At 42.2% G+C, this 72,089-nt stretch overlaps 3 protein-coding genes across 3 annotated transcripts; 1 reads left to right on the top strand and 2 right to left on the bottom strand.

The window, feature by feature from the left end:
• Positions 1–21,915: 21,915 nt before the first annotated feature.
• Positions 21,916–38,334, bottom strand: LOC307264351 (Y+L amino acid transporter 2). The gene is made up of 12 exons (XM_080045753.1): positions 38,267–38,334; positions 34,961–35,348; positions 34,477–34,652; positions 33,853–33,995; positions 32,206–32,331; positions 31,700–31,844; positions 31,278–31,401; positions 29,290–29,393; positions 29,037–29,133; positions 28,755–28,904; positions 27,815–27,998; positions 21,916–24,384 (listed from the first exon to the last, which is right to left on the bottom strand). The coding sequence occupies exons 2-12, from the start codon at positions 35,087–35,089 to the stop codon at positions 24,290–24,292; spliced, it is 1,473 nt and encodes a 490-aa protein (XP_079901879.1). The 5' UTR covers positions 35,090–35,348; positions 38,267–38,334; the 3' UTR covers positions 21,916–24,289.
• A 5,163-nt stretch (positions 38,335–43,497) lies between these two features.
• stmn2b (stathmin 2b) lies at positions 43,498–51,615 on the top strand (the record flags this gene model as incomplete). The annotated part of the gene is made up of 5 exons (XM_080045782.1): positions 43,498–43,516; positions 49,375–49,470; positions 49,605–49,777; positions 50,326–50,517; positions 51,556–51,615. 5 exons carry the CDS (start codon positions 43,498–43,500, stop codon positions 51,613–51,615), a joined length of 540 nt encoding a protein of 179 aa, XP_079901908.1.
• A 3,829-nt stretch (positions 51,616–55,444) lies between these two features.
• hey1 (hes-related family bHLH transcription factor with YRPW motif 1) lies at positions 55,445–58,368 on the bottom strand. Its single transcript, XM_080045996.1, has 5 exons — positions 58,207–58,368; positions 58,013–58,088; positions 57,805–57,888; positions 57,590–57,671; positions 55,445–57,196 (listed from the first exon to the last, which is right to left on the bottom strand). The coding sequence occupies exons 1-5, from the start codon at positions 58,290–58,292 to the stop codon at positions 56,508–56,510; spliced, it is 1,017 nt and encodes a 338-aa protein (XP_079902122.1). The 5' UTR covers positions 58,293–58,368; the 3' UTR covers positions 55,445–56,507.
• Between the last annotated feature and the right edge of the window lie 13,721 nt (positions 58,369–72,089).

Here is a 72,089-nt window from a genome sequence, read left to right as displayed (position 1 = left end):
AGAGTGTGTGGCAATAAATGTCAGAGGAAATTGCTGAGCCCTGTTTAGGTTGACTCATTGTTCGACTTCCCTTGTTGTAAACTTGAAACCTAAGTAAAAATTCTTGAAAACTAATCTTTAGTTTCCGTTTACAGCAGAGACAAAACATAGTTTGTACTGTTTGTGTGTATGCATCTCTGGTACGTTAACTGTATTGTGTCCTAAATTGTCACAGTAAAAGCTTCTGGTTGAGAGTACAAAGTTACATATTATTCCATGTGTGTCTAGAGAGGTGAAGAAATTACAGGCTGTACACTGCCCTGTGGCACAGCTCTATTCTACGGCTCCTTTAGTCTATAATGACAGGTTGCTCGTTGCAGGTAGACTCCCTGCCATCGAGTGGGCTTGGGAGACAGCTCTTCAGAATGTAGACATGTAAATAATATCATCTCCCCAACCGCTATGTAAAGCAACCTCACAAGGCAAAGATATGTCATTTGGGATGTTTAACCCCTTAAAGCTACATTTTTGTTTTTCCAGCAATTGTTCCTACTGTAGATCTACTGAAAAAAATAGCTGGACTTTTCAGAAACATCTTACTTTTGCGTGTGTGTGTGTGTGTGTGTGTGTGTGTGTGTGTGTGCGTGTGTGTGTGTGTCAACTGAACAAAAGTGATGCAGGCAAGGGCACAAGCCTCCAACAGGCAACCAAAAATGTTTTGATGATTCTCAGAAATGTCATAACATATAAGAGCAGAAATACACACTGCTGAACAAGGAGCCACACTTGATCTCCAAACAAACACCCAAGCAGGTTACCCCTTTCTGAGGAGTCATGGGTGGTCGTTACGTTTCACGCTTCAAACAGGATTGCCTCATTGTGAGAGAGCTTCCAAACCACTAAGTGTAAACCGTGCACGCCCAGAGTTGCCCGCAGCACAGATTGTCATGGTAACCACATGGGAACTGTAAAGGAAAGGTTAACAGCCCGGTGAAACTGCCATCTTAATAGAAGCCACATGTAAACATCTGTGACCAAACAACCAAGTCGTATTTACAATTACGGCTTTGAAGTGTCCGCAGGGGAAGAAAGATTTACTCGTGCATCATCTCTACCTTAATGAATGTTAGACTTGCAAAATGCAAAGGACGTTTTCTTGACTTTTAGCCTTCCTTTTTTATTCCTTTCCCTCCTCTTTCAGTGAGAAAGGACAGGGCTAATAATAATTTTGGTCTCTTGGGAAAAAAGTAGGTCAGTGGAGCCAACTGTCAGGCTGAAAAAAGGGAGATGCAGAGCAGTAATATTCCAGCTACAGTAGGTCCCCTCAGGTCAGAGCCACTACACATACAGAGCGACCACCAACGCACAAAATACACTACTCCAGTCATGTTCTTCGGTGCGTTGTTCTGCTGTGGACAGGGACGACATCTGTGGCCCGACAGCGGAGGTGTATGCGTGGGTAGACTGTCAGTGTGTGAATGTTGAGGATGTGTGTGTGTGTGTGTGTGTGTGTGTGTGTGTACAAGGCTGCAGAAGAGTGGGTCAGGCCATCTATGTGTGTGCGTTTTGTAATAGGGCAAACAGATCAAGTCGGTTTTAGATCATTCTCCAACCTCCAGCAGCGACCTCTTTGGCAGTAAGCCACCTCGCCTGTCCTACACTGTCCACTGCTGCTCTGAGATCAGATATTCCACTGAATTACATTATCAACATCAAAAAATCCCAATGGTAAATTGTCAGTATGAACAAGTCCACATACTATGATCTTGAAGTAATTTTTAAGATCAATGTTCAAACAAAAAAACACTTAGCATTCATATGTTTCTGAGTGTAAAACCTGCATGTACCCAATGCTTTATCACATTACCACATAGTATTAATAGTTTCCCCCTAGAAATGATTGAACTAAATCAATTCTGGTTTTACGGAGAATTTAAAGTTGACAAGCCTTGACAAGATGCACGTTTTGGTATAACAAAACGGACCATTGGATTTTAAAACGCTTGACAATATTTTTGGAATGAGATGAAACCTGCTCAACTAGGCAGCAGGCGTGTTTGTATTGATTGTCATCTGGTTGAGATGCACAAATTATTTCTCTCCATACATATACTCAGCTGTTAGATGGTGCAGATAAATCACCTCCCCCTCCCATCTTTCCATTCAGTGCTGCTCAATGTGATGCTGAGCCTCACTGGGCACCATGTTGGCTCAGAGGAGGATACAGTTTCCACAACGCAAGTCCAGACAAGAGATTGAGACAGAAATGAATTTGTGAAATCTGACCTGGTTTCTCATCTTGCAGGCCTCTCCATGCGCTCCGCAACATGCTAATGCCCTGTGTGAGTAATTGAATGAGTGTGTGTGTGTGTATGTGATGTCATGTCATCAGCATGATAACGTAATGAGATATCGTCTGAGCTCATATTTTGGGTTGTGATTTAATCACAACATACGCAATTTCGCATGACTCCGTTAAAGTATAGTACCTGCTATAATGTGAAAACCTTATTAATCATATCTGTTTTTGGAGCATGATTCAAATAACCTATCATCATAAAATACTTGCGTGAACTGTAGTAGGCTTGCAGTGTCTCAGTTTAACATTGAAAAGTGTCTTGTAGGAGTTTTAAACTAATGTTATCTAAAATAAGCAATTCTGGTGAGCAAGCATAGCTGGATCATGCTACATAGGTATCAGTGCAGAGAGTGACCAAGAACGTTGTCACGATTGTAAAGTGTACTGTGTTGGCCGTAATTAAGAAAAGAAAACGCAGAGAGAAGTGGTAGGTATTTATTTTTGTAACCCGAAAGTTCTCACAAGCCAGAAGTGACCGGAGAACGCTACGAATCTAAGAAGAATGGTTGCACTATTAATGATGTGTAAAGAAAGACCTTGTTACAAAGCTATAAGCCAGTAGTTGACTAAACTAACTGTTCAGGTGATATGTGATATGTAGCTCAGTTTAAGCCTGTCTCACAGAGGCCCTGTTTCTTAGATTACCAGAGGAATGCTGCCTTTCTTCTTCAACCACCTGCTGCCGGAAAAGCCCCTGTGCTGGGTAAATCAGTGGGTGTTTAAGTGACAGGCCTCCATTAAAATAAGCCTGCAGCATGTTGTGTCATGCCAGCCTTTGCATGCTCCGGTTTAAATGTTTAATCCTTAAATCTCAGGTGTTGTTGAGCTGAGAACATTAAAGGAAAGCCCTGTGGCAAGCTCTGGTGCAGAGACTTAAAGAGCGCAGGTCAAAACACGACATTAAAGCTTCAGCACCATTCAGGTGTAGTGTTATCACCTCACACCATTACATACACCCACCCCCCCAGGGTTTATTTACATTCCCTAAAACTGTCGAGGGACATTGATTTATATGGTGAACTCCCTGGAATTCTGAGTGATTGACAATGCCATTGTGCCAGATTGAGTTTTGACCAAACCTCACTTAAAAAAACAAACAAACAATAGCTGTTGATCCCAGCAATTAGTGGTTTTGTCATGTAATTGGTAGTCAGGGGAAGAAGGGAAACCCATTCTATTGCACAACAAAAAACTTTCCCTAAACTAGCACTACAGCTTGAAATGTACGTTAATACGGTTGTGACTAACCGTATTAACGTACATTTATATCAATTTCACATACATTAAACTGCAACAACAAAAACACCAACATGCAACACATTATGACTCTCTGCACTCACTGACACGTCAAAGGAAAGGTTATTTATTATCTATTTCTTGGCTAAATAAAAGTCAAGGTGCTGAAAAGCCTCCTGTTAGTCGAGTCCTGTTAGGCGGTGTTATGTAAAAGTTGAAGCATTTCCAGGAGCTCCTCGCTTGTGACTGAATGCAGCTTTGTCATGTTTTTAAACCTGACCCGGTTAGTCAAATAAACACGGCTGTCATTTAGAGTCCAGCCATTTATCTCATTCTCAACTCTGTTTTTTCTGTCATTAAATCCCCTGTACTGCTTCTCTCCCTTGGGTAACACTACTCACATGTGGTTTTTCTTTTGGCACGCTGTTTGCCACTCCGCTGCAAACCACACGAGTAGATTAGCGAAAGCAAAATCAGGCCCTTTGAATTACTCCTAAGGAGTGAGTTAAAGAAACCATTGTCTCTAGTTTGGTCTGAATGAAGCTGCTGTGCACTTTCACTGATATCTTTGTTTCATTTGGTGTAGCCACGTTCCTCTGAGAAATGATTCAAAACAGGGGGCAGTGCACGTGCGTATACATGTGGTAAAGGGTGATAAGGGAAGAAAGCAGAGTTGTGTTAACTTGTGGGTAAAACCCTGTAAGGGCTGTGGCTGCAGTTTCTGAGAGATCTGAATGGAATGGTTCAGGTCATGTGGGTGTGTCTGTGCAAAGGTGATTTTGCAGGGCCGAGCTGAGACTTTGTGGTGCCATCAGACCTCTGAATTTGTGAGACTCGTCCAAAAGACGCTCGACACACTCAATAACGCACACTGATCAAACTAAGAACAAAGCTGCCTTTAGAGTATCTGAGCGATTGATCTAAAGATGTAAATATTGTTTCTGGTGCTCACAGCATAGAGAGTTGCAGTTTCTGCAATGTAACTGCTCTCTACTTGACTAAGGAGACACTGACTGTTGTGGGGGATTAGGCTACAACACATTGTTCCCACTGTACAAACTTAACATAGGCTTTTTGCTTATTCATATGACCTGAAGTGGACTCACTGAGAGTGGTAGTGAGGAGGGGAGTGGATGAGGTGAGCATGTGGCTTTGTATCTGCGCTGTTCAGGCACTCCGACACTTCTGCTACCAGGCTAAAAGTGGTTCTCATAATTCATTTTGCTACAGCACAGCAACTAGAGTAACCATGCCTTGCACAGCCTTGTCTCTGGGAGTGCAGAGATGAAGGCAAAGACATCTGATACACTCCCTTTTTATTCCTGGAACTCTGAAGTCTGAGCCACATGTATGCTTGGAGTTGTAGCAATACAAATTGTGACGTCTGTGTTATGCATGGTCTCTAGCTTCTTGTGAGCAGTTCAGTTCAAGTTTGAATTTCTCTGTTTTGGTTACGAGGCCTGAAAAGATGAAACCATCAGTATTTTACAATAAAATATGCGACTATAAGAGAAGTCCTCCCCAGAATTATCATAATTGTTTGTATTTCTTCCTTTGACAAACAACCGGGGGCCTCCTATGTGACCCTTTGTACGGTCCAGACCCCCAGGTTTGGAACCACCACAGACGGCTTTCGCAACAACGAACGTCTTGATAATAAGCTCTGCATTCATTCAACACTGTGTTCAAATTTTTGTGCGAACAAAATTGCAAAGATTTGCAAATCCACTTCTAATGATGAAACTAATGATTAAGAAAGAAAATAGGCCAGTGGTGGTATATTTGTATTCGGCACCAATAAGAACGAAACACTGGAATAGTCAACACAGTATAATCTCCATTACTAATCCAAAGAGCTCATTAGCACAGAAAATACAAGTGATCCATATTCTGCAAACCACACTGATGCCTGCTGGCCAACCCTCTATTCAAATTTGTGCGCAGCGATTGGCTGGTTTTAAAGCAGAGAGTCATCTGACTGCGTACCTCCTGGCTGTGTTGTTCAAAGGGAAAAACACATTAGCCTTGGTGTATCTCAGTCAAAAGTAGGTCAGTGGGGGCATTACCATACATTACACACCAAATGATGCAATATCTAGGAATATCCTCCTACTCTCTGTCCATTAGTCATCAGCGGAGCTGCTGCAGATCATATTAATATCTCTTTCAATGGGAGCAGTTGGTGTGCAACTTCACATTTGAGCATTAGCGAAAGCAAATGTGGCACATCACCTGTAGAGCCCTGAGAATGTGATGGTGGGTGGGGGCTGAAGTGGGTGCATACAGTATGAGCTAATTTCCCAAAACTTGAAATTTCGGGAACTAAGGTTATTTAGGCAGCTTAATGTATGGCTACAGCTAGCAGCCAATCAGCTAAGCTTAGCATGAACACTAGAAACATCGTAACTTCTGTTGTCCCCATGAGGAATTCAGAGTAATTACAACAACACTAGTCAGTGTATCTACATGAGGTAAGCCTTCGGTGATAGCGCATGGATTTTATACCTTACCATACACTTTTAAAACACTGCTCAAATTGACAGTAGTCAACTGGCATAGTGGGTCATTTACGTGGTAGGTGAAACATAACACAATATACCTCTAGTTCTGTTGCATTGATTCTTTAATATCCATTGTGAGTCCTACCATGTAATAGAAGGGCAGTTTTAAACTAATCTTACTGTAATCTTACTTCTATGAAGTCTCAGAAAATATTTTCTTAAGGGCTGCAATTCAAATATTACACAACCTGACCATTTTCTCATAACCATAAATAGTCTTCAGTCAGATCCTGCTGTAACTCTACTGCTCATCACTCTTCCTTAGATTACAGCTGGTTTAAAAAAATACACTAGCTCAAAGTACATATTGAAAAGATTTCGTTGTGGTGCATAATGTTCGGTTTAAAACATCTGCCTGTTATACAAGAACGCCCACACTGCAGAGGGAACGGCTCCTCTCGGCTTTCTAAAAAAGGGTTAAAGTTGAAAAATCAATAAACAAACTCTGCACAAAGCTCCTGCGAAGGGGGAACCAAAGACGACAAGCACACAGTTCTCATTAGTGGAAGATTCATTACACTGACTGACTAATAATTATAACTAGTGCATGTAAAATCTGCCGTAGCCATACTGAAGCTTTCAATTGTTGGTGGTCATTTTTGTCAGAGCCTATTCGAGCATGCAGAAAACAACCACACCTACACAGCTGTAGAGTTCCCTCTGGCACCAACTGCCACTTTTACCCTCTCCCTCACCCCGATCACATCCACATGTTCACAAACAAACCAGTGTGACCTTGCTCTTATCGTGGTAAAAGCTAGTTCAGGCTCTGCAGCTCACCTGTTAACCCACGTCTGGTTTTCAGACTTAACAACTAACTGACCCCTTTGGCAAAGCCTACCGTCCTCGTAGAAGACATCCTCCGCTTCCTCACGCATCATTTCTTCCAGGTCATCTTCAGCAATGTCGGTCACAGCCATCACTAGTCCTCTTCTTCTTTCTCCTCTCTCCCCTCGGCTGACTAATGGGAGCTTCAGAGAGAGTGACTGGGCTGGAAAATTGAATCAACGCCGGCACGGCCTCTTCGCTTCAGGCGACAGTCCGATCACCGGCAGGCTACTGGCCTCGAGTAGCAAAGGACTTGGACTGAGCTAAGCCTCAACTCACTGCAAGAGGATGTGTGCGTGTGTATGTGTGTAAGAGAGAGTGTGTGTGTGAGTGAGTGTGTAAATGCCAGGTGAAGTGTGTGTGTGTGGGTGGGTGAGAGAGAGGACTCCCACCGACCTCCGCCAAGTTTCAGAAACAGTGCTGATTTCATAACATCCTGTGAAAAGCTGAAGTGAGAGTGTGCTGTTTGGAGAGCTCTTGTGTATGCAAGTGTGCGCATGTGTGTGTTTGTGTACTGTACGGGGAGGGTCAGTGGAGTGAGTTCATATGCACAGTATGGCTCTCTCCAATGAGTCAGCTTGAGAGGCTGCTGATTAAAAGGAATAATTAGATTCTGTATTTTCAGCCAGCAGGGACATGCACAAAGGGTGAGAAAATGTGTTTCGTGACATGGCGTGTGAGATGTGAGGCTGGCTATATTTGTCATTCCTTCACAGCTCAGTAGGAATGGGACCACACTGATTGCTCCCTCTATTTTTTCACTTGGCCCACATTGAGGGGGCCTCGGCAGAGCTGATAACGTCTGGTATAGTATGCTGCTGTTGAGAGTCTCCACTGTGCCTGCCGGACAAACACACACACACATACACACACACACACACACACACACGCACACGCACACACACACACACACACACACACACACACACACACACACGCGCGCGCGCACACACACCTGCTCTGCAGAAGGGCAGGTTCAGACACTGTAAGGCTCTTGTTTTTACCTCTCATAATCATGGTATTTACATTTGGGACTTTAGCATTGATAATGGCATTTAGGACATAGAGCTGCAGTAAGCATCTGGGTTTTTGAAAAAAATATGAGCCAAATTCTGAGCAACTCAGTTGTTTGACATCACTTCATGCTGTTTTGAAGATATTTCCAGAATCCCTTCTTCAATCCAGCTGGAATTAGAAATATTCCACCTGCTGCACATCAGAGCAAATTTTACACGTCACAAACTGCAGGCCTTCTGTTCAGCCAAACACATTTAAAAGCAAGATATGACACATGCCCTTGCTTGATTTATCAACACAATTGATAGTTTTATAATATTTATATCAATTTGATTGAAAGTTCATTCCTGACCTGGTAAACAGTTGCAGACAGTCTCACTACCAAAGTCCAAACAGCTGCTGTGGAGCTTTCAATCATGTCACATGATCTTTGAAAGCTCTGGAATGCTATCACCCTTGTTTGGTTTTTGAGTCACCAATGAATTGAAAATCATCTGGCTGGTGAAGCAGCCAAAAAAATGTATTTTCCAGTTGGATAGCGTTTAAAGGAGTCTGAACATTATTTTAAAACTGTGATATATATTGTTAAAACGACCAGAAAGGTTTCAAAGATTGGCCTAGGCTATGATAATCCCGCAGGAAAAGTAATGTTTTATTTCGTTTGAATTAAGTAATGTCAATGCAAAGGTCTCAAATTGTAAAAACTATCAAGACTTGAGACTATAATCATGCTAGCAGCTCTGGGAAGCTGTAGTTACGTACAGTGGTGCCTGGAGCTTAATGCATGATCTATTGGCTACAATGTGTGCCATGTTCACCACATTAGTTTAGCGTGTTAGCTCGCTAACATTTTCAGCATTAGCAGAGAAGACAAAGTACAGACGAGGCCACTTTGTGACTTTGAAATAGTTTTTTCCAAAAATGTTAAAGTTTTGCACCGCCCCCAGGAGCCACCTTTATAGTGATTCCCAAGCATCCATCCAGTCCTAAATAACATTAGCATGTAGGCATGTCTTTATTTGACCTTTCATTCATTCTAAGATAAAAAAAAGTTGAAAAAAACCAATGAGACACAAAATGTCTTCCTCGCACCATACCTCAGTCTGTCTTCACTGTGCACTTTCTCTGACTCACAACCTATTAACACAAACCTATTCCCAACCAAAATAGAAACTAGGCCTTAAGTCAATTCATTATCACTCTTCCTTCAGACTTCCTCTCCCCTGCCACCGCCTCCCTTTAAAGCCAAAGCACAAGGGAAGGAACCCGAAGACAAACTCATTTTCACTGAAGCTAGTCCAGACAAGTCAGAGACATCACATCTATTATGGGGACACCGGGAGGGGTCTGAATATGCATGAAGCACATGTACTGTGGACAGAAAGTTTTTGGTATTTGGTGTTAGAAATACAGTTGGCTATGTGATATGTGTTTGCATGTTAATGTTGGTGGCCATTTTGAACAAGGACCCAAAACTGTGGCTTATAGAAGCCAAAACACTGTGTGAACTGCTTTCGCCACCACCCAAAACACTGAAGCAAATCGCTTGTTTAGAAACCATCTACACCACAGCTTTAAGCAATTACATCCCCATGTTTAAATCACTTCAAGTTCTACGACAGAAACACCTCTGAACACCTCACTGTTCATACTGCCATGTTGAGGTCACACTTTAAGCTATTAAGGCCATTATATAGCGAGTTAGCTACACACTTCCTGATCAAAAGGAAGTAGCAACCTTCCCAGCAGCAACAGGAAATTACAGAATGTGGTGAAATTAGCTGCAAAACTGAGCAGGTAAGAACCATGAACATGCAGCATGACCTGCACTAAAATGACCTGCATAATACGTATATTGATGCCATATGATATTGCCCACAAAGTTTTTTCATAACAGGGTGCCATTTCAATGTATTAATGACAAGAAGTTATAGTCAAATACATTTAATAACAAAATTTCTCCCATCAATATGGTGGTTAACAACTGATCCCATATACATTATACAGTGAGGTCAACAGAAAACACACTCACATACAGAACACTGACACATGCAAAGCAAAGCCCACTTATGTCTCATGCAGATACATCCCACTCCCATCTGTCCACTGCTTTAATCGTCACATGTTCTGGTGACTGTATCATGATTTACGCGCAAAGCCGAGATTAATCTGCAGAGTTTAACCACATTATTATTCCTAGCGGGAAAATGCTGCACACAGTTATGAAAAGACATTTCTACATCTTATGTTTTCTCTCTCTTTCTCTCAGGACCAACTTCTGATCATGAGCTACTTTAAAGGAAGGGGGGAAAAGGGTCACGTTTGGGCCGTGTTTGCCCCCTGCTGCATTTCAATGACTGAGTACATTGTTGTCACCAGAAGATAGCCCCCCCCCTTCTCCCCCCCACTCCTCCTTCGGGAAATGCAAACGCATGCTGATGGGATGCAAACACACAATGCCATGTACACACATAAGCACAAAACACACATGCAAACAGACACACGGCCGTATAATAATCCTCACACAGAATGCCACCAAAACACCGCTCAGACAAACAGAAAGTAATGCACACAAACACACACACACACACACACACACACACACACACACACACACACACACACACACACACACACACACACACACACACACACACACACACACACACACACACACAGAGTTGTTACTCCTGCATTGCAAAGAGTAGCACAATCAGACCCGCTCCGTACAATGGTGTTGTTTGAATGGGGTCAAACAATGGAGCTTTTTGGCGTCTGAATCGAGCCAGATGATGAGTGTCCCAGGAGGCTGAATAGGCGGCTTCAGCCTCCTACACACTCGCTCTTCTGGCCTTGACAATATGCATCAGTGTGCCGACTGTTAATGTGCACTAAAATATCCGTTATTAGCCGGGAAGAAGCAATTCATTAGCATCAGGGCTAATTCTATGGTGTGAGCAAATTTGCATGTAAGCAGCCTTTTGCACAGATGCTACAATGACCATGAAATACAAGTAACTAGTGGTGGGTATCTAATTGGCTACTACATATCTTATGGTCTGATTCTTTTTAAAGAAGACAGATTTACATTTTTCAAATATAATTTCAAGGAAAAATACTTTCTAAAATTATTATCACATCATAAATCTAAGTGTTCTTCAAATGAATGTACATTATGAACATGTAATCAAAAGCAATTAACCCGCCCATTTCTGCATGTACAGTATTCCCCGTCTCTACCTGGTTTCCTGTCTTTCACACACACACACACACACACACACACACACACACACACACACACACACACACACACACACACACACACACACACACACACACACACACACACACACACACACACACACACACACACACACACACTGTAGGCAACTATCAAATTGAACATGCGTGTACACTTTAGAAATTGTGTGAATAAAGAGTGGAAAACACACCCATCATACAGCAGGAAACCATTGCAACACAGAAAAGCCAATTCATTAATCCTGTGGAAACTGGATTTTCGGCCGGGTACAGTGTAGTACTTGGGTAAATGTGAGTTGCAACATTGCCTCACTGAAGGCCCCAGACTGCTCAGAGAGAGGCGAGTAGGTGGGGAAGTTTAACTAGGAGGCAGATGGTAAACCTACTGGGAAAAAAAGTTACTGATGTCAGCCAAACCCTGACAGACAGACATGGAGGGAGCATGGAAATATAATGGACTTTTTTTTGGCTGAATGGTGCAGGGGCTTCTCAGTTGAACTGAAAATTAATTCCCACAGACTATTGTCAGTGAGAGTCAGAGCGGAGGAAGGGGTGGAAGACATCTCCTCTCCTGCCGTTCTCTCCTCTGTTCCCTCCTCCCAGGCCTCTGCCTCTCTTTCTCTCCCTCTAAGCAAGGGTGACAAAATGGGATGATTGCGGAGTGGCGCCTGGTTACCTTGGTTACAATAATGAGGGCATTGCATGGTAAATCCAATTTACCATGGCACTCTTTGACTCATTTGAGGTGCACATGTGTGAGTTCGTCTGAGGCGCTATTTGCTTCATGTGTCTGATTAAGGGCAATCATAATGAACCATACCCATAGTATAGTCCCAATAGTCCCAATTGCAACAGAGAAACAAGCAGGTGAAACCCAAATGAGCCAAATCTGATCTGAGAGTTGCTGCATAAAATGCAATCAGTGTGAAGCGCTGATTGAAATGCCTCATGGATATCTGTATTCAGAGGTATTTAACCAGAAAATGTGTCTTTTGCAAACACGATGGTGTCATAATGTAGACCTATGGTCTTGCAAATGAGTCGTGAATTTCAAATTATTTACAGTAATTTCAAACATCCCGGTTCGTTTCCCAGCAGCATCCAAACATTATTCATACAAAACGCCACCTCGACAGACATGCAGAGAGTAATTGTTGTGAATACATCGCCTGGTTTAGTGTGCTAGATAGAAGCAAACAGCCAAAGTTATGTTGATATAAAAAGTAAAGTTGCAAGAGGAAACACCTGGTAGATATACCTACTGTAAGTGTATCGATATCTTTTCATCTGAACATAGTTGTATGTCTTGACTCTACGGTACATTTTGTCAAAGAATAATCCCAGCAGCGAGCTTGTGAGTGTTGTGCAGCCTTTAACTCCTTTTGTGCTGTCACCCGTTTCTATTTCTGCACTCTCTCACCCCGTCTCTCCCTGTCTCTATTGTATTTTGTCTTTCTCCACAATCAGATCCCTTTCTCTCTCTCTCTCTCTCTCTCTCTCTCTCTCTCGCTCATCTACTCTTTTTGCCTTTCCGTCTCCGTCCCAGAGTGCACAGAGGGCATCAGACAATGGCAGCAATACAAGCCGCTGCACAACCAGCTGTGCAGCCTGGCACCACAGAGATGCTATGGCCAGTGTTGTGCCCTGCTGCTGCCGGCTACACCTGCAGGGGAGAGATAACAGGCTTCTTGAAGCACTCGACCCAATGAATCGGCAGACCCTGACCTCATCTGTTCACTTGTCCCTGACCCTCTGTGTCACATTGACACAGATTGTAGGCCCTACACAACCTGGTGGATGATCTCATATAAACAACTGGCACAGGTTCAGAGGGCTTTCTAAATGTTTAGATCAGGTATAGGATGGATTTGTTTCAGGAGGTGTAACTGATTACCCCTCAAACCCCATAGGTCTATTCTATGTCAATCCAATGCTGTGGCCGTGTGAAGAAATTGATATTGTGCATTAAAAGGGTTTGAAGGGTGGTGGTGTCTTTTCTCCTGGCCTTTCCGAAACCGAAAAAATAACAGCAAAATTGTCAGGAACTTATGTAAAAAATGCAGATACATGTGCATTAGCATGTCTGGCTAACAAGCTTACTGCTTAATGCACAGTTGTAAACAGGTGTCTTCTCAGAACCAAGGAGCACATCTTTAACATTAGTTTGGATCCTTCTGGAGTTTAGGCTTATGTTAGTGAGTTTTTAAGAAATTTCGTAGGTTTAGTCTACACTCTTGCAAATGCATCCAAGGTTAGCTGAAGTTTACCAAACAAATTGGTGAGTCATCAGACTTTTGGGCTGGAACGTATTTATAGCCCTCAAACAGGTTTCTAATTTTCGTTCTTTTCGTAAAAAAAAATCATATGGAGACTGTCAACCAACTCCTGAAAAGTAAGCTTTTATTCATTTATTTAAATTTTTTTATGAGCTAGATAGCCACAGCTGATGGAACCTGCCAGCAACAGTTGTCATTTCACCCACCGAAATACCCAGTTGTCTGCTGAAAATGAGCAACCTGCTTTTGTCTGACTGTTTTGAAATTGAAAAGCAATTATTTCACAAATTACCTAGAATTTCAAATGGTAAATCTGCCACCATCATTATTGTAAACTGTATCAGATCAACATAAAACCAAATGGAAAAATGTGCTTGTTGCATATACTCACTGTACTGCCTACATGTTGCAGCCATTAAATACCCTTTTTTATGACTGAGGACATTTCTGTCAGTTAATATTTCCACACAGCTCACAGTAGTTCATTATACATTGCATAATCTAGCACAATTTTTGACATTAGGGACATTTTCCTGTTGGGGAGATCCAGAGGCTACAGTATATGAAGAGGTTTGCAGCAGGGTGTGGCAACAGGGTGGCAAGAACTCTGAAAACCACAATTTCCTTTCCCACACACCGCCCCAGCACATCACTGTGTTCTACAGTACAGTACAGCCAACACCTGCTGGCCACAGAAACGAGAAGTCAACTTTCAAAATTAGAGAACTGAGGCAACTGATGCAATTTGCTCTAGATGGGCAATATTAACTTCCGTTACAAGCTTCACTGTGATTGTTTAAGCTGTGTAACTCATTGCATAGTGTACTATCCTCTTGTGGAAAACAATTATGTACTCACTTACAATCAAACACAAACAACCTGGATTGAAAATGTAGAGTGGGCAGGTAGAGGTAGGACTGTATGCCATTCATTTAAACAAACTCTACCAAGCGAACCGGAAGGGAGGATATCACAACGCAGCTTCCGAGAAGTATGGGTGGGGACATGGAAGGAAGGTTGGGCAATAGTGTGTAAAATAACATTAAGCGCCGATTGCAGCTGTATTTCTCCAAGAGTATACAACAGAGTGCACAGCAGCCGTAAAGGGTGTCACAGCAAGCAAGTGAGTAGAGAGTTTATTTGGAGTCGAAGGATGACAGAACCGGTAACTGAAAGTGTAACACGTGTAGCCTTTCTGCCCCGGTGGTCAGAAGGGGCAGATAAAGTACTGAGCCGATCTGAAGGCAAGGGGCAGTGGGAGCTGGGCTGGAAACTCTAGTGACAGCCCATCATCGCACATGAGGGCATCTTAAAAACTGCCCTGTATGTGTGTATGTAATAAGTGGGTGTTTATGGCTTTGCACCAAGTCACTCCAGAGTGATGACATCTGCAGTGACTTCACATCTGTCCTTCTCCCTGGAGTATGAGAATGCTCATCAACCACATGACCTACATACATTTTTTGTCAATTGGAAATTTGTTCCTGAAACTGGATTTTTTTGTTTTGAAACACTGTGTTTTTTTTCCAGATATTTCAGACATTCCATGCAAATCCTAAAATGAAATAATGATGCATTCTCCTTGGATTTAAACATCAAATAAATATTTATTTATTATATGCCGATATGAGTACGGTAGCAAGCTCCAAAAACACTGGATCCTGTATTTCCATAGTACATCAAACAGCTTATTTTTTCACCAAACTCTCCTGACCTTGTATATAAGAACCTTATTTGGATTGAAGACAAAATTAAGAAAATAACTAATTTGACCAATGTTAGATTTCACAATTTAACAGTTTTCAAGACTCAATGCAAAGAATATAGTTTTTTGGTACTGAAGAATATAGCTCTATTGGTCACAGAAAATACATCTTAATCTTTAAAAAAAAAAAGATATTAGCAGGGACTCCCTCAGTTGAGAGGCGAACCAAAGCCTTCTTTCCGGTTCATCAGCATTTGAATGTTGCTGTTCATCTGTGAAGCCAGCATGGGTTTAACTAAGGCCAGCGCACACACACACACACACACACACACACACACACACACACACACACACACACACACACACACACACACACACACACACACACACACACACACACACACACACACACACACACACACACACACACACACACACACACACACACACACACACACACACACACACAATTATGTAAGGCTGGCATTCTTCTGAGGGGAATGGACACTCAATGAAGCCACATCCTGACCACCACGAAAACCCAGAGTTCTACTGAGAAGCACAAAGAAGAAACCGGCAACCCAGTCCAAACCCAGTGACATGGGAACCATGAGCTCATGAGCTGGGGTTGCCATATACTCAGAGGATGCCAAATCTTCCAGCCTTGGCCTTGAGTCGCTGAAGCTTGCATAAAATTTAATCCGTCAGCCTTCTCAATAACTTCTCATTTGGTCCAGATGAATGGAGTGAAGTGATGAGCATTTTTGTTGTCCATGCTGTTTGCATGTTGTCTGATAGTGACATGTGTGAAGACCTCACAGAAACTGAAAGAAGATCTGGCAAGTACACAATCAATTCACACACATTGAAAAGAAGAGGATAAAGAGCCAATGGATATTGAGTAAAGAAAGAGGACAGTAGATAAAGATCTTTTACATAACAATTATGTTTTGACATGGACTTTTCCTCCAACGAAGCTGTGTTGCAGATCAATTCTTTTTTGTTTTGTTTTTATAGTAGTCCAAGAATATTGTCCTGCTGCAATGGTATTTTTGAAGTAAGCCTCCATGAAAAATGAAAGCACAACCTTTTCTGCTTATTGTTGCTCAGACCATCAGAAAATGATTTGTGTTGTGTTTTTTCCATCATGAAGTTGCTTTCAAAGTGTGTTTTCTTTCACACATTGTACCTGGTGACTCATCATGGTGGCTCATGGAACAAAGGATCCAGGAGACAAGGTCACCCTGAACTTTTTCTTTAATGAACATTGGATTGTAACAACAACAACAACAACAACAACAACAACAACACGCTGCTACTTCATTGATTCTATTTGCTCTGGCCATTATACAGGGTGGGTTATACGGGCTTGCCTACAGTGCAGCATCTCCCAAAGGGGCTGCAAGGTATTTGTTATCGCTAAGTGATGCCTCAGCAGTGTGGCTGTTGGCTGTTTAAAAATAAAAAAATAAAAAAATTAATGTCACAAAAAAAGTGCAATGGAAACTTGTAGCCGCGCCAAATACATGACTATGTATGTGAAGCATGGGACTTGAACGTCAATTAAGCTTTTAATATTCCCTAAATTAATATTTTCCCACGTTTTACCACAAGGCTGGATTAACAAAATAGATAGAAATAAGCTAAATATAGTAGGCTGCAAAAACTGCACAAAGGTTTGTAATATTCACAGGCAGGATTTTATAACCTTTAGTTTACAAAGTAATCTACCAGGAGGAGTGTCAACCATGCTAGATGACGGTCAACTTTTTTGAAAACACTGGCACATGGACTGCTCGCTGTCAAACACAAACTGAAATCGGAGCCACTCAGCTGCAGCAGAAATAAGTACACGTGCCGTTCTTCTTTTGGAAATGCAGGCTGTGTGTTTTATGTTATTCTCTCCTCCCTCTGTCTCTTTATACTCTCTCACCGCCTTCCTCTCTTTTCCACTATTCTTTCTCTCTGTGCTCATAAAGCAGCCCACGCAGCAGCCCTGCTTGTTGACTTCATTGCGTGAAAATTACAGGGAAAGGGCCTGGCACGATTCCACACTCAAACGTGCCTTGAAAGCTCGTGAAGATAGAGGGACAGAGAAGACAGAGAAGAAAGGAAGATCAACCTCAAGACGAAAAATGTAAGAGAAATAAAGCAAGGGGGGGGGGGGTAAGGGGGAAGGGAGAGAGACAAAGTATGATCAAGCAAGGAGAATCATTTCCTCCAGCTGACAACTGGAAAATTAGCCGAGGCGATGTGTAATCTCCTCTGATGTAGTTTCTCCTGCATCAGTGGCAGCAGTGAGGAGGCGCGTTGCTATGGAGTGGGAAGATTTGCAGAGAGAGAGAGAGAGAGAGAGAGAGAGAGAGAGAGAGAGAGAGAGAGAGAGAGAGAGAGAGAGAGAGAGAGAGAGAGAGAGAGAGAGAGAGAGAGAGAGAGAGAGAGAGAGAGAGAGAGAGAGAGAGAGAGAGCACCATTGCACATCTGGTTGGAGAGAAAGGACACAAGAGGACACGTGGATGATAAGTAAGGTGGAGGAGAGATGAGAAAGAAAGGAAAGCAATAAAGCAAATGCAACACAAGGGCAGAGGTGCAGGGACAGAAAGGTGCAGAGAGAGGGAGGGGGGGCAGGGTGTGTGTGACAGCAACAGAAGAAAGGAGAAGAAGAATGTGCATGGGTCAGGCAGGTCAAAGAAACAACAATGATCAATCTGATAAAGTGATGTGTTTTAAGCACCCCCCTAATGGCTTCAGCTACACAGACAGCCATGACAGATAATTAGCCAGAGGTAGTTTTTACTGTGCGTCTGGTCTTTGTGCATCTCGTCACAGAGACAGAGAGGGAGCCTTTCTCCTTTTTCAGCCTCTGCATTATTCATTAAGTCATTCAGATGATCCTTTGAGCAGCACTTTGCCCTCAGCTGGGGCAAGAAACAGGAAGCATACATTGCAAATCTTTGGAGGAGGAAGAGAGACGTATTTCATACCATTACAAAAAAAACCTTTGACATTGGTGAGTGGGGTGAGAGTGCATTCTCAATGTTGCTCAACTTCCCTCAGTTAAGTAGAGGAACATGCAGACAGTGTGTTTAGTGCAGTGGACTGAAATGAAGACAGTATCATATCATTACGGTCATTCTATTATTAAACTGTGGAGGCCCCCTACTGGTGACTACTGGGAACACAAAGGTTTTGTCAAAGGGGAAAGTTTCACAACAAAAGGGACACTTTTCAAAGAGGGGAATTTTTCTAATCCATTCAAAAAGAAACATAATAGACTATTCGGTTGGTCTCGTAAACCAAATATCACGGGTTCAATTCCCATCCATGCCTTGGTTTGGAACATAGCAGGACTAACATGCTTTGAAGATGCAGCTATTAGCATCACATACACAAATCTGATCAGTTCACTTCTAGAGGACAATCAGACACAAAAGTTAGCCTGACTTTGACTTGGGAGCCTTAAAATAGGCCAATTAACCTTACTGACCCTGTAAGAATGAAGGTGAGATATGAAGACAAATACACTACAGTACACACCACAAAGCTATGAAGCACAGTAAATGTAGATGGATAAGATAACCAAACCAGGACAGCCTATGACTGTGTCTGTTTCCAGACTTCCTGTTTTGATCAAGTGACTATTTTAGGCACAATAAACAAGTCTGCTGAAAGCAAACAGTGTTGTTATTTTTATGGTTATACAACTTTGATGAAATCATTCAGTCTATTGTCCTTCACAAGGCAGAGTCCATATCAACGCTGAAGTGCTTCTCTGAGGCTGTTAAAAATATGTGAAGTGCAATTATTGTACTGTATATGTTCAAGGCCTCTACTACAAACCAAACTACAACCTTTACTCTCTTAAGAATTAATATGAGATATTCAGCAGGGGACAAAGCCTTTTCCTGAGGAAATCATCACTGACCTTCAACTGTAGTGCTTCCTCTTTGACATGCCGACAGTCGGATTACAAAGGGCAAACATGTTTTCTACCAGACAACAGAAACTACTGCAGGGGAACCAATGAGATTATTACGAAACGATATTGCATCTTCGAGTGATCCTAGATTTGTAATAGTTTCTCAGGACATGGTCGTTTTAGGGTTAGCATTATTTTTAATGATAGATTTGGAAAGGGAAATGGTTTTCAATTCCTTCTTTAAACAGCACTGATCACATGGCATCCAGACATAAGGACTCTGCCGATCAACACTGCCACTCCTGCCCCAGCCGTACCAAGGCTCAAGCAAGTCCCACACACACAGACACGCACGCTTCACGCGCACACGCACGCACGCACGCACACACACACACAAACAACCAAACAAGAAGCTTTTACTGTATGCTCCGAGAAGGAAGAACACATTTAATGGTTCCCCTTAGAGAAAAAATAAATACTTTAGTGCATTTTTCTCTCTGTGTATTTTGAAACATATGCTCATCAAGTAGCACTGACAGGAAGTGGGATCAGGACAAAATTGCACTTTGCTCATGAAAGAGGTTGTAGCCAGTGTGCACTCCCATTCCAGCAATCCATACTCCTAATGTACTAACTGTGTGGTACTTATCACACACATGTACATATTGGTCGGTCAGCAAAACATCTTAAAAAGGCAAGCCATTACAGTTTGTAAGCAGAATCAGATCAAAATATAGCTCCACTGGACCCACTTGGCACGGCCACGAGAGCGCTGTAATCCATACTCCCTACAATCTGATCGTACACAAGCAACACATATGCTATTTCAATTAAACATTCACCGGTCAAATAGACTGCAGTGTCAACTGTCCACTGTCTGTGTGTGTGTGTGTTCGTGTGTGTGTGTGCGAGAGAGAGAGAGAGACAAAGGATTTTATAATACAGGTTAAAAAACATGTGAGAGTGAGACTTAATCATACATCAATCTACGTAGCTGTGAGACATTTTAAATTTCACATGGAGACACTTTCTTATCCGACCTTCTCTGAAGAAATGGCCTCTAACCAGGTATAATGTGTGGTTGGCAAAACCGAGCCTCGTCTAGGTGTGGCTCCAGGATTTTATGTTTAATGCAGACAGCTATTTGAGAGAGTCTATGTCATGAAATTACAAACAGCCTAGTATGGTATAATTATGCATACACATCAACGATAGCTGAAAGCTGGAGGCATTATGTTTTCAAGTTGTCAGTCCGGGACATACTTGTGAGCACAATATATCATGAACGCTTTGAGGGATTTTCTTCAAACTTTGCACATATGTCGACTAATTCAAGGATGAACTGATTGGATTTTGGAGATCATAGGTCAAAGGCCTCATGCCTCATGAATACAATATCTCCGGAAGACTTTGAGGGATTTTCATCAAATTTGGCACAACTTTGATGTGTGAAGTCACGTGCGTGAAGTCACCAAAAAGCATTAGAAGCAATAGATACCAGTGTCTAGTATCCACAGCAGGAAAACACATAAGGGTCTTCTCAGAGCAGCAGCCACATGCACTCTGTAGGAGAGTCAGTAACACGTGACTCCACAAGACAAAGATGACTTCACTGGGAGCTTCTCAAGTTCACTTTGACAATTGAAATTTAAGAGCCACAAGATAGATATTTTGGAAGAAAAAACACAAAATATGAAGACAGACCAAACAGATCAAGCCTACAATGCTCTAGAGTTTAGTCATTGATCGTTCAGTCAGAAAATACTCTTACGGTTGAAGTCCCTGCGGCAGACACGAGTCCTCCAGGGTCGGTTTCGTATCCAGTTCAGGCGTCGAGGCAGCTCCATGATGCAGAGCGGGTGGCAGCGTGTGACGGCCTCTCACCCATTAAAGAGCAGCACCCTGGTACCTCTGGCCATGCCCAGGACTGATGCTGCACCCTCCACACCATCAGTGGTGCCAAGTACCGGCGAAAGTTTTTTTTAAAGTCTAGTACCTCACTTATTCAACGTATACAGCCAGTTTCCACTCCCTGGGAGAGGAGCTGCTACATTAGCTGCTGCTGTGTGTTGCTCGGCTACATTTCCCCCCTCCACTGCTTTATCTTTTATGCATGAGTCAGTGAAACCCAACACCCTCAGTCCTGGGGAGGGACAGAGGCAGGCCTTTCTCCCTTGGAACAAGCACCTATCAGATCGACAGACCAGTGTCCAAAAAGAAGAGTGTACACCCAGGTGAAATATGATGCCTCTGCAAGGTGGTTGGATGGATGGGAGGTGGGGCTTGGCCAACTACCTGAGGAGGCTGGAAGGAAGATGGACAACTTTTGTGCGTGTGTGTGTGTGTAAAAAAACTGCTTAAAAAATAAACCATGTTTCAGTTGATCCTGTTGCTTTCCCAAACAGTCATTTACATTATTTAGAAAAAACAATAATTTCAAAAGTGCTGCAACTAATTTTTCCATCAAAGAATATCCCACAACTGAACATCTTTTTAAGAGAGCTGTTAGCTGTAAAATATACAATATATTTTTTGTTTTGAGCAAAATCCATGAACATGTTAAAAAGAATATCCATTACACTGTCTGAGAGCTTAAACTGAAATATTCAAATGATTTGTAAACCAAAAAAGATATGACCTCTAGTGGCCTTCAGTTGTCTACTGCAGCCACAGATTCAACTCATAAAGTTCAGGTAAAGGACGGTGAATAGGAAAAGTCAATGTCACATTCTTTACTCGTCTTTATTCAAATAAAAACACATCATCTTCCTGCTTTGGTCTGTGGAAACCAACTTCCTCCACAGAAATGCATATCTGAGAACGTGTTTGTCCACGTTCAAAATATGATAAATAAAAACAGTCAAAGAAAGAACTTCGGAGACACAAGTCTACATACACACAAAACACACATTTGGTACCCAATGAAACATCAAATATACGTCTATACTGCAACATTCAAGTTTCGAGTAATAGTTTTCATATACTGAAATACATTGAAAAATCCTTTGTTTACTGCAGATAGCTTTTTTCTTCTCAACAATACACACAAAACTGACTACTTTGGTATAAATGACAACTTTGACCCCCCCCCCAAAAAAAAAAACATTAAACAAATATCTGTGCTTCTGTTGGCTGGTGTTCAAACGCTTCTCTAAAAATAGTTCAATCTAATGCCTGAATATATTTCCAAATTACACTTAAATGACCTAAACCACAGCTTCGCTTACATTTTTTTTGTCGATTAATAGTTTTCAAATTGACCACCTGAAAGACATTTGGCAAAACCCTACAGCAATGTGTGTCAATATGACTTTATAAGACACAGTACACAAAATCCACATTACAATATATGAAAAAATAGACTAGGCTTTTTGGCAGACCATAATCACAGAAGGCACAAAACAGTTCATATAAGGGACTACAGTACAACGCAAACACCTAACGTTGGACTCATAATCAGCGGAAAAATGGTCCAACTATCAGCCTGGTAAAGAGTCGACCTTTTGTAATGAACTGTGAAGAGATGGTCCAACTTGGTGATACATTACATTAAATCTCCTATGTGTGATACAAATGCTCAAGACAAGATAATAAATATCATATGTGTGCACGTCAGCATGCTTGATCCTGAGGTTAATTCGATGTACAAAACCCCCGTTCTGAAAACAAAAGGAGTCTGACAGGTACAGTTTCTCTATCTAGAAACATGAATTTCACCTTTTTAAAAACATTTCACTAACCATTACAAACTTTAAGTGCATTCCTTTACTCCACTTTGTGTTTGGAAATGACTAAATAGAAGTAACAAGATGATAGTTAACAGCACAGACAAAAAACCCACAAGTTAGAAAAAGGCCTCTGGAAGGACACTTGGGGACTCTGGAAATTTACCATTAGCTACCACAAGGAGGCACCAGAAAACAAGAACAACCTGAATAAGCTTTTCAAAGGTTTGAGCCGAGAGAAGAAAAACCTTTCACATACATTACTGGAGGTGGAAACGAAAACGAAGATGGCACATGGTCACAGTATGATTAAGAACCATTCAAAGTCAACCGAAGCATCACAACTAGCTTATTCAGACAGCACGAAACAGCACTTTGTAGATACTCTCTTACTCCTTCTAAACTAGACTAGTTATTACAACCCACTAGTTATTACACCAGTCAGTAATAGTTCATAATAAAGCTTTTCTTTAACAAAAAGGAATATGCAGGACGTGCAAATTTGCTGAAAGTTTATAGAGGTCTATCAACGATTCCAAGCAAAATGTTTTGGACAATCGTCTGGCTGCCATATCCTTACACAGTTGATGTTTAAACTCTTACATGAGCATGATGTAAACCAGTGGTTGGGAGCCCATTGGGGTTTGCAATATAAATCAGAACTGAAAATCAAACTGAATTTTTGGGGATTTTTCTAATCAAAGCTTATCTTTTTTCTTGTGAATTGCAGAGTGATCTTCGAATATCAATTTTCAAATGCAGGAGGAAAAATGGGCGTTCCGGTCAATTGAAATGGCCACCATCCTGTTACATTTGCGACCTGTCATTCGGGGTCAACAAGCTAGAGAGGTTGGGAAACACCCAGGGCTCATCTTTCACACACTCACATTAACTACAGTTACTCTTAACTTTAGAGACAATGCAACCAATATGTTTCCTCTCCACGTGTGTACTTTCTGTAATAATCTCACCATTTGTAGACAGGCATCTTTGCAAATTCAATCTGGACGGCGTTGTTGATTTTCCTTTTGTTGCCTAAACTCAGTTTATGTGCGTGTGCGAGGTTGCATTCTGTGGGCATGGCGTGGAAGGAATTGTATCGCCAAAACACTGTGTTGTGTGACAGCATGTGAATGTGCACAAGTTCAACTGTACAGAGTTAATCTGTACAGTGCCGTTTGTTGGAGGGTTACCATGTACCACATTTTAAATCCTGCGTCTTTATCCGGATGGCTCACATATGAGAGAATGAGGAGGAGGAGGGGAGAGGTGGTGGTGTGTTGGTCTCATCTCTCAATCATTCGTCCTTCAAACCAATTAAGCGTTAACTCTTCTAAATCCTGATTGTCTGCAGCGTCCTTGAAGTCCACTCCGCTCTTCCCCCAACATACAATCTTTCACCCCGAGTTCACCAAGTGCTTCATCATTCAATCTTGTCCGGGTCTATGTTGTCCAGGTCAATATCACTTGACGCCACACAACACATGCATGCTTTCTGGGTGTTTAACGAGAGCTTATCTGCAGTGACAGAAAACACAATTTTAAGAAAAAAATCCAAAAGGTTGCACTCAAGACATGATTGTGATGACAATTTATTATGTAACTAGATGCGTCTATATATTCATCATATACTCTGTTCTTATTTGTGACTTAAGGAAAGAAGTATAGAGAAGGACAAAGAAACTGGTCGTTTCGTTGTTTAGGTAAACAATAAACAGCCGTTTGTTGGGTGTTGTTTACGAAGAGTAGTAAATAGCTTTTGGTCATAATAGTTGAACAAACTTTGTAAGGGGTTAATGACAAGACCTGAAGCCCTCTGGCTGGTCAAACCGACACAAGTACTGTGACTTGAGAGATGTTCTTGGTCAGACTCCATAGCCATCTGTGGCAAGCGGACACTATTTGTTTATTAAATATAACAAAAGACAAATTCATTGTTTATTTGTTCATTTCTCAAGGGAATTAAAATTGCCTCGACAATGATTATTTGAAAAAACAGCAACTTAAAAGAGAAATAGCATAAAGTTTTACTAGTTTAAACATTTTAGCATAAGGTTAAAAGTATTAAGAAGGAGGTATTTCTCGAGTGCATTCCATACTTGCACTACAGAACCCTTAACAGTATGGGGGGCCGGGGCCCTATAGTACACGGATCTTTGAAACACTAATCCCAGTCACTCTTAAGCTCTTAACAGCACGAAGAATGAGTTGAGTTACATGTGCTTATGGTAGCTGGTCTATGTGCAACTTAATTCTAGTAAGCTACTTTCAAACTATATTCATAATAACATCAAACAACCACAGCTATTCACAGGGACATTTTTACAGCTTAAGCCTCAAGACTTGAATATTTGTGTTGTAAAAAGGGCTGGTATCAATGTTGCTTTGTAATTACAATAATGCTTAAAAAACAAATATACAGCGAAGGATCCTTTTTTCCGCCCATATGAATTTAAAATGTTAGCTCATTCAGCATCCAGGCCAATATACAGTATACACTCACGGGCCACTTTATTAGGTACAACTGTTAAATTGCTTGTAAAAGCAAAAAGCTTATCAACCATCACATGGCAGCAACTAAATGCATTTAGGCATGTAGACATGGTCAAGACAATGTGCTGAAGTTCAAACCAAGCATCAGAATGGGGTTTAATTGACTTTGAACAAGGCATGGTGGATGGTGCACGGCAGGATGGATCCATGCTTTCATGTAGTTTATGCCAAATTCTGACCCTACCATTTGAACTTCGCAAATTAAAATCGAGACTCATTAGACCAGGGAAGATTTTTCCATTGTACAATTTTTGTGAGCCTGTGCGAATTGTGGCCTCAGTTTCCTGTTCTTAGCTGACAGGAGTGGCACCCAGACGGAACAAAGCATTTTCATCCACACAAATGCCGCTCACTGAATATTTTTTCTTTTTTGGGCCATTCTCTCTAAACCCAAGAGATGGTTGTGAGTGAAAATCCCAGTAAATCAGCAGTTTCTGAAATACTCAGACCTGCCCGTCTGGCACCATCAACATTGCCATGTTCAAAGTCACTTAAACCCCCTTTCTTCCCCATTCTGTTGCTCGGTTTTAACTGAAATAAGTTGTCCTGTCCAGGTCTACATGCCTAAATGCATTGAGTTGCTGCCATGGGATTGGCTGATAAGTTATATGTGTTGACAAGAAATTGAACCGCTGTACCTAATAAAGTGGCCGGTGAGTGTATATCGGTAATTGTGGGCAATTGTAGATGTATCTGTACATCTGACAATCAATAACTCGAAACGAGAAATTAATTTGAGGTTAGGAAACAGTGTCATTACATAGTCTGTCCACTAAAGAGCAGTGACGAGTTGAGTTTTTAAATTGTAAAATGTCCAGCTCAGTGTCCATCTTTGTCTCAATTCTTTAAAAAATAAATCTAAAAAGTATCCTTAACAAGATTTTTGGTAAAAGCAACTAGCCGTCACATTTAAAAAAAAAATCACTCAAGTTAATATTATTTTGCCTGGTTCTAAGAATGCCGTAAGTGCATGAAGGTAGTTAACAAAAAAACTTAAAGATTACCGTATTTTCCGCACTATAAGCCGCACTGGACTATAAGCCGCAGGTGTTATAATGTTTAATTACCATATGTAAGAGTTCGTGCACAGAGGGGATTGTCGGGAAAGAGATGGCTGCTTGAGGAAGCTCCCATTTATTAACATTTCAACAAACAAGTTGCATATTTGCATAACGTATTCGAGTGTTACCATTTAGTGCAATAGTAGCTACTAGGGATGGGCATGAGTAGTGTTTTCACTACTCGAGTGATCGCTTGCATTCCTCGAGGATCAATCGATTCCACGTTAAACTTTTTTCTATTTTTAGAACGCAACGCATCTGTCTGCAGAATAACGGTTCACCGCAATAAAGCGCTCAATGCTTATTGTCAAACAGTCACAGTTGCCATATGATATTAAGGATTTTTTTCCAACAAGTTTAAAACACCTTTTCCTCACCGAAAGTAATTAAATAGACGGGCCACAATTTAAACCGATCGAGTAAGTCTGCGGTGGGGAGAAAAAAAAGAAAAAAAAAGCATGGGCTGTGCTTGTAACAAAAAAAAAATAGCCTAAGTCACCATTTAAAATAAGAAGGGCAGCAGATAATATACAATGATTGTCCTACAATTTAAATAGATATAAATTACTCACGTGTCCGTGAATAATTACCGCGACTAATTCCTCATTAACGGAACGTTACACCGGTAGGTTTTTGAATCTCATCCTCATATATTAAGGCTTCTTAACTGTTGTTGGCTCAGAGCTAATGTGCCTGAAGTAAGCCTTGCTTCTTCTTTACTTTTCTTTCCAAGCGGAGAGCACCTTGCATGCTCACCTGGAGTCTACTCATTACTAACTGAGAGTAACAGGTGTCATCTCCCCTTTTTATAAACGTAACTTTATCATCTGCTTTGAAATAATTGGACAGTTATATTCCTGAAAATGTTCTGGAGAAAGGAGAGACCGTGTTCAGCTCCGCGGTGCCGAGGAGAACAGGCTGCACTGCGGTGGCACGGAGGTGGCAGTTATTTGCAGTTGCTGTTTGACACAACGCTCAGTTTATTGCACTTGCGTCAAAATATTTAATTTAGTTAAACTTTATTTTATCCGTTTTGTACATGTATATAACATTTTAAAATAGGGGCGGCCGGATCCACCAATCGAGTTCATTTGAAACGAGGAGTACTCTAGTACTCGATTACTAACGTCCATCCCTAGTAGCTACAGAACATATACTGTGCTGTGTAATAACAGGGTCGAAAAATGGGTAAAAAGGCGCGGCTTATAGTCCGAAAATTACGGTAAACCTTCATACAGACAACCCGTGTGCATTGGGATTAAATATTCATACAATTCTAAAATAATTCTATAATATACATCTATAATTAAAAGTGACTGAATGGAGCGTCTTACCGAGCAAGGTACTGAAGAAGGCTGGTCTGGAGGTGGCTGGAAGGTAGATGCAGAAGTAGTAGACTGGCGCACCGGACAGGGCCACAGCAATGCCCACCAGAGAGTTGATGGTGTCGCTGTAGAGGGGAACCACCACCAGGAAGATGGAGCACACGCAGTACACGATCGGGAAGAACAAAGACAGCTGCAGGGAGCGTGGGAGAGGACAGACAGAGGAGAACGGGTGAAACACTTTCACAGTAGCAAATAATATTAAATTAAAATGATATCCCTGAGATTTAGTTGTGGCTCTGAATCGTGCATAAACTACTCAGGCAGAATGCAGTGCACTCACTTTTATGGAAAGACTCAAATTAAGGGAATTAGCGGATTCTAAAACATCATTGGCTGTTAACATTATCATAATGTGGACCGTTATAGGAGAAATCACCTAGAGAGTTTGCGTATACTATAAATAAATGGTCATGAATTGACCCGTTTACCCAGCATACATCACTGATAGGGTAGAGCGCAAGGGAAATGCACACTGAATTACATTTTATCTATAAGTGTCTAGATGGATGGAGTGTTTCTGAACACAAGTGACTGAAATAACCTCACAACAGCAGTGTGTATTTTGGGATAAAAATTTTGTGTTTGCTTGTGAAATTGTTGTTTGTTGGGAGAACGTGTAGACATAACTGGAAACCAAATTTAAAAAAAAGTTAGGCACAAACTCTCACTGTTGACATACTTAAAATAGTAGGTAATAATTATGTCTGGTCCTTGTTTCTAAAATTGTTTGCGGCCACATCTTTGTCACTTTGATCCCCTGTGTAAACCACATTTCGTGTCTCGGCGGAAGGTTTCAACATATACTGATATATAAGGAGACTCATGTGTGCCAGGGTGCGTAGTGACTATAGCGCTTAAAAATACTAATGATGCATGAATCTTTTACCTTGACAGGTCTGTGCAGTTCAGGAGCTTTAAAGCGAAGGTAGATCTGGGCGGCTATCGACAGACCGATGAACAACCAGTAGTTAAAACTGAAATAGTTGATCAACTGGAATACGTCGGGCACAGACAGGTACAACAGAGACATGGCTCCCTGAAAACACACACACACACACACAATGAAAAAGTGTTTGAGTTTGTGACAAGCATGCATCAGGGACAGCTGCAGCCGGGTGTCAATAAGCCAGTTTAATATTGAAAACCCACAAAAACATACAATACTAACATTGAAAAGCAGGGCAGGAATTGGGGTGTAACGCTTGATGTGGATCATGCACAGGACATTTGGTAGATGGCCTTCTCTGGAGCCGACAAAAAACAACCTATAGGAGAAATATAAAAAAGGTGAAACATGTCACAATGTGCAAAATTTAAACATTATAGGCAAGCAAATAGGATTTTAGGATAGTAAAATAAAATCTGAATTAAATGGAAAGCTTATATGGAGTAAAGCTCCAGGTGTGCTTGTCTTTACGGACCTTGAGGCAGCTATGATTGAGGAGTTGAGGCCTCCGTAGCAGGAAATGGCCACAGCAAGAGGAATCAGCCAGCGGCCCCAGCCCAGCACCTCATCTGCAAACGTCTGAGGAGACAAAGTAAACATGAATCTATTTTTTGACCTTTATTTTACAGTTGAACATGCAAGAGCACAGTTTTTAAATGGGGAGAGAGAGGGGGATGACATGCAGTAAAGGTTCACAGATTTGATTCGAACCCACGACCACTGTGACAAGGACTAAGCCAATGTGATATGCGCTCTCGCCACTACGCCACCGGAGCGCCCCAACATGAATCTATTATGCAAGACTGGTGGCTCTTAAGGTTAAAACGCAGTATCATAATGTTAGCAAACAGTTTGAACAAACTGATTGACCTAAACACCTGATGATACACATTTAAATCTATTAAACATTTCAAAATTTGAATTAAAAGAAGCCTGGGTAACAAACGTGACTTAAAAGTGGATACTGATGTGTGCAACTGCCAACATTAAAATATATTCTTACTTATCTGACCAATTCGCTAATCTCAATACGTAAACACCACCATCTGTTTCCTGGCATTCGCCTTTTGAGATAATAGTTTGGACTATAAAAAGGTCAGTGTAACTTCTAAAAAACACTTGAGTTATTGCCACTGTAACTTCTGCTTTAAACTTTCCTACTGTTATTTCATTTTCATTTTCATTTAACTTTTATTTATCCTCGAGAGACCAATTGAGGGGTGACCCTCATTTTCAATGACGTCGAGTTCAAACAAATTCAAAGGAAAAACAACAATACATTAACAATATTCAACGCAAATACATCAAATACACAACAACAGGTGAAGAGAAAAACAATTGAAACATTTACACAGTGGTGAAATTAAGTGGTAGCAATTCAAATTAAATGGGTGAGAGTACAATATAGCCTAATTAAAACAGTTACAGGTAGAGTTTGGCAGATTTAAAATAGTTTGTTTAAATTGGTTAAAGGATATGAAGTTATTTAGTTTAATTTGTTGCTGTAAGTTGTTCCAGGAGTCAGGGGCACTGAAGCTATGAATGAAGCCAATAAAACAAGAACACTCTAAGCAAAAAGACAATGTAGACAAGGTTGTTATTATTTATTTTTGTATAATTATTATTATTTTAGCAGCTTATTATAGCAGCTGCAAGATTAGGGGAAGGTCTGCCTTCATCATTTGGCTAAATGTTTCAAGAGTCTCCATGTCTTTGGTTGATTTGATAAGTGCTATTTAGCCGTCTACAAATGATAAGATGTCAAGAGCTGGGACTAGAGTCTGTGCCAAAAGCTCAATTCAACACTGATATGTTACTGTATAATAGCTTGGGCTTATTAGTCAGGGTTAAACGTTTTAATACTATGAACTTTCCATGCTGAGGTGCGAAATGTAAACTGTGCCCGATGACACAAGGGATGACATCATCTCTCCCTTTCAAAATCTCCAGACATATCCACTCATGGAAACATCGGACTATTAACTGTCTCTCAGCTTAACTTAGAGAGAGCATGCAGCTCATGGCTTGTTGACAGCTCAAACATTAGTAAACCATTAGAATGAATATACTCTTAATAAATGATTTACAATTTAGATCGTCACAAGCCTGAACATGACTCTAATCACATCATCAACTTCCTCGTGTTCCTGTGCGGGGCGCTAACCTCTTTAGCTAAACGAGGTTCCTGTCATCATCTGGGCTGCTATACGCTCACCGATAACCCAAAGGGGGATAGCAGACCAGACACAAGTGCTAAATGGCAGCCGGCCAGACCACGAGAGAAGACAGGAAGGAGAGAGATCAAAGCTTGGCTCATGCGAGGCCGAGCAGATGCTGTCAATTTGGCCCAAACCTTATGACATACTAACAAGGGTTCATGTGTTGATATTAGTATGCACACGGTCAGGCTGCTCTTATACAGCGTCTTTAGAGCGCAACGAGAACAAGGTAGGTTGTACTCACCACAGCAACGGCGTCACTGCTGAGAATTTGGTCTGCATCCATGACCACATAGTAGGCGACGTTGGTCAAGATGTAGATCACTGTGACAATAGGCATGGAAATACCGATGGACAGGGGCAGATTCCTAAAAGGGCAATATGAGAAATGTCTCAGTTGTATCCAAAATATTTACTGAAGAGAGCTGAGAAATTAATTGCAAGCTACACCTCACATATTACTGTTATTCATAGCTTCTACTGGATTCAACAAGGTTCTGGAATTTCTTTTTTGGAATGCACAAGTAAGAGTCTTAATTTTAAGTCAGATTTATGCAGCACAATAGATTTACAGTAGCTTCAGTTATGTACTTAAGTAAAGTAATGCCCTCAGGAATGAAAATCCCTTTTTTTTTGTAAATTCTCTGAAATACCAGACGGTAGTACCTCTCTGGGTTTTTGATCTCCTCTGTGATGAAGTTGAGCGTGTCCCAGCCAGAGTAGGAATAGAGCGCTGAATAGAGGGCCAGGGCCATGTCCCCAGGGTTCAGATTGGAGCCCTTAAATGAGTCCTCAAAGTTCTGGTCAAAACCTGAACGAACACATGGGTCCTTACATTAACACAGTACACAAAGAAGAACTTGAATCTTTTTGCCATTTGTATGCAAGAAGCACAAAATGCATCAATAAATGAATATTTAACATGTGGAATATGGGCATTGTTATGAGCAAAAAAATATCACCTACTGGCCAATCAGTAAAAAGTGAATAACTCCTACAAGCTGCATCAAAATATTTCAGTTTTAAAAGGAAATGAGATTGGCTGGAGTAATTCAATGAAATATATTTAATCCTAAATAGTGCGGTAGTGCACATCCCTTCATATGTTTCAGCAAAGTCAGAGCAGAAGTATTGGAATAATACATTAGACTGAAGGACATCACCGTTCTTACCTTGTGCCAGTTTAACCAGGCCAGTGATGATGATAACAATAAGAGCCAGGACCTTGGCTACAGTGGAGATGACCTGAAGAATGGCTCCCCATTTCACTTTCATACAGTTCACATAGGTCAGCAGACCTGACAGAGGACAGGTAAGAACACAGCAGTTAATGAAAATCCACTCTTCACAGTTGATATTCATTACGGGAAGTAGACAAGCAGGGATTTAAGTCAAGAACTACTCAAGAAACTATGTATTGCTTAATATATTTCTGCTACATGAATTCCAATCATGTCTATAATGAACCCAATGAAAATAATGAATGAAGGCTTTATTTTGAAAATGTAAATGTAACACAATAAAATAAAAGAGGAACATTGTAAACAATCTAACAGTAGAAGTGGGATTAGGTTATGAGCTAATTATTTATCAACTTGGAAAATCTGTTTTGCACAGTTTAAATGTGGTGAGAGCACAAATCGTCTGATCCAAGGTGTTATAGAATTGGGCCTTTATGAACTGGCAGAAGCATTTCCACGTTTAAATTAGCTAGCAGACCGTCCCATTTGTCTATTCACATCATAACAGACACACACTGTAGCCCTGCTCAGTCACACAATTCCTTCCTCAATGAACACTCATACACTTGGCACACAAGCATAGAAGTTAGGTTGAACAGCTGTATTTACACAAGGCTGTTGTTTTTTCTAGCAAAGCATTATTTCTCATAGCACGTTTAAGGGTGGCCATTTACCAAGCCCTATAGACTTAAACAGGTGGAGTCAAGAGGAAAACATGTGTAGTTACACATATCCCTCTAAGGACAATGGAAACAAAGACTAAATTAAGCAGCAATGTTTGGAAAATTGCCCATGGCTATCTACATAAAAGGTGTGTCATTTAATCAAACAGTGGTTAAGTAACTACCAAGAGCGTTTAAATACAGTGTTTAGTTTTTAAATACATGGGGCTCGACACTGGATCCTCTCCCTTTTAGCATTTAGAGAGTCCCTTCTAAACGCTTCCTATAATATTTAAGCGTCTGCATTTGACTAAACTGGAGTCACATAGGATGTTAACATAAAATAACAAATAGGATAAAGTCCTTAAATCAAAACATCACTCTAAAAACAACAGGGCATAAGTACAGGTTGCAAAACACAAAAGCAGTTTGGAAAACCTATAACTTAGGCAACGTAACACCTGAACATTTTAACTGATTGATTTTATTTAAACCTGTGGCATTTGTGATATCTTAGAGGAGTTAATGTACTACACTTGTGACAGCCAACAGTGGAATCAAGCACGCTGATTAAGACTTTCATGGTAAATGATTGGGGTTTAAATAACCAAAACCAATTGATTTTGTTTACACATTCGTTTTCAAATGCACCTTCTTGTCAGTGGACCGCAGCCAACTGTTCATTATTTCCACTATAAGCAAGTAATGAGTACAAAGCCACTCTTGACTACAAAATGGTTGCATTACTATTATTATCTATTTGTTGCACTGATCGTTTTAAAGTGATGCTGTTGGTCAGAATTAATTTGAAGATCACCGTTTTGTTTGTGCTGGGACGGAAGACCTGTCTGTCCTCATTCGGTTCATACAGCTTAAGTAAAGCATTGAAGTGGGTTCAGTAGAGGTGGAGCCTTACATATAATGACTGCAGCGATGAGGCGGACGGCGTTATAGGGGGCTGTGCAGCTGGGGTAGAAAGGCTGGACCAGGTAGTTGGAGAAGGTCAGAGCGATCACTGCCTGACAAGCTGGCTCCACTATCAACAACGACGTCCACAGTCTACAGCAGAATCAATCAAGTATTCAAATCATTAGAAGGTAATATATAATGAAAACCAGTTACTGGGAAGAAACTGCATCTACTGTAGTACACTGTATTGTGTTTATTATTGAGCTTTGTATTGCGGGGAGGACAAACTCCAAGTACAATATATATGCAAAATAATTACAAGTATAATAAGGCTCTTATGAAAGTGAAACACAGAACACGAGTGAATTTGCAATTGATATAAGTGTCAAAAGAGAATGTGGAACATCTGCATTTGGAAGCAATAAAGCTTCTAGGGAGGAACCAGAGATAACGAGTGTAGTGAATCTGTTTATAACCCTAAGTGAACCATGTAGGTCATATACAAGAGCCATATGGACCAAATCTCCTTTCGGCCTCACTATTTAGTGTGGTAGGAGTTCTTATTGACTTGTTTCCAGGGTTAGGTGTTAAAAGAATGCCTCTATTGACAGAAAGCGTAAAAACTGCATACCGGATAAAAGCCAGGAAACCGCCAAAGGCCTCCAGGATGTAAGCATAAGAGGCTCCAGATTTGCGTATGGTGGTACCCAGCTCAGCATAGCATAACGCTCCAAACACAGAAAAGATCCCGCCAATGGCCCACACGATCAGGGACATGCCGAATGAGCCTGTGTATCTAAGAACCCCCTGCAGGATAAAGAAAAATGAGAAGAAAATAAGGCTGGTCACATTTTTAAAATAACAAGTGCATTTCCTTGTTTGGTTCAGTTTGTTTATGGTGGTTTGACAGCTGTCATTTGAGCTATAGTACAGCACAAAAAAATGGCACCATTGGTCAATCTGAAAATTTAGACCGTAACCATAGTGTGAAGACAATCAAAGGGACCATTACCAATGACAACTGTAAACAAACCCTTAAAGCTATAGTGGGTAACTTCTGTTGCTCCTTTGCGGAAGGGGCAAATGTATAGGCCTCACGAAGCACAAACTCTTACCTTGGGTGAGACGAAGATTCCAGATCCGATCATATTTCCGACAATGAGACAGACTCCATGGAGGAGAGAAATCTCCTGCTTCAGCCGCACACCGCTGCACACAGACACGACGTCCACGTCTGCAACCATCGTGAGGGATCTATACAGCCGTCAGCCTCGACTCCAAGGACGTGGCAGGGCAGTGACTAGGGGGTGATAAGGAGGACAGACCGATTCCTGGCAGCACCAGAAACTGAGACGGGTATGGAAATACTGGACAATATAAAAGGAGGGGTGTGGACCACGACAAGAGAAAGGGAGTCGGGAGGAGTGTCACTGGAAGGCTGTGACTATGCAGGTCTCAAACAGCCATTGTTGAATCTTGAATGTAATTCTCCGCAGGGATAATCTGCAAGGGAAGAAAACGAGGAAAAAGCGTCACAGAAGTGCTTCACACATCTCAGTAGTTCTGACAAAAGAAGACAAGTAAGGGATCAGTATTCAGTGTGCCACTGGCAAAAACCCTTATGTCAGACATCTAATGGACATGAGTGAGTAAATAGATAGATTGTATGTCTTTCTAGATTGAGTTTTTTGTTTTTATTTTTGTACAAATCGAGACCAAATGGAGCACACATCTCTGGGGCACACCGACTGCAGAGGCGGTGTTTCAGATGCATACTGTGTCTGTGAGAAAGTCCAAAATACAATTACAAAGGGAGGCCTTTAGAACCAGGGGGTCTAGATTTGTATTCCAGCTTCTGCAGAATTACTGTATTGGATGCTGAACTGAAATCAATATAGCATTCTCACATGGATGTTCTTGTTATCCAGATGTGACCGGTCTAGGTAGGGAACAGGGATGCCAGAAAAACTGGCATCAACTGTAGAGCAGTTGGGGCAGTTTTGTGAGGTTGTGAGACAAGATTTCACTCTGGCTATAAGGAACCATTCAAAAAAGTAATTTAGAGCCTCCGAGACAAGTCGCTGTCACAGGCGTGTGTGCCTCCATCTTATCATCAGTAATAGCCTGCCATCAACCGTCAGGATCAAGTAGAATCCCAAATGGATGACCAGCGGGCCTGCAAGGTAGCTCGCTGCCATCGGTGTGTAGGTGTGTGCATGAATATATAAATGAGTTTCAACAACCTCGTCAAGGGCTTTTTGAGAAAAAAAGGGTGTAAGGCGAAAAAGGGAAAGAAGAAAATGATACTACAGTGTACAAACACCACATTGAAACGGTGGGAATATGTAAGTCTTGTTTAACTTTTTTTGTTTTAAGTGTCATGAAATGTAATCATCATTGGGACAGAGAAATCTTATATGGGAAAACCTAAATTGACACAGCATTTATTATCTGATCCAATATCTGCTTAAGTTAATATTTTGCATATAAGTGTAATAAATCAACATCGCATAATGCATCAGTAATTAAAACAACCACATCTAAAAGAGAACTTCACTGTTGTACACATTTATGTAGGCCAAAAACATATGATATCATTATTATTATGAAAAATAAGTTATTTTACTTCTTGGCTGTCGGCCTGTGAAAAATATACAATCCCCGAGCAAATCCGTTAGCTTCAATTCACCGTTAAAACTGTCTGGAGAACCACAGAAATGTGTTTGTGCACACTGTTACACTGCTCTCTAAACTTACACAGTCTTTCTTACTGCAAATTCACTTTGTGCTCCATTTTAGAATAGAGTCCTAGGAGTATGATTGTGGCTTTGTGTACACACTGTCAATCAAACAAAAAACTACTAAATTAGAGTTTATTGACAAATTTAGGGTAAAGGAGTCAGGTGGTGAGGACCATTAGCAGGTGCATTCAACTTTCAGAGGAGTTTGACATAAACATTTTAAAAAGCCAGGGTTCTACAACATAAACCAATGATACACATTGTATATTAATTGAAAGAAAACGTCTATACTCAGTCTTCAGTCTTATAGAGTAAAGAGACCCAGTTCGATTCACAGCAGTTAAGAGTTGATTAGGCTACTAGGCTACTTTCCCCTCTTTCATGTTGTGTATTTTGCAGATTGGTAGCCTAAGTATTCAGTAATGACTGATGTTGTGCGTAATAAATAGACCACACTGACAACGACCTGGGACTGCTCAACAGAGTCGTGTGTCTCACGTGCGGTGGTGAGCCATAACACGGCTTGCCTTCCTGCTGCGCACCAAGTACAGAGTCTACCCGCAGGCGCTTCAAAAAGAACGCGGTTGAACAAAACCAGCAACCGGCTACTTGGAGGGTGAATTATATCTATATTTCCAGCTTAACATTGACGCATTTGTCCATCACTAGAAGAAGACAAACACCAAAGTAGGCAAGGAATTCATCTGTGAAGGACAATCGCCATGTGTCCAAATACTTCTATAAAACATGAGCATCTGCTCTGCCAATATGGCTGCATCATTTTAGTGCCTCTGTTCACACTGTCAAAACATCTATGCGTTATGACAGAAGCCTATTTTGAATCTACACATTCACATCTTTTCAAGTTTTCCGTCAATACACCATGGGATCATGAGGAAAACACATGGATGTGTTCAGAAAACTATCACCAAGGTATTCAACGGAACCGGTTAACCAACAACACACATACAAGAAAACAATGCTTCCTCTCATAAGTCTGACACAAGTTCCTTTTTTTAATAACCGACGCATACTACTTCGGCCACAGAGCGCAGGCAGGCAGGATGGAGGACGTGGACATGGACTACATTACGGTACATTAAGGTTTCAACCACAGACTGAATGATGGTTTCAACGCTAACTCAGCGCATGTGACTGACATGTTTGACTCTTAACATAACACTAACCAATCCAGCTATGGCATCACAATTCACAGTAACACTCAAAATATAAAAAAACTTAACAGCCAACCCTGTTATTCAGCTGTAAGACCCAAATCACCGCTCGCTGTTAATGGTTAGCTCAGGGTGGATTGATAGCCTTGTTAGCACCGGCCTGATGACTCGTGTTCAAACGAGAAAAGTGAATTATCAATCACACCGGGTTTCACTTCATTGACACTTATGAACCATCTTACATCCTTCCCCGCCATGTGGCATACATACACTAGCTTACATGGCTAGCTGCATACAGGATGTGAGGTATGTGCATGCTAACCTTATTGTAGCATATATGTCACTAACTAACCCTAAATAAGATAGGTAGGCTACATTAGTGTGTCAATGGTTAATGTTAGTCCGAGTGGAAACGCTTCATCTGAATGTCATTGAACGCCTCAGAAGGTAACTTAAAAGTAGGTAATGATGTGTGTATCGAGAATTAAAACAAGAGACAAATTACCTTCGTTACGTCTTTTCGTGGGCAAGCAGCATAGCACGTGCCGCGTTCTGGTTTGAGAGCCCAACTTCGGAACAACTAGTCCACCGCTACAGCCCGGCGAGTCAACAACTGGTGCTGGCTCCTCCTCACCAGCATCATCTTCCACAAACGCCAGAAGAGGTTGGCCCCACCCATCGGGAGGGTCACGGTGGGCAGCAACGAATACTTAACTTGTCTTTTTTTCATTGTAAAAATTTGACAAAATATATTTGTCAAATACTTTATGTAATAGGCGAGAAAAGCGACATACTTTCTTTTACTCATGCGCACTCATTGAAATGTTGATACAGCATTACCAGTGGCGCAGCAGCGCATTGATTCATATTTGAGCAGTGATGCGGTCCTACAGGTGTGCCACTGGGAATTAGCCATCGGCTAAATCATTATTTTTTATATATACAGGTCCTTCTCATATAATTAGCATATTGTGATAAAGTTGATTATTTTCCATAATGTAATGATAATAATTGAACTTTCATATATTTTAGATTCATTGCACACCAACTGAAATATTTCAGGTCTTTTGTTGTTTTAATACTGATGATTTTGGCATACAGCTCATGAAAACCCCAAATTCCTATCTCAAAAAATTAGCATATCATGAAAAGGTACTCTAAACGAGCTCTTAACCTAATCATCTGAATCAACTAATTAACTCTAAACACCTGCAAAAGATTCCTGAGGCTTTTAAAAACTCCCAGCCTGGTTCATTACTCAAAACCGCAATCATGGGTAAGACTGCCGACCTGACTGCTGTCCAGAAGGCCATCATTGACACCCTCAAGCAAGAGGGTAAGACACAGAAAGAAATTTCTGAACGAATAGGCTGTTCCCAGAGTGCTGTATCAAGGCACCTCAGTGGGAAGTCTGTGGGAAGGAAAAAGTGTGGCAGAAAACGCTGCACAACCAGAAGAGGTGACCGTACCCTGAGGAGGATTGTGGAGAAGGGCCGATTCCAGACCTTGGGGGACCTGCGGAAGCAGTGGACTGAGTCTGGAGTAGAAACATCCAGAGCCACCGTGCACAGGCGTGTGCAGGAAATGGGCTACAGGTGCCGCATTCCCCAGGTCAAGCCACTTTTGAACCAGAAACAGCGGCAGAAGCGCCTGACCTGGGCTACAGAGAAGCAGCACTGGACTGTTGCTCAGTGGTCCAAAGTACTTTTTTCGGATGAAAGCAAATTTTGCATGTCATTCAGAAATCAAGGTGCCAGAGTCTGGAGGAAGACTGGGGAGAAGGAAATGCCAAAATGCCTGAAGTCCAGTGTCAAGTACCCACAGTCAGTGATGGTCTGGGGTGCCATGTCAGCTGCTGGTGTTGGTCCACTGTGTTTTATCAAAGGCAGGGTCAATGCAGCTAGCTATCAGGAGATTTTGGAGCACTTCATGCTTCCATCTGCTGAAAAGCTTTATGGAGATGAAGATTTAATTTTTCAACAAGACCTGGCACCTGCTCACAGTGCCAAAACCACTGGTAAATGGTTTACTGACCATGGTATTACTGTGCTCAATTGGCCTGCCAACTCTCCTGACCTGAACCCCATAGAGAATGTGTGGGATATTGTGAAGAGGAAGTTGAGAGACACCAGACCCAACACTGTGGATGAGCTTAAGGCCGCTATCGAAGCATCCTGGGCCTCCATAACACCTCAGCAGTGCCACAGGCTGATTGCCTCCATGCCACGCCGCATTGAAGCAGTCATTTCTGCGAAAGGATTCCCGACCAAGTATTGAGTGCATAACTGAACATAATTATTTGAAGGTTGACTTTTTTGTATTACAAACACTTTTCTTTTATTGGTCGGATGAAATATGCTAATTTTTTGAGAAAGGGATTTTTGGTTTTTCTTTACTTTCTTGCCAAAATCATCAATATTAAAACAATAAAAGGCTTGAACTACTTCAGTTGTGTGTAATGAATCTAAAATATATGAAAGTCTAATGTTTGCAGTACATTACAGAAAATATTGAACTTTATCACAATATGCTAATTATATGAGAAGGACCTGTATATATATATATTTTTTACATGGCTTATTTATAATCTGCCAACTCTCAGTTTTCATATTTCCTCTCAACAAATTATTTTAGAGTTGCATTTTTGGCATTGTGTATGTAGCCTATGCTACATTTTGGATTTGAGCTTTATGGATATGAAGGAAGTTCTTTGGTGGTCAGAGGTCAGCTCAGCTGGAATGAGATTTCAGGAGACTTGGATGAATTATAAAGCAATATTTATTACAGGCCCGATCAAGGAGTTCCGGACAGCAGCACAAGTGTGTTGCCATTTAGACTTGTTCTGACAGACACTTCCTGAGAGCAGTGTTTTAACCTTGTGCTATCTCTAATGGCTCCAGGCTTGGGCACCAAACTGACCAATGTTTGGGGGCTGAACACAGTGAACCGTAACAATCTTCAAGTTTAGGGAGATGAGACTTTATCTACACAGCTGAACTCAGTGTTCCTTATAGGCAGCAAAGCTAAACTAGTGTCAGAGAGATAGCCAGACACATAAGACAAAGCAAAACGTGCAATATTAATGAATGAATATTAATGCTAAAGGCTGAACATTCTCTCACAATGGATATTTGTTATTTTTACATATATCTGTATTTCACATTCTACTTTGTACAGCAACTTATGGTATGGATGACAGCATCCACCTTTCTTTTTATTTGTTTATTTTTATTTTCATCTTATTCTATTTTTTTTGAAATTCTTATAGCATCTACAGAATCAAACCACAACCAAAAACCTTAAGAAAAGTTTCATTGTTAATCAATAACCATTTATCAGGTCATAAGCCTTCTGTTGACGTGTGTGTGTGTCGTTCAGAATAAACAGTAGCGTAACTGCTTTGTTATCTATGCAAACACATGCTTTATGATAAGGGACATGTTGGAGCTGGTATAGACTGTGGTGGCACTTTGTATCGCCTATACACACAGTCGGATAGGATGCATATAACTGCAAAATCTTGTCAATTGAAGTAAACATGTCCTTCTGAACGTATGACTGAATGGAGCTTGGTCTTTAGAATAGTCCTGTCTGTACCATAAATGCTTCTGTACAGAGGGCAATGTGGTGTAGCCTAATATATACCTCCCTCCAGCCATATGTTCCTCAAGCTCATCTAACTTGAGCTTTGCTGCCACCTAGCGACTGTTGTTTTAATTATTCCACCCATTTATTTGGCAGGCTTTGATTTCACCATCAGTATTTTCTGCAATTACAAATAAATGATGAGTGGTAGATTGGGAGCATGGATTAGGCCTATACAGTATGCTTTGGGCTTTGGGGGTCATTAAACAGGCTATATTGAAGTCTGGCCGAGTGCTTGTGACTCTGCACCATCTCACATGTTTACCAAGGAAACTACCTCACTTAAAATTTCTGAAAATGTTTTTAAAAATAAAATAAAGTGTGTTAAGTAAGTAAATGTTATCCTTTCAAAGACATTTTTTTTTCTTTTAACAGCGTTTAGACATAGTGCGGAGGCTCTGCACCTGCTCATTACCACAGAGACAAAGAGGGAAACACCCTTTCAAAGCAGGGCCTGAACTCTCCAATACAAGGGGACACTGGATTTGTCAAGGCCTTTGGTAAGGAGAGGCGCGTCAAGGGAGTAGGATAGTCAATATGCTCTAGGAGGCACATAAACGCTCATTACCGACCTTGTGTCAAGCCAATCAGATTGTATGTTGAGACTTCCTGCCAATCATTTCAAAATAAAGCCTTTTGCAGAAAGTCTCGATGGAAGGTTTGGGTCTGTTGTGGGGGAGTGACACAATTTGTTGGATGGCTTTATGACACCATATATCACAAAACAACAACTCTGCCAGGAGCTTGGGGTGCATTATGCACAAGGACAGGGATGCCAAGCTGGAATACAAACTAAATAAACCTACATTTAAAGCTGGGGTGGAGGATTTGGGGAGAAAATGGCAGTTGGGATAGAGATTCAAATCCAAATACCTCAACCGCTCCACTTGTTCTCTTGGTCCCTAGCCTCCCCTATGGTCCCTCCCTGACACGCTCTACACCAACAACATCATGCCAAAGTGAATGGACAGTCCCAGCAGCCAATAAGAACAGAGAATCGGAGCATCGCTCTGATTGGTCAAAGTGTACAGCTCATGTTAACTTCATGTTAACTAACCAATCAGAAATCACATACCCCAGCTTTAAATAGCACTTTTCAAAAAGATTATAACAAAGGGGAAAAAATCGTTACATGTAGACAGTTGGGAATATACTAGATAAGATGTTCATGCAAATAAATCAATAATCAGGTAGGAGTTAGTCATCGGATCAACATTTCATCAAGATCAACATTTCATTTAAAAAAGGAACACTGACCTGCTGCATAATCTCCGTCCGGATGTCTTGGAGAAAATTCCTTTAACTCATCATAACCCAACCTCACCATTCAGGTTTGTTATCCTCCTGGTAGAATGTGGTAACAAAATAGGGCTGAGTATTGGCAGGGACATTCACGCTATGATACACATCACAATTCATATGTCACAATTTGATATTTCACGGTAGATTGCGATATTCGGCTTTGTATTTGGAAGGGGCCGCTCTAATTTAGTCATTCCAGTCCATGCTGCTTCCAGCTTTCACTGGGAATGGACTCCAGCAAATTGAGGCAACTGCACCTGATAGGGCTGCTATTTATCGATTATTTTCATATTGAATTTATCTGCAGAGTATAACTAACCTGTTAGTCAATAAAAAGTCAAACAATAGCCAAAAATAGCCTATCGGATACACTTTTTGTCTGCTTGAGGTCACTAATCCAAAACCTAATATGTAACCATACATAACCATCCAATCCTTGTTTTTGAGTAGACATTATGCTTGAACAATTTAAAAAAGGATGAATCAATTCGATATATTGGCCAACATTATATTTGAGCAGATAGGCTAACGTTCTAGCTCTAGCTACATTAAATTGTGTCAATCCAAGTATTCAAGTCTTTTATTCTGAAAGCTCAGTATGCACACTTCCGGTTGTGTCCTACATATTTCGCGCTGCTTGACGCAGCTCATACCAGACCACCAGGCGCACCGGCAGCTTCGCTCTCTGCTGACTCAGTGCCTTACCAGCAGTCCCTTCATCCGAGACACAGCATCCAGCAACCGACGCACACTCCTCTTGTCAACCCGCCCCGGCACCACCGTACAGCAATGGCCAAGACCGCAATCGGTGAGTTTAGCACTTTTCTTCGTTTTATTTTATTCTATTAGGCTATTATTTTATTTTTTGAGATATCAGCGGCACGTTCTGAGGATGCTGAGAGGCTGTGGCGACACCCATGGCACAAAAGGATGCTGAGGGTTGATGACAGGGAGCGGCCAAACTCCTTTGCAAGTCACTTCTGTAAAATGAAGTTGCGCAGTTGAGGCAACATTTTCCTGTTTTAAAAGTCACATTTGTAGAAATGTGTCTGTTTTTTGGTCCAAATTAGTGCTTACCAAAATGTCCAGATCTAGGACTCAGTTTGCCATATCAGTGACGCATTTTCTAAAATTTTAAATGTAATCATTTTCTATTCAGCAGATAATTAAAGAGAATGAATGCATTATTGAAACAAGAAAGGCGATGATTTTCCCTCACACAGAAGCGTTTTGTCGATGCCTGCCGCACCTGCCCCCTTACCGCCTGACTCAGAGACGTGCAGCATAATGCAGCGCCAGCGACCCCACCCAACATCTCCGGTCGCTTCAAAGCGAGCCACTCGCTCTCTCTTGGGGTGTGAAATATTTCACCGTGACAAATCTCCTTTTAAGATCTGTGCCACCCTATGTATCCGTACTGTAAAGCCCTTTGAACCAATTTTTGTGGATGACCGCTACAGTGAAGAATGAGAGAGAGAGAGGCAGGGAGAAAGGGAGGGAGAGAGAGAGAAAAAAAGGAGCATCCTTTTCCAGAATTGCTTCATGGTCGAGGGAAGAATTTACGACTGGCGATGAAAATGAATGTCTTATCAGGATTTTTACAGTGCAATCCTATTAGGAAGGTTATATACTATAAATGTGGCCTATTATGCTCCTTAACTGTGTTACCATCACGATGATGTGACAATATTTGGAAGGAATATATGGAGATATTAAAATGACATTGCATGTGATGGCAGGTGGTAGGCCTTGAGTAAGCCTAACAATTTCCATTTCAAGGCTGGCTATATTTATTATGTTTTCCGGCTGTGGATATACACTGGATGTGACCTGCAGGCTTAATCAAAAATAAGCCTATGACTGCGTCTAACATTGAGGAAAAGTGTGTATACAGGCTGAAAAGTGCAGTGTGTGTATGTGTGTGTGTGTGAGGCCAGTCTAGGGGATAGTCTGTTTGTTTTACGGTTGACTAGGCACTTGATGGATGGAGGGGCATGCAGACAGACAGCCGTAAGGGTCCTGGTGTCTGCAACTGATCCCTGACTATTATATTTATTCCACTCTCCTCCTCCTCCTCCTCCTCTGCCTCCCCTCCTTTCCCCATTATCTGAGCTGTAGACAGGAAGACACTTGTGCCAGTCAGCAGCTCATTAAGTTCAGTTGATGTCTAATTATCACATGAGGAAATACATTTTTTGGGGCCCATGGGTCAATTAACGTCCCGTGCTGTATTTTAGGGCTGTAAGGCAGAATAATTCCCCCGTATAAATGTCAAATTGTTTGTTTTTCTACTTTCTCATTCTTCTGAGAACTGAGAAAAGATACACCCCTAAAAGCCTCTACATTACAAGGTGGTGGCCTATTATCTATTCCACAAACGAACCCGTGACCACAGCCACTCCCGTGTGCATCAAGGCCTCTTTGCACTTTTCCTGATCCGTATCGTGCACACTGGTCATATCCAATTAGGTGTGGTCTTTCAGTCCGCTCCCCAAAAATCAATTCCTTTGTGTACACTGAAACAGAAGCCTACCAGCCATGTATACCATCAATTTCAATCGACTAGTCACATCTTAATGCGGCTATATTTTCTTATCATCTCATCATCTGCATCACTGTCCTGTAGTCGCAGTGGCCCACGTGCACGAGGCCCGAAAGTCCCCTGGTCTCATAGTTCAACCTAATTTATCCCTCGGTCCCATCGATCAATGCAGCACACGCCCATCTACGGCTTCAGATGACTGCTGCTCTTTAAGGAAGGAGGTGTCATCAATCCAGCGCTGACGGTGCTCATGATATGGTCATCAGACAGGGCAGCCATTTTGGCGTCCTAGTTTGGCCGAAATACAAGTTCTTTACACATGTGCTACCTTACTTTGTCTAAGGTGTTTGGCAGAAAGAACATTTTCTCCTTCAACCTTTTGTGAGACAATGACATTCTTTACTTTCAATACACTGATCTAGAGGTTGTTTAATAAGAATTTAATGGGCAACTATTTGATAATCGGTCCAAACCATGTCTTGTTTCAGCTTCTCAATTGAGAGGATTTGCAGCTTTTTTGAGTTTATGTGATAATTAACAGAATATCTTTTGTTTTGTGATTGTCAAACAACACAATGCACTCGAATACATCGCCCTGGCCTTAAGGAAACTGAGATGACTATTATTTTTGCAACTATAAATCAAAAGATGAAATCTATTAAAAATGAATTGTCTTGAATTGCATTTCTGCACAAGCTGATCTCCTTGGGTGCGGTTTTACTAACATCCCAACCCTCCAACCCCGAATGACTCAACCTGCCCCATAACCACCTGGGTGCCATAATGTTTCCTTTAATAGCCAATTTCGCTGTTGTGACACCTTTGTAATATTGTGATTATATTGTTGCTGAGTGGCCCTGCTGTAAAGGGCCAGCATGTGTCGAACACAGATGCCAAGCCCATACTGCTGCTAAACTACAGGGACACAGGGGTGGGGGCAGAAAATGCTGCGATACAGAGGGCCACATTCCAACGGCCTTAACACGCAGTTCTCTCATAGGCTTGGCCACAGTATCTTTCAGGTGTTAATTTAGTGCTTTTTTGCTCAAATGGACCTAACCGACAAATTGTTCCCCAATCTCTGTTTAAATTCTCAATGCGGAGGGGTGAGCCTTTAAGGGGAAGAAGAAGGTGAAGAGGAAGATTGCTATGTGAGGGTGATAAATGGAAGAAAAAAAAGTAGCAAACCGAGGCGTGGTGGTTTGTGCTGAATCAAAGAGACACAGGGCAAAAACTGGAGAAAGGGGCACATGGGATTGAGAGGGAGAATATAATATATCAGCAACAGATGAGACAGATGCTTGCTTGCCTGGGGATGCAGAAGGTTGCTGGTGAAGAGGGATGCTTGCGGGGGAGGAGGAGGTACAGTGGATATTGATGATCTGTGCGCTTTCGCTGATGGATTGAAAGAGGAAGTGCAGCTTTCTTGCTTGCTGCGTGTCTGTGGTTCGGGACAAGAGGAGCAGCCCTCTGAGAGGCCGCAGAGCTGACTGGTTGAAACCAGCCTGCCGGAGTGGAGGGAGTGGGAGTATTAAAGCGGTGTCATCCCTGTCTACAGATTTTCTTGTCTCAGATTGGCATTAGAAACGGACCCAGCATATGTCTGAAACTGATCCAGTGTCTTTGAAACAGATGCTGGTGTTTAGATACTTCCTGTTGTGATCATTTGTCATTTTTTATGCGCCCTGATCCACCGAGGATTGGGTTTATTACTGCAGTGGCTGCAGAAGCAGAAGATGTTTTTTTCTCAGGAGAAATACAGTGGCAATTTAATATTTCTTTTTGCACACAACAGAGAATCTCATATATTTTTGATTAGCGATATAAAAGAAAAATCTCCATGGTTTCGGAGTCAATGAGCTGTTTTCATTTACAGTAAGTGCTTGTCAACACCATTATACTGACTCTATACTGATTGTAACTGGATTGGAATATGTTTGAGTTTTGAAGTGTTTCCCTGGGCTAAGGAAACTGCGATAGGTGTTTTTCACTTTTCTCTTCATTTTTTATTGGACCAACAATTAACAATGAATTGAGAAAATTATCTGTGTATTAATCCATCATTGCATGGTCATTCGTTGCAGCCTTAAACTAGCAATATTGATCCAAATGATCAGATGGAAACCATTATTGAACACAGAAAAGGCCCCACCCAGAACCTGGCAACCACAAAACAAGAATCTCTGCTGATTTTATCTGGAGGCACTTAACCCAAATTACCTGCTCCACTGAATTGCTTACGATCTAGTCTTCAGCTGTCAAGTGGGGTTGTGCGTGGGAGAAAAAGGGCTGCTGGGAACTTGACATGCATATACCCCGCACCTACTGTATAATGAGCCTGTCACAAGCCCGCTAAAGCTCCATTCCACCCTCTTTTGTCAGTAGAGATGGTGCGGTCCGCTAATTACAAATTAAAGTTCCATCCACCTGAGGTGGCTGCTTCCATTAGGCTGTCCTGGGGGCAGTCGATGGCGGCTGCAAGTCTGCATGGGGAGCTGCCCCTTTGCTGGTTTTTAATTCTCCTGTCTGTCATTCCTGTTGATACCAGAAAGGTGGTGCCATGACTGCAAACCGCCAAGCATTTTCTACACCTCTCTTCATGCCCTCTTTCCTTTAATCTGACAGAAATCTTACTATTTTCTATTTCTCTACCAAATTCAGCCTTTATTTATATTCCCACTCAGCCCCTCTCTCCTTTCTTCCAGTTTTTCTCTATTTTGTTCACCCCCTGCTGTGCTCACACCCTGTCTCACTTCCTCCTCAGGGAAGGGGTTAACAAGGCCATGAGAGAGTAGCGAGCGCTACATCAGAGAGTTGATCACATTACCGTGGCGTCTGCCAGTCTGCAGGGCAGAAGGCGAGACGCAGGGAGGAGAAGAAGAGGGAGTGAGCAGGGGGTATGAGTGAGGAGGAAGATTTGGATTAATCACACTGTACACCATACCCCTCCATGGAGAAGCTCTTTCTCGGTAAATCTAATTTCTGGCTTTTGCTGCTGTAGCTCGCGGCAATTTATGGATCCAACATGTCACACTTCAGCCCCGCAGGCCTTGTGCTCTGGGTGATGGATTATGCTATAATATGATAGTCGGCATGCAGATCTCTGTGAGGCAGTGTACCTTGACAGCAGCCATGTGCAAAAGCAGAATGTTTCACTGTCTGCAGTGAGTTGCAGATTTATTTGCCGTTTTCCCCGCAGGGATTGCTGTTGAACTCTGGGCTCACATTACAATGTGGTAGGTGCCAAAAATACAGAGATTTAAAAAAAATAAATCAAGGTTAGACAAGGTTGGTTGTTCTTTTCTTTTCCATTTTGTCACTGTATGCCCTTTGGAGCATTGTGACCCTCCCTTTTGAATATGGTGCAGGTTTCCAAATACAGCCACTTTGGGGCCGGCTTTGCGTCACTGTTTAACTTTTTGGACCACAAGTGAACCAGGATGGACAGTGATATATCTGTGTTATGCTGATAAGCTTAACCATTGGCTATTAGCCTCAGCCCATAAGCCACAGTATGTGAAGATAAGGAACAACCCAAAGATTATCCCAACATCTATAGCTTAAATCCTGGTTTCTTTGCTTTCTTAATGACCTGAAAAGCAAAATCCTCATATTAGATGTTTATTTTTGCGTGTGTGTGATTTAACCATAGAACAACTGGGAGGCAATAAGGCGTTGGTCTGGCTACGTTAATAAATAATATACCAAAATGAAATGCACAGCTAATGATGTGTGGAGAATCCTGTGGGGACGGCAGCATCTCGGCTGTTGGGGGGAAATTAGGCCAAGTGAGGACACCTCCATCCTGCTCCCCTCGCAGCTCGGTGAAAACAAAGGATCCAAAAGGCATACAAAACCCAGGGTGGTTGAGCTCCACAACACTTCCTTTGATGAGGTTTTCTTTTTTGGAGGGACTTGATGAATAATTATTCCTCTAAACATCTTGATATTTACATCAGGGGCCTCCAATGGAGCTAGAAGTGGGTTAACGATGTCTCGTCTTTTTGTGTGTTAGTAGGGTAATGATGTTTTGTCTATGAGCGTGTGTATGTTTTAGCAGTGCATTCAGTTTACACACAGCTGTATGTTTGACACACAGTCCTCTTTCATATTTACCTCCACAGCTTACAAAGAGAAGATGAAGGAGATTTCAGTTCTCTCGCTCATCTGCTCTTGTCTGTACCCAGAGACCCGCAAAAACATCATGGGTGACTTTGAAGGTAGGTGGCTATCAGACTGAATTTTTTCCCCCCCTATATTCTTTATAAATCATTCTTAATTCAGAAGTCACACACAGAGATCAAAAAACATTTTCTCTTCTGTCTGTATTTCTTTTTGATGCACACACATGCAGACATGGACATAAAGCCCATTAGCAAGCGAGCCTCAGGCCAGGCCTTTGAGGTCATCCTGAAGCCGCCCTCCCCTGTGTCTGATGCGGCCCACTGCATCACCACCCCCCCAAAGAGGGACATCTCCCTGGAGGACATCCAGAAGAAACTGGAGGCAGCTGAGGACCGAAGGAAAGTAAGGATGTTCCCAATCATTATCATGGCAGCCAGCTGCCTCATATCACTTTGGTTAAAGGGCTGAGAGCCACAACAAGCTGCACTAAAGCTAATTTGAAGTCTGGTTGTTCCGTCAATTGTTGACCACTGCAGCTGCAAAACGGAAGTGAAGAACCAAATCCGACATAATTCCTGCATCTTGTTGATTCCGGATGTCAATACTGTCAGTAAAGCAGATGACAAATCGAGCAACCCACCCACCAACAAACCAATCTCCTTAATCAATAATACAAATTAATTTAATACCAGATGTCCAATGCTGCAGACAAAAAGGAACAGTATTTTTTATTATTATATAGATTATAGTTCATGGCAGCAGACCATGAAGATGGCCAGGAGAGAATATTCTCTGCTGCTGTCCTCACCGTGTACCAGTAATGAGTAGAATTTGTTGCACCGGGCTCTGACTCATCTGTCAAATCAGTGATATTGGGGTTCATCAGGGACTCATAGTGTCGACCCCTGCCCCTCTCTGATGTCTCTTCTGCTGCCTGTCTTCCCACACAGTCCCAGGAGGCGCAGGTTCTTCAGGCCCTGGCGGAGAAGAGGGAGCACGAGCGCGACGTGCTGATGAAGGCCATGGAGGAGAACAGCAACTTCAGCCGCATGGCTGAGGAGAAGCTCAACCAGAAGATGGAGCAGAACGAGGAGAACCGGCTGGCCTACCTGGCTGCCCTGATGGACCGCCTGCAGGAGAGGGTGAGGAGTGTGGATGTAGTAGCCCTTACATGTCTCTTAGGTCCCTCCAAGCCCCACCAAAATGATTTGTACAGCAGGTTATGAATGCTGTGTCTAGCCATCACGACATTGCAAGAAAAGCTGGAATCAGCCAATTAATCTTCCCCAAATACAGAGGACATGACTTCAGTATACGGTAGCTACAGTCCTGGATTGATTTTCAAAAGCTATTTGTTAATTAATCTGTGAATTACTACTTCGGCCTACTGGTTTTAAACTAATAAACAACTCTTAACTAATAAAAAACTTAAAATTTTAACTTTTAGACAGTGTATTCCAATACACTGTCTAAAACGTATTAAAGGTCTATGCCAGTGGTTTTCAATTTGGGGGGGGGGGGCTCCACTGAAATTTGTTCTCTGAGGGGGGGCTCACTCTCTCACACTTTGAAAACCCCTGGTCTATGCTAACAATTTTAGAAATTATAAACATGTTGCTACAAAGCACCTTAAGCAGTGTACAATAAAAACGAATCAACTATGTAAACAAAAAGTGACTGTGGCACATCACCAGTGCTATGCTACTTCATATGGCTACGTTACCCATTATGCTAACGGACACTTTTTAGCTAATAAGCCTGATATTTTGTAACCTAATTGAAGGTATATAGTCTTATTTGTGAAATGGTATTAAAAACTCTCCCAGTTTAAATCATTATTTAACAGCATTTTAATGAAGTTTCAGTTCAGATATTTTCCATTACCTCTTTTAGGCTACTCTTCACTTTGAGCAGGTAATATATTTGCAAGCTAACATTAGCGCTGTCAGTTAGCTGTGTAACAGTCACTTACTTCAGGCTAAACCTTGAGTAAGCCAGTTTGGGGCAACAGGCTCCCAGCGAGGGTGACAGGTGGGAGAGAGTATAGAAGAGAAATTAGCAAGACTCTTCAAAGGTCAAAGAAAAGAAAATGTAAAGCAAGCAGAAACAAAGGTCAGGAAAAGAGCAGGCAGCGGAGGAGAAAAAATTGCATCTTCAATCTGTGTTTGTGTTATCTGCAGGAGAGGCGCGGTCAGGAGGTGCGCAGGAACAAGGAGTTGAGAGAAGAGGTGACAGCGTGAAAAACCCCAACAGGTTCTACGTCCCAACCCCCAAGACTCCATCACCAACCCCACTACCCAACCCTAAAGGAAAAAAAACACCCTCTTCCAACCTTATCCAACATGTCCCCACCTGTCAACCCCCCGCCCCGCCATGCTCCCCATACTACTATGAAACTACCACAGCCTGAGACGCCATCCCGAGACAGTGGGAGGTTCAAATGGGGTTGGGGGTGAAAAGAAAAGCTGAATTAATTTGGAAAAGAAAAGAAAAGAAAAATTAGTGTCCCTCACCCACCTTTCCCAAAAAAACAAATGTTTTTGCTCCGTTTCAAATGAGAAGAAAAGTTTAAAAAAAAATCTAAAAAAAAATCAAATTGACAGGTGACCGTGGGTATTGGTTTTTGTAAATACTTCTTTTTTTGTTATATACAGTACGATACAAGCAGCAAAAGTATTGATTGCAGTGTGCCATTTTTTCTATATAGGTTTCCTCTCCTTGCATATATATGGATGTATTAATTTGTTCATTTTCATGTTATTTTTTCTTGGTTCATTTCAGCCTGAGAATCCTTTTCAGGCGTAGGTGTTTGTTGTGAGTTTGCCAGCTAGCTGGTGTGCACTGTGACTGGCTGTGTCCTCACAAGGCACGCATCCTGGCCCTGTTCCCCCCCCCCCCCCCCCCCTGTTCCACTGGGCTCTTACTCATTTGACCCTGCAGATCTGGAAACAAAATTGGATCTGTGTTTCGGTGGGGGTGATTTTCCATCCAGTTTATGCCAATGTTCCAATTAGAATAGGGACCTGTGCAGGAGAGTTGGCAGAAGGAACATGGGGACAGTTTGCTTTGCCGTGGGAGCTGCAGGCCACTCACTGCACATCCACTCTTGTGTGGGGGGGGGGTAGACGGTGTACCACAGGAGAACACTATAGCATTTAATGAGCCCATCCTCATCCTCCCTCCCTCCCTCCGTTTGCAACCTCCTCATCTCCCTCCACATACATACTGTAGAAACGCCCACTCACACACTCTCCACATGGGCAGGCGTTTAGCCAATCATAGCTCACAGCTCTGTAGGAGCTCGCTAAATTCTGTCCATCTGGCACCGGAAAAGTCCCTGACCAATGGCGGGCCTCTAATGCTCCTCAGAAGCAAGCCTCCAATCACATTTCAATCGTGTTACTGTTATAGGCTATACAACAAAAACTGCGGTTGAAACTCCATCCAAGATCAGTCGTGTTACCGTGAATCTTACCCTGGAGAAAAAAACACAAATATATCCCACCTTTTCTCAATGGCATAGAGGCATAGAATAGTCACCATCAGCGCCCACTGGAATCATTGCACCTCACTCCAAGACACTGTAAAGGCCACAGAAAGGTCGGCACAAGAAAGATATTGAAGCCATAAAAGGTATCGCTGCAATGATGATTCAAGATTCATGAACACAGTATTGTCAACTGTAAAGGTGTAAACGAATGCATTCGAGTATCCAATTAGTTTGTAAGTTGGTGTTTAAGCCTCTGAGGTTGAACCCCGCTGGTTGCACACACGCACGGCAGGCCCATAGATGTGTGAGAGTGTGTGTGTGTGTATTCAGAAAGTTATCGGGTAGATAACAGAATGTTCGTGCCATGCGATATTGACCCGGTGAATTATAAACCATCACAGTGTGTAACAGCTGTCACAAGTGCATCAAGTGACAGCAACTATCCTACCTGCATCTCTCTCTCTCTCTCTCTCTCTTTCTCTCTCTCTCTCTCTCTCTCTCTCTCTCTCTCTCTCTCTCTTTAAATCTCTCCTCTGTCCATTTGTGTGTTTCCTCCCCTTTCTCCACATATATCTTTGTGAGCAAGCAATGGTTAATAAAGATTTGGGGTTCAGTGAATGAAAACGTCTTTGAGAGTGTCTTCTTTCATACCTTCGTATACCCTTAACAAGGCTTCATAAAAGAACAAGATGGTGAGACACAAAAAGTGCATTCATGGCCGAACTACACTTGAAAAAAGCGCAAAACTTAAAGGGCATCTGCCTGTGCAGTGCAGCGTACCAGTCCGCAAAATAGCAGTGGAAAAATCCTAAATTTAGCGTACAATTGAACGGATATTTACTTTTAAGGTAAAAAAGTTTTTCAGCTGGCCCCCTCTGCAACAGTACAATGCTGACTTCTGCTAAAGCGATGAAACATGCTTATCAAAATTTCCCATGAAACCAAACTCACATCTTAAGGTTTATAGCTTTATTATTTCACTTTACGTTTCAGGGCCCTGCCATTTTGGATGATGCTCATTGCTCACTGATCTGAAATCTGATTTAGCATTTACAAAGTTCTTTGTCAGTAGTGGAATGTATAGTGCATTCACTCAAGTACAATTTGAGGTACTTGTACTCAGAAATAAATAACAACAACAATAAAGTCAAATAAATTAAGTATTAAGATCAACAACTGTTCAGTCAAATCAAGGTTAGAGTCAGACAATGTTTTCAATTTATATTTTTTCTAGCTTCAACACTGGTTTAAGATAAGGGAATAGTACAATGTAGCTACTTTAAGTGTCAGTCCAGCACAAGAGTTCAAAGCAAAGGCAAGGAGTGTTCACTGCAACTAAGTTACATCACAAAGGTGGTCAGGAAGGACTTCAATACTAACCTTCGAATGGTATTAATTGTAATATAATTATTAATTTAGAGAAAAGCTTACAAAAGATGTATTGATTACACTCATTTCTTGTATGATTTTTTGAAGTGTGGCTACTGATTACTTAGCAGATTCAAAATGTCATAAAAAACCTTATGAACAATGTATAAATATAATCAGTGTATACATTAATATGAAGCTTATCCACCTTGATAAGCTCAAACATTTAGAATAATATAATAAACATGATAATATAACACTTAAAAATTGTAAAAGGTCCATGCGTGTATCTCACTTCACTTCCTGTTACATGCTCCCTGTTGCTGTAGTACCATTTATGACCAGCTGGGGGAGACAAGCTGCCTCAAATGAAAATCACTTCACTGACCTTGCAGGTTTTTGGCTACAGCAGTGAAGCTTACATCACCACCTGGCCCCGCATCCTCCACTGTAATAAAGGCAAAGGGTTAAGGAGGATGACGAGAGCCATTAAAAGGGCTTTAAGGGGGAGTGGGAGCCATTTTAGAGAAATAGATTAAAGGGCAAGGGACACTTTGGCGAGTTAGTGAACTTTTGGGATCAGCATGGAGAGGGGACGGCGGCCTCCAGGAGCCAGGAACAGAAGGTGCAGCTGGTGCGAACTGAAACGATGGCAAAGGGACAAAACTGTTCTCTGCACACTTCCTCTCTCACATTTTCTCAGTCCCTCTCTCTGTACTTTGATCCCCTCCTCTCGTCCCAATTTATTTGCCCCCCCCCTCTCTCTCTCTATGCTCCATCCCTCCTTCCATTTCTTCTTCATCCTCATCCAACCTTCCCTCCCTCCTTCTTTCCTCCTCCTCCAGTTCCCACGCAGCGCATGGGGCCAGCCGGGCTGCTATTGTCCAGGATATCCCCTCCTTGTTAATGGTTTCCTGTGCACACACAGAGGGCTGCTGAGAGAAACAAGCAGCCTCATCTGATACCAGGCGTTGCCACGTACTGTGAGCTCGCTCGCGCACACACACACACACACACACACACACACACACACACACACACACACAACAACTTCAGGCATCAATAAGCAAACGCACATACACACAAAAACACGTTCACACCCACACTTGCATGCTCAAACACACACGAGCAAACGATTTGGAAATGCACACTCATTAGAAGGACGCATATAAAGCCACAGGTGATTTATAAGAACTCTTTTATTACAGGGAAGTTGTCATTACCACCAGGAACAAGATTGAAAAGCTGAGAAATCTGATTTTGTCTGTGCTTGCTTGCGCCCTGTACAAAAAAAAAAATTAAAAAAACATATATACACAAACTCACAGTGAGGTTTACCAGGAGTCACACACACAAGTTGTAAAGCAGGAGTTTATCTGTCTAAATGACAGAGGACTGAAATCTATTGCCTCTATTTGCCTGTTTACAACAGCTGCTGTGACAGTTGCATAATTGACTCCTTCTTCATAATAACTGATTGAGAAATGAACAAACGTTACACAAGAAACAAAACAAATGTAGAAAAAGCTGGTAGAAACTGGAAAAACGTGTGGAGCTTCGATCTGTTAAGGACAAGATTTATAGTCGAGGGGAAACATAACTTGAGGAAACACGCTTAAACAATTGTGCGCCATATGAACATCAGAGGCTGTGGGTAAATCATGGTTAAGTTTATTTCAACCAAGCTGGTAGCCGGCTTCTGTTCCCAGTATTTAGTCAAACAAACACCTGGTTTCGGTTATTCCACCCCATAAAATGCTGTTAAAAGGGGGTTGACTCTCGACCACCTCAAGCCCTACTCTCACAGCCTCCCCTCTCTCTGTATGTAACCGGGGCACCAACAGCTCAGAGGGAAAACAAAGGAGGGAGGGAGGGAGGAGGGGGGGGGGGGCAGTTTCGCCCAGGAACTTGACGGGCAGCGACTGCTTGACCATCTGGAAAAGCCATTTCTTGATAGGCTAACACAGCAGTGGGTGAAACCTCTAAAAGGGGGTGGGCAGGAACATAGATCAATCACAATAAATCAGCTTTTTTTAGTTGTGGTCTCCCTCCTCACTGTTTTTATTTTCTTCTATACAAAACAAAATTCTTTAGCAAGAAAATACAAATCCTACAGCTATGTATATCCTCTGTGGGATGGCAACATCATAGAAAAAAAATAGTACTTTTTCTTTAGCTGGGAAACAAATAAAAAGTTTTGTCCTTAAAAAGTCCAGCTCGGCTGGGGGTAGTGTCTTATTATGTATAGGTTGTGCAGAGTTTTTTTTACTTTAGTCAGAATGCTCCTATCTCCATACCCCAGGGTCTGTAGGGTTTGCCCACGCTGGAAGTCGGCGCTGAGGGGCTGATGGCGGTGGCCGGGGACAGGAGGGGGAAGGCGCTGAAGGGGAAGGGGAACGCGGACAGGGAGGAGAGGAGAGGGGGGACCAGTTTGGACGAGGAGGAGACCAAGGCCGGGTGCTGGATGGACGTAGGAGCGGCGGAGGTGGCGGGCACCCGGATAGGACCTTGGTCTGAGTGGGGGGTGGCACTGCCGCAACGCCTGCCGCCCGCCACGTGGGTCTCTGCACCTGAAGACGAAGACGATGACGAAGAGGAGGCAGAAGAGGAGGAAGAGGTGGTGGGAGCGGATGACAGAGGAGTCTGTGGGCTGCTGGTGGTGCTGCGGGGCAGAGGGGCCAGCGGTGCCCCCTGTTGGTGCTGGAGCAGGAGGGGGTGAGGGTGGGGGTGGGTCAGGTGGGCCGGAGGGGATCCGAATGCAGAGCCCCAAGCCAGGTGACTGAGGCCGGAGTGAGCCTCTCTCTGGCTGGCGTAGCCGTTGAGGTGGGAGACCAGGCGCAGTCGCAGAGGGTCCGTGCTGTCCAAGCCCTCGATGATGCTCAGGTAGCGGGCTGTCTCAGCCAGGCACTCCCTGAAGCCAAGACCACGGTAGTCCATCGCCAGGGCATGGGCGTCAAAATAACCTAAAGGGATAGAGCCAAGAGGACAGCACTTTAGTCAAACATGTCGCCCTAGTCAGATGTACACTAGAAAACAAGTTTTCCCAGAATGGAAAAGGAACTCTGTCTGTGACATGTATCAATATGCCCATGGCTTTGTAAATAATCAGTCAAAACAAGATGGGTATAATTAGCAAACCTGCAGGACCAGTTTAAGTTTCTAATAGAGACATTTATTTGATTTATTCATGTTTATTTAATCCATTCTTTTTTCTTAAAAAAAAAGAAATTAGAACTAAAAGGGTAAAAAAGTATCCTCCAACGTCCATGTTACTATCCTGTTAAGCACATAAATAGGATTCTCCAACAAGTGAGAGGTGCTTTTTTTCTGACACAATAAATGAGTCCCAGTCTTACCTTTGCCTCCAGCAGCATGAAGCATCTTCAGATGGTCAACAGTCATCTGCAAAATCTCTGCTTTTTCCAGTTTGGCTGAGCCCTTTAGTGTGGGGGAGAGAAAAAAAGGGCACATTAGAAACAAGTTAAAAAGTTAAAAAAAATCTAGGCCTAATAATAGTTTTGGACTTAATTGGACTCCGTAGCCTATGAAGTGAATATTAAACGAGTGTTACCTGTTTCTCAAAGGCGCTGGGAACCAGTCTGCGCAGCTCGGTCAGGCTGTTGTTGATTCTGTCACGGCGCCGTTTCTCAATTATCTGAGAACAAAACAAACATTATTTGGTTATTTTCTAAATTTGCACACATCAAAAAAAACATAATGCACAAGATCTTCCCGTGCATGAACGGTTTTTTTTTTAAATTGAATATAAATGCACTTACTCCTCGACGCCTTTTCCTCGCCTGCACCTGAGTGGTTGTCTGGGGGGACATGGACCCGAGAGGAGAGCTCATGTTCCTTCAGAGAGATGAAAGCTTCGTTCAATATCTCCGTTTCATGTTTCAATGTGATTTAAAAAGCTAGAGGAAAAAACCATAAAACAGCCCACAGTTCAGTCCAGGGCCGAATAACTTACCCATTCTCATCCGCGCTCTCCTTCTCCACCTCGACAGTCTCATCCAGCTCGCTGTCCGAGGAGCTAAAGTCATGATTCCTCTTCATGTTGACTGGTCCGCAATAGTCCTGTTTAGTTGGTGCTGTGTGTTGTGTCTGCGTCTGACGTGCGTCTGATCGGGTCTGCCCGGAGCGCCTACGTTTGAAGCGCTCAGCTTTCCCACGGTGTCATTTCAACCCATGGGGCCGGCCAATAGGGGCGGGGCCTTGGGACGAAGCAGCCAATCACGGAGCTGCCGCGGGTTTGAGGGACAGCGCAGTTGGCCCGAGCACATCAGAGAGGGGGGAGAAAATGGGAAGACATCTCACTCTTTGGGTATTACTGGAAGCTGTTTTAAAACGATTTAAAGGTGTGTAGGCCTAGCTATCAGTGAGATCTGGCCCCTGGTAGGTAGGGTAATAGGCCTATCATGAAAACAACCCCATTTTAGTAGGCCTAAAAGCAACAACTTTTTAGGCTTCATGAATAGATGTTATGTGATGTCATGTTGTCTGGATATCTTGGTCAGTTCTCAATTTCCACCGAAGGAGTTGTATTAATTTTTAATTTGTTACAGTTCTCCTCCATGGTGATTTGCAAGTTTAAAATTGAGAGTTCATTTTTAATTTTGGAAACAGCAGTTAGTCAACTCTGTCCGGTGAGGAATACAGTGAGCTAACAGTTTCTTATTGGAGATTTTAATTAAGACTGCAGTTCCCAACAGCTGCTTTCAAGGGCAAGAATGGGCACTCAGTCTTTACTTTATAAACACCTGGACAAAGTTTAAAAAAAAGTAGGCCTATCTGAGGTGGAGAAGAATTTTACAACATAGTTTGAAGCCCCGTCTTCCCCAATTGAAACCGATATTTTTAAGTCAAACCAATGTTTTTTTACCCCTACTTTTGTCTTGTCATTTTTACAAATTTGTGGAATACTTTTCCTTTTCCCCCTCTAAGTAGCCTATTTTCTTCCAAAACCACACAAAGAAGACTTATATTTGTTGATACGGTTGTAAGATCTGTATTTTGTAAAAAAAAAAAAAAGTTTAGGTAAAGCCAACCTGTTATAGCAGATGGAGCCATGTCTTCATTGGTTATGTCAAGTTAAGTAAATTGATTAGTAGGCTAAACCCCCCTTTTTTGTGACACCATACCTTGGAGTGAATCATCTTCCCAACTATTGAGGATCTTTGGAGAAACTTTGACAGCGGTCCAATGGACTTTCGGTCCATGATTGCTCCCCCCCTAACCCTCCCATCCTCCCCCGTGTGTGTCCCGGTGGTGATGAGGAGTGGCTGGCCGGCTGTCAGCACGCGCTGGCCGTGGGAAAGTTCCCTAACCGGCGCTGATAACCAATCAGAGGCCGACGGCCGTCTCCGGCGCAGAAATGAATGGAGCAATTGGTCGGGGCGACGGGCGGTCTGCGAGCGAGCGTGTGAACCTGTAATCCAATACTAACTCAGCCCGGGAGGAGAGACAGGGAGCACCGCCGCAACCAGAGGAAGCCACCAAGTCTAATCTTACCCCACAGAGAGACCTCATGCACGGTAAAGACGCGGTGGGGACTTCAAGGACTTTGTGAGCGTGCTCAACAAAAGTCCATAATGCAATCAAAGCCGCCCTCGTCCCTCTTTACCACCGAGTTTTCACAACACCAGCAGCACAAGACTGGTGGCTCCTTAATAATGGTCACACTCCCCAAATCATTTGACAGAACTGCTGGTGTGTGTTTGTACGCATGAGGGGGACATGTGGAGCTGGGGCTCTTCAGTGGAGGGTCTCCTGCAGGGTGTATGTGGCATATGCCTATTTAAATACTAGACTGCCATTCAATTATAAAAAAGGATGTTATAAGACAATTGTCTGTTAAATAACACAACTAGGCTAATTTGACATCAACAAACAAAAACACTTTGTTACTTTAAGGGCGCTCTAAAGCACCCATGACAGTTAGTTTAGAACTTTGTTCCAATGCCTTTACTTTTGTGCATGTTTTACTTTTAGTTTAGTTAATATGAGGGGACTGCTGGCTTTGGCCTTTTTTTCATTACAGCTTTAGCTTAATTCACTCCAAAATATTGCATTCACAAGGCCAAAACTGTACTGAACACCATTTACAAAAAAAGAGACGAAAATAGCATTTCAGTTTCACAAACCTTGGCTTCTTACCATTGTTTACCATCCACATTGAAACTAGTTGTTACTGGGTGCCCAATGAAATTTCGTCCAACCTGACCAAACTCTTTGAAAAGAGAGAAAAATAGGTTTCAAAATGTCGGTGAAAGTCACTTTTTTTTTATAAATAATTCCTCCTGTGAAGTATCCCCTTCAGGCAACACAACTGGAAGTCTTTGAATGAGGAGAGGAAACGTGCACTTTATGAATAGGCCCATGTAGCACGGAAACACCAAAATCATTATTTGTCAGATGTGGAAACAATATCGCAATATGAATGGGGAATGTAGGCCTGTACTGTTTCCGATTTATATCGTTTGCTAATGAAGATCAACAGAAAACAGCACGTTATAGATCAGTCATTGCTACCTTCTACACACACACACACACACACACACACACACACACACACACACACACACACACACACACACACACACACACACACACACACACACACACACACACACACACACACAGTACACAGACAAGCAGTAATATAGGGATCCTTATCAGTGGGAAGCAACAAAAGGCGTAATAGTCATCACAGAGAGAGGAGGCTGCCTTGTTTGGTTTATATGAATGAGAGGAAGCACTTAGGGTTGTTTTCATCTTATTGTTGTCGTACAATGCTGCGCTTATAGCAGGACAGACACACAGATGCACTCCCACATTCATCGAACTGATTATTGGTCCGCTCTGAGCGTAAGTGTGTGTGTGTGTTAGGGAGTGGGAGTGTGTGGGAGCTGCGTTCACATACGTTCCGAGTCCATGCAACCTGAAGCCTTTGTCACAATAAACACAGGTGTGCATCCACAGCAGTCTGACTCTGTGTGTGTGTGTGTGTGTGTGTGTGTGTGTGTGTGTGCATCCAGGGGGGAGTGGGGAGGAGGCGATGTGTGTGTGTGTGTGTGTGTGTGGGGGGGGGGGGTGAGCGGGGAAGGAGGGGTGGGTGAGCCCTCTCTCGTTGTATTTCAAGTTCACCCAGAGTTCCCACGCTGTTATTTTCTGCACGGCTGTCTTTGTTCTACCGGTCTCATCACATGTTGTGATTAGTAGGGACTTTCAGGGGCCGCCCTTTGAAGGTGAGGGCCCACAACACGACATCATCAAATCCCAAGCCCTCCTCCTCCTCCTCCCCTCTGTTCCCGCTGAAAAATCAGGCCACCAAACCCGATTCAAACTCAGGGCCAAAATAACCAGGGCTGAAGTGACGGTACACCTCTGCTGTTCTCTCTCTCTCTCTCTCTCTCTCTCTCTCTCTCTCTCTCTCTCTCTCTCTCTCTATAAGTTCTCTTTTTTTTCACGTCTTAATTCCCTGCATTCACATACAGTATGTTTTTGTGAAATTGTTTCTGTCTTGTACTCTTGATTCACACCCTTAAAGCTGGTCTTTCCCCCCTCTCAATCAGTATTCCCGTCCCTCTAATTTAGTCTCCCTTTTCCAAACACTTCAATATTGATGCACATGGTTTTGTTTCATGTCAAATTGATGAGACATTACGGCATTTATTTTGAAATTCAATGTCGGTTGGTCCACCAATTTCAAGCCAGAACATGACACATTTCCACGTCCCCGTTTTGAATTTCAGTTTATTATTAGTAAGCAATAACATGCCTTCCGTGCAGATGTACATTGAGACTTGTCTTGCCAGAAGGAAATTGTTGGAGTTATGTGTGCACACTTTTATGCACACTCCATATTTTCTGGATTAAGCGTCATTATTTCCGCAGTACCTATTTACACAATGGTCCACATATCGCCAGGTGTTTGGTTGTATCGGTTTATTTAGGTGTGATTTCCTGCTAGGGCTGCAGTGTTGACAGAGTGACACTGATAAACGATGTTGATATCAAGTTCAGGAACTCTCAGCTACTCCTTAACCAAACAAAGTCACGCTAAACTGTTAACTGCCGAAAGTATTCTCCACGGGTCCTGCCCCTCATGAGGCCTGATCCCAATCAGACAATGTCAAATTTGAATTTGTTGTTGAGTCAAAATGTGTGTTTTGTGTCATAGAAATAACATTAATGGACATCAAATTGATAATTATTGATTCTACAATGTACAGTACAATATTGTGTCTGGGTTCAAATTAGGTTAAACTGTTAAACATCTGTTAATTCCATTGCAAAGGAAAACATTTTATAAACAGAACCATACAACACAGGAACCCTTGAGAGACATCAACAGTTGTTAAAGTATCAGTGGAACGTGCTCACCGCTTCCTCTGCAGTGGTCACATGAAGCAGATCCTGACTGACTCATATTAGAGGACAAAGCTGGTGGTTTTATTTTAGCTTTGTATTCTGATGCTGTCCAATGCATCATGCCCGCACGTTCTCAACCAGTTTCCAACTTTTCTCACTGTGTAATACATTGTCAATTTGATCTATAAAGGCCAAAATCATAAATTTGCCTCAGGGCATTATAATCAACTATCAATATTTTTCTAACTTTAATTAAGGGGGAAAAAAGGAAGGAGCTTCAAGAGCAGCACACACATCAAGGCAGGTTTCCCACCCTTTTTTTTTAAAGATCTGAAATGTTTGAAGTCGTTCTATGGTTATGTGTGATAAGGTATTTTCCACAAGAATATCATTAAACTTTAGATGGCACGGAAGCTGGAGTTCCTTGGTGGTTGAGTGGTAACCACACATGCAACATTACTGCATTATTGCGGGTGTGATTCCAGCTGGTGACCTTTGTTATATGTCATTCTCCCCATTTTTCCTGTTTGCCCCTTGGCTTCAAAACCACGTCCAATAAAGGTGAAAATGCCCCCACAAATATCCTTTTAAAGCCTTCATAGCATATCTAGGCTTTAAGTTTCCACCTGACACGTGTATGAGTTGTATTCTGGACCATGATTCAGAATACAATACGCATGCATTCTTATGTAAACTCTGATTCAAAGTGAGCACAGAGAAGCAGATGAACGTGAAAGGAGCCCTCCATTGTCAAATCCTGCACACTCATTGTTATGCACAGTGAAGGTAAAACATCCTAAAAAACATGAGCACATTTTGAGTGGAGGGGGACTTTGAAATATTTTTTCCAAAACTAAATACTCCAGTTTTTTGAATGTGTGACCTTCGGTGGCTCACGGTGAGACACTGAGAGAGCTGCGGCGTCTGCAGGTTAGCCACAGACAGATGTTCGACCGCTTCCAAACAATGCTGCGAGCCGCTTTTCTGCTGAAACCCTGCGCAGGGCGAGCCTTGTTATTGTTTATAAATAGAGCTGTGTGGAGCGCTGAGGAAGGCCAACTTTGTTTCCCCTGACAGCGAGCGGAAGCGAAGGCTAATTCTGCTCCAGACGTGTGTGACACCCGACCATTGTGCCTTGGAGAGAGAGGGGGTCAGTGAGAGAGAGACATTGTTTATGAGTGTGAGTGTGTTTCTGTTTGTGAGGCCAGTGTGTGTGTGTGTGTGTGTGTCTGAAGAGAGAGAGACACCCTAGTATTGTCCTTTACGAGGGTGGGGGTTTGAACGTGGTTTCATTGTTTGCCCTCCTCTATCACTGACAGTTTCCCTGTGGGTTTTGTTAACAGGGTCCTCTCCACATTTCTCAGTGTGTGTGTGTGTGTGTGTGTGTGTGTGTGTGTGTGTGTGTGTGTGTGTGTGTGTGTGTGTGTGTGTGTGTGTGTGTGTGTGTGTGTGTATTGAGGAAGTGAAGGACGTGTCCAAGTTGACCCACTGACACTCATGTCTGTCTTGTCCCCCCATGGGAAGTGTTTGAGGGCCTCCCCCTGTCTCTATCTGTCACACACAGAGAGAGGGAGAGAGAAACCAACTCTGTCGCATAACACAAGGTTTCCTTCTGAAGATGCTAATGTTTTGCTGCTGAAATCTATTGGAAAACGTATTTTTTTGTTTCTTTGTGCCCTGTATGATTATTTAACAAGCACCTTGTACTTGTAAACAAAGTACTTTCTTTACTTTCAGTCTAGATAATGAGGAAATGTTTTATAACAACCCAATTCTTTCTCAAACTGGTTTCTGTCACATTTATAATTATTTACATTTTTATACATGGTTTACTTTGTGACACATCTTGTATTAAAACCCTATCTCCTAGCAATCATTCATTTGTGCAACAACAAACAGTTTGAGAGAAATGTAATATCATCTGTATGATGTTTTTATGTTAATATGATGAGTGGACATTTGTGCGAAGTTTCAAGATGTTCATGAGATATTGCGCTGTGTTGCTGACAAGAATGGCCCGGACGGACGGACAGACACATCCTTCCGGCCTTTGGCTATCGTAAAAATACAGAATATTGCAAGCCATATTCTTCAAAACTGTATCACAATTAACAGTAGTATATATACAGTATATAAAATACTGCAGGTACAAATGAATGTAGCAAGCTTTAGCACAACACAGTTTAGCTGAATCGCTCCGGAGTTAAAGTTGCTTTTGAGTCTTGAGGCTTTGAAGCACCTGTAGCACTTCCCAGACGGCAGAGTTGATGATGCTGACATATGTTGAAAGGATCATGTCTGTGATCTTTCATTTGGCTACAGGAAACACCCCCATCTCTCTGCAATTCACTGATCTTCTGAATGGTCCTCTAATCCTCAGTCTGGTACACTTGATATCTAAATTCAACAGGTGGATGGTGAGGCACAGCATTGGTATTTGACTCCCATTTGTTGCATCTAGTCAAGTCAAATCAGCAAGACAGAAGTAAGCTACCTGCTGGTGAATATTTTTAGGATACCATAATCTGCGTCGTCTGACTAAAAGCTGGAGGTAAAATGGGAAGTGGGGCGGCTGGTTTTGGGGAGGGAGGGGGGGGGGATTCGGGTGTGACTTATGTCTGGAGTCGGTGAAACTCCTTGTGGGTGGTCACTGTGAGGAGAGAGTGAGAGAAAGTCATGGAGAACAAAGGCATCCATTTCACTTTCATCTCGGCCCGAGGTGATTTTTTCTTCACTTTGAGTTTGACCTAATCACACTTTCAGACTGGTCCCCACTGCCCCCGGGGAAACTGTGAATTTTATTCCTGTTTTGACATCTCATATAAAGAATAGTGTGTATAGGACAAGAGTGGCAGCTACATTTTGAAAAAAAGGGATAACCTGCTGGCATGCGACAGAAGTCACGAGTAGCGTAAAAAAAAAGTGCATGGTTTGTGTCCGGAGACTGACTCGGATTGCCCACAAATGCGATCCTTTGATACGGCTGCAGTCGGTGTGAAGGTATGTCTGACATGAAGGTATGTCGAAATGTGAGGGCGAAAAAAACATTGGTGTCATGCATTTGTCAAACGTGCACACACACACACACACACACACACACACACACACACACACACACACACACACACACACACACACACACACACACACACACACACACACATACACACGCACACACTCCTAATGCACACAAACTTCTAATCACTCATCTTTACCCACTAATTCCATAACGAGCCCAAGAGTTGAAACATGTTTCAACGTTTGACTTTTGGCCTTGAGAAAAAGAAAAAAATAAGAATGACAACAAGACTAGCCTCCCATAAGCATCTATGGGGGTTGAGAGAGTGCCCCCCCCCTCCCCTATCCTACTGCAGCGAGGGGTTGCAGGCCCTCTAACCCCGGTAATGACAGCGGGTCAGGAGTCAGGTTGTGTGAGGGAGCCGTCTATGTCTGTGGAGCGCGTGAGGGAGCGCCTGGGAACCAAAGCAGCGCCGTGTGATCCCGTGAAATTGATCTCTCCGGAGGGGACCCGTGATGGGTGTGTATTTATTTTTATGTGTGGTGGTTGAGCATGTGTGTGTATGGGTGTGTGTGTGTGTGTGTGTGTGTGTGTGTGTGTGTGTGTGTGTGTGTGTGTGTGTGTGTGTGTGTGTGTGTGTGTGTGTGTGTGTGTGTGTGTGAGTGTGTGTGTGTGTGTGTGTGTAGGAGGGGAGTGACCGCGACAGGAGACAAACCAGCAGGAAATGGTAGATCCCAGTGGTTGGTCTGTCGTGCTGTGAGGCTGCCCTGTCTGCCCCTGTTGTCTAGGCTAAAGCAAGGCAATGACAGGAGACGGTGGAGGGAAAAATTCTTGAGCTAACTGAGGCAACTTAACGCTTTGCTGTCTCCCGAGACCAGAGAACAACTGACTGCTAGCTCTAACTTAAAGGTGCTGTAAGCGGAATGGTTCTTTTAGCTAACTTCCTGTCAGTTACTGCAGTTAGCAGTCCCCTCGCTCGTCCCTACGTCACCACATTAATGCACTGCGGTCTTCAAGCAGCGAGTTATCTAGCATCATCTCAGATCCATAAGTGTGATAAAACATGATAAAAACCATCAAAACAGACATTGGGAAGGATTTTTACCTGCTCCGCCATTGTAGGCGCATAAACATTCACCCATCTGTTGCTCTGGCGTGCACCGGCAGTGAGACCATGAGTGAGACGGGTGTCGGTTTGTAGCGTTCTCTCTTGTGATTGGATAAAAATTTCGGGATCCTCCAATAAGTTTATTTGCCAATTACATGCAGAGCAGCTGACTGAGAGAGCGGCTTTATGAAACGTGCACATTATGTAAGTGATCACTGTATGAATAAAGAGCGATTTAACACTTAAATTAACATAAATAAATCGCTTACTTCACCTTTATGGTAGTGCCAATGTTCTCAGCTAACTACGTATCAGCAAAATAAAATACTTTTCGTATTTTAAGAATCTTGAAGTGCTCTGTAAAAACCCAATTTAAACATCTACATTTCCATCACAGCTGGGACAACAACTTAATCTGCTTGAGAAAGATCACGGTATGCGATAGGATCAAACGCTTCTAACTGGAGTCTAATGAACCTTGTGAGGGGTTTTTGGGAAGTATTATTTCTACTTTTACTGAAGCAAAAAATAAAATGGAATCAGAAAGTTCCTTTTCCACTGCCCTGATGTTTACAAGAATTTAATAATGTCTAAAGTCTTCCTCATGCTGCTGCAGTGTAAATGCATTGTCTAATCCCATTAAAGCACCTTTAAAAATGTAGTTTCAGTCGACGAGAGCGAGTGTTAAAGAGAGCAAGTGGTTTGTGTGTCAGTGTGTGTGTGTGTGTGTGTGTGTGTGTGTGTGTGTGTGTGTGTGTGTGTGTGTGTGTGTGCGTCAGTATCTGTGAGACAGACCCCTCCAGTGAAGGCATGGCTGCCTCTTTCATCTTCGGCATCTGCTATTCTTCTTAGAGCTCCCGGGTCCAAACTTCCACTGTCTGTCTGCTCTGCCTATTTAGATGCGACCACTTCAGTCATATCTGCAGGCTCGTTATGGCAGCTACTAAACCAATCCCTCCTTGTGCTTATTCAATCACAGAGGGATCTTGTGAGCTTTCTTTTGTCTGTCTGCCCCCCCCCCCCCTTTCTGAGGCTTTGTACAGACATTTCGAAACAATCAAAACTATTAGTTGGGACTTGTGATGTCTGATCTCCCTGCTGCGTACATAGGGGCCGCTTGAAATGTGGCACACCCCATTCTGACATTTTTTTTCTTTTCTTGAGGTTTGCTAAAAAACAAAATGAGTGGAAATTTGTAAAGAGTCCAGTCAGAATTTTTACCATATCTTTGAAGCAAGGCCACGCTTGTCTCCACACATTGATATCCACTGTATTGTGATGTGAAGAATGGTGTCACATCAAGCAGACCAACTGGGAAAGATTTGCTCTTTGTGTCTTTAAATGAAACAAAGCGTTGGAAGAGAAGTGAGCAACGTGTTTTCCTCATGCACACTATGATACAGTATGCTTTATACCATCTACAATACAATACAATACAATATAATACAATACAATACAATACAATACAATACAATACAATACAATACAATACAATACAATACAATACAATACAATACAATACAATACAATACAATACAATACAATACAATACAATACAAACAAATACAAGACATGCAAACAGAGCTGAGCAATGGTTAAATATTAAAATGTATCAACCACCAACAATCTTTTTTAGAAAAACAATTTTCTGTTTTATTTTTAATTGGTAATTGTAAGAGAACTGTGATGAAATTAAAGGCACATTATGTTATCCTTACTTTATCCTTCAGGGCAATGCAGTAAAAACAGTAAGTTTGTAAGCATGGAATACACTTTAATTGCTCGCCCCCTTGATGGTCTTCTTTTAACAAGTTTGATAACATTTTCATAAAAATGCCTTGATTTAATGGATACATAAATTGGACAAATAAGACGAGAAAACATATCACAATCTAGAGCTGTTAATGATTTAACAAAATAGTGATAATACATCAAATCCAGCCAAATCTAGGTTTGTGGGAAGTATACAAGCTGACTGGGCTGAGAGAATGTAATATGACTTGCATGTTGTCATTACATCACTCAGAGGGCAGATTCAAAACATTGATTAGACAGACTTGTTTGCTTTTGGACTTGTGAGTGACGTGTGTGTGTGCATATGTGTGCATGCTTCTCTGTGCATTGTGTGTGGTAGCTTTGACTTCAGCGTGGGTCCTCTTACCAAGCCTTAGGGGCACTTTACACGACAACACGAAACAGTGCAAACGCGGAAAAATTCCCGCGGTTGCACTATATCATTTACAGGAAAACAGCAAACGCAGGCATGAAACCGCAGGTTTTTGAGATCACCTCCCAGGGAGGATTTTTTGGAAAACTTAACGGTTTTGGTTTCCTGTAAACACCGAAAACATTTCCCCTGATAACGCTGACGTCACGGCTCCACCCTCACACATGCGTAGTCTATAACATTTGCTGTCAAAATACCCACTAGCGAGTTATAAAGTTAGAAGACAACATGACGTGTCTCCACGGCACCATCACTGTGATCAGCGGAGAGTGTCGTGCAGCGCTAAAATATAGGCTAACACTCGCCAATTTAGTCCAAGCGATTACCGCAGTAAGTTATTGAGACCACCCGCCACTTTGGCTGGGGAAAGATTTGTGCTCTGCCTGTTTTTCTAGCTAAATAAACGTGTGTCACTTCTATATGCCAGGGACACGGCTCTCTCTCTACATTAAAAACACTATCAGCGTGCAGCGGTTAAGCTAGCGGCTACTGTTCAACAAAAGGAGCATTAAGGCTACGGCTTCAAAGTAAAAGCATTTCACTGGCTAAACATTAATAGCATTTCACTGGACACACGTGAGTTGACTTTTATTTTGAAATACGCCTAACAGGAAAGTATCCGCTCACGAAGCCCCTTCACTATCAGCAAGTCTTCTGTTTTTACGAGTTCAATGCGGTGAAATAAGAGGACAGAAAGCTTGTCTTTTACAATATTTGTAACCCCAAGCTTACACCAACCGCTTTATGAACGTTAGTGGCATTAATTTTTGGTTACAGTAAGGTTTTATGCATCAAATTGTACCGGAAGAGCTATCTACTAGGCTGTGTCACCGCTGACTATTGGCTTGGCACTGCTGCTACAGCGATTTCGGCCCGTTTCCTCTGAAAACTTGTGTACGGGTGAAGATGTCAGATAAACTGTGTCTGAACGGGGTTTTTTTTTAAACCAAAAACTGGAAAACTGTCACGTTTTCACAGTGTAAAGTGCCCCTTAGTTTTGCTCTGTGTGTGTGTGTGTGTGTGTGTGTGTGTGTGTGTGTGTGTGTGTGTGTGTGTGTGTGTGTGTGTGTGTGTATGTGTTTTGTCACAGAGTGGTTAGTGGAGCGCTGATTGCTGTTTATTTGGTCTGTGTTGACACAGAGGCTAGCAGTCAAGAGTGCTACTGACAGCTCTGTTTTTACTGGGTCCCTGTGGCCGGACCAACACTAACACTGGGGTCGCGCTCTTTCCTCTGTCCCCTTGCACCCCAAGACTCCCACACCAAGCTTCCTGTCTGTGCTTCGTAATAACATACAGTAAACCATTACCAGTGCAACAAGATATTTTCGAAAACTCAGAGGAAAAAATACTGATTAAAATTCTGTTTCAAGAGGGAAAATAAACTGAATCGCAAACGTTACTGAGAGAACACTTCAAAAATGAATAGTTTGACAAATACACGTGTTTGCTTTCGTGCAGAGTTAGAATATCGATAATTCTCTGATGTCCAGCAGCTGGTTAGCTAAGTTTAGCATTTAGACTGGAAACAGAGGGATACCGTTAGCCTGGCTATGTAAAAATGTAGTACTAAATACATCCACAAGCAATTCCATAATTAACATGTTTTAACCTAAATTCCCTAATCTGCACAAAAGCCCCCCAGGCTAGCTGTTTACAATCTTTATGCTGACCTAAGCAAAGCTATGCTTACCGGCTGCTGATTGTTGCATCATATTTACTGTAGTCTACTTACAGACGTGAGAGTGGTATAAGTGACTTGCAATAAAGCAAATTAGTTAGCATATTTGCCCAAAGGTCCAACAATTACTTCAATAGGATTTTAAACAAGTAGTATCTGCTCCTATCAAGCTGTTCCCACATTAAAAGCATAATGTTAAGTTGAAAAAGATATTTCATAGTTTTGGACAAACCTTTCAATCAGTTATAAATCCACTTTTCTCATAAAATTCTTGAGATCTGATATTCTTCTGAAAATTTGAAGAGCAGGAACACATTAGAGAGTTAATTGTTTTTTTGCAGTATGACTCTGCTTTGAACTCCTTTTTTTTAAGATATTTTTTGGGCATTTTTATGCTTTATTGATAGTGCAGAGAGACAGAGGTGAAATGGGGCAGAGAGGGGAGTGACATGCAGAGAACGACCGCTGGCGGGAATCGAACCCGGGTCTGCTGCTGGGCCCGGCCCGGGGGAGGGACGCCCTACCAACTGAGCTAAGGGCGCCTCTTGAACTCCTTTTTGGTTGATTCTTTATTCAATCATTTATTTTCAAGCAGGAAAGTAAGTGAAAGCAAGTTTTGAGTGCATGGTACACAAATGATATGGGTAATAATATGTAGTTATTATTATTACTGCTGCGTAACATGAGAAACAAGAAGTGTCCTATTTTACTCCCAAATAAGTGGATGAGAATTGACTGACCACTTGTGTTGACGTGGACTGCTTTCATAACCTATAGGAACAATGATGGAAAAGAAGACAACCAGGTTGTGAGAGATGTGAATTTTCCATTAACCTTTAACAGTTTTTTCACAGTCTGCAAGGTTTGAATCAAGCAAATCGGTTCCTCGATTTTCTGGCCATAGCTTCTGTACGCTCTGAACTATCTTTGCTCCCTGCTTTTCGTGGTTCATCCCTCTGCACGCACACACACACACAGACATGCGTGCACACACACACACACAGACACACACACACACACACACACACACACACACACACACACACACACACACACACACACACACACACACACACACACACACACACACCTAAGACAGACACATACACATGCTGACATGCTCAAGATGGTACACGGTACATGGACACTTAGTCAACCATGTAATTTGACCCTGTTTCGGCCAACGCACACACACACACACACACACACACACACACACAGACACACAGACACACACACGCACACACGCACACACACACACACACACACACACACACACACACACACACACACATGAAAAGAGGTCATCGCTTTGCCATCTGGTGGTCAGGCCCCCACCACCCACACACACACACAGTCACACATGATATAATAACTGGTAGTGTCCTATGCACTGGACTAACTACCATGTCTATCCAATCTAACCACTGACCCTATTACACACACAC

The sequence above is a fragment of the Ammodytes marinus genome (genome assembly GCF_949987685.1).
Source record: "Ammodytes marinus genome assembly, chromosome: 17".
Taxonomy (NCBI): Eukaryota; Metazoa; Chordata; class Actinopteri; order Uranoscopiformes; family Ammodytidae; genus Ammodytes; species Ammodytes marinus.
Note: the sequence above shows the minus strand (reverse complement) of the source record. Positions and strands in the feature narration are given on the sequence as shown.

Coding starts and splice junctions, on each gene's coding strand:
- LOC307264351 (XM_080045753.1), bottom strand. CDS start 35,089: ATGGTTGCAGACGTGGACGTCGTGTCTGTGTGCAGCGGTGTGCGGCTG. Junction 33,996..34,476: donor GGTTTCCTGGCTTTTATCCG/GTATGCAGTTTT, acceptor ATTCTGCTGTAG/ACTGTGGACGTCGTTGTTGA. Junction 29,134..29,289: donor TCAATCATAGCTGCCTCAAG/GTCCGTAAAGAC, acceptor TTTCTCCTATAG/GTTGTTTTTTGTCGGCTCCA.
- hey1 (XM_080045996.1), bottom strand. CDS start 58,292: ATGAAGAGGAATCATGACTTTAGCTCCTCGGACAGCGAGCTGGATGAG. Junction 58,089..58,206: donor GAGAGCGCGGATGAGAATGG/GTAAGTTATTCG, acceptor ATCTCTCTGAAG/GAACATGAGCTCTCCTCTCG. Junction 57,197..57,589: donor TCATGCTGCTGGAGGCAAAG/GTAAGACTGGGA, acceptor CTATCCCTTTAG/GTTATTTTGACGCCCATGCC.